Consider the following 72089-nt stretch of genomic DNA (forward strand, 5'->3'; position numbering starts at 1 on the left):
CAATTTGTTTGGGGACCACCCACAATTTTCATGCCGCATTCCCTGCAATAGATTCAATTGAAAGTGAATTAAGAAAGGCATTGGATGATGCTACAGCTGCATTCAAGGATGGCATATCAAGGGTAGAATAGTGTTAAATGAAGATGTTACACCCAAGTTTTACAAAGCCTAAGCTACACTCTGTCTAGTTCTTTATAACATCTGTTATAAAGTAGCCAGTGAGCCAGATCGCATGGAGGTTGAGGTTGAGTGGAGCCTATGGATGACACCATTGGTCCCAATAGCCAAGAAGGATGGGAATGTTACAATTTGTGGTGATTTTAAGGTCATCATCAACCCAGTATTGAAAGTAGATCAATAACTTCTGTCCAGGATAGAAGATATCCTTGCAAATCTTTCTGAAGGAAAACACTTTAGCAAAGTGGACTTAGCTGAGGCCTAACTACAGATGGAGATGGAGGTAGAGTCCAAAGTTTTTTTTACCATAAACACTCTCAAAGGACTTTATTACTATAATAGGCTTATTTTTGGAGTAAGATCTGTACCTACACTCTGACAGAAAACTATGAACCAGGTGCTGCAAGGCTGCCCAGGCACTCCATCTTAACTGGATGACATTGTTATTACCGGTAAGGATGACAAAGTCAACTCCAAAATCTCAAGGCTGTGTTAAAAAGATTAGAGGTTATAGACTCACAACATGAAGCAAAAAGTGTGAATTCTTTAAACTAAGCATCAATTACAGTAGTCATACCATTGATGCACAAGCATTACACAAGTGGCTGAAAAAATTTAAACAACGGTAGATACCCCAAGGCCAAAGGATGTTATCCTTTTTAGGGTTTGTCAATTACTATACCAGGTTCCTGCCAAACTTGGCTACTGTACTTGAACTCATTACTACAGATGGGGAAGGAATGACAATGGACAAAGCAGAGTGAGACGGCTTTCCGAAAGGTAAAGAAATGGTGATGTCAGACACTGTATTCATACATCATGATCCAGATAGTCCAGTGAAACTTGCTTTTGACACCTTTCTTATGGTATAAATGCAGACATGTCACATGCTATGATTGATGGAAGTGAACACCCCATAGCCTTTGCATCATATTCCCTTACTGTTACAGAGAAACATTACACACAGAGTGACAGAGAGGCCGCCAGTCTGATTTGGGGTGTAAAGTGTTTCAACCAGTACTTGTATGGGAGAGAGTTTACCCTCATTACTTATCATCAACCACACTATCCATTTTCAATCCCCAGAAGGGTCTTCCACTAACAGCTGCAACACAAATACAGAGGTGGAATCTGTTTCTTGGAGGACACAATTATGAGATTAAATTCAAGGATGAACAATTTGGAAATGTTGATGTATTTTCCTGTTTACCTTTAGAGAAGGAAATACCTGAAAATTTTTGCAAAATAGGACAATCCTCGATGCAAATTGAAAGTCTCCCTCTTTATGGCGGAGATCATCCGAAGGGAAACTAGTGAAAGAAGTTTAAGCTGGTCATTGATTATCACTATGAGCTGTAGAATTTACAATGTTAAAAGCCCTTGAATTGGCAACAGAAGAATGTTTTAAAAAATCCTTGTTTGTGAAGCAGGTTGGATTACAGATGAAATGTAATAAGATACCAGCATGGCTTTCTACTCAATCAAACCAGAGAGAGTAGATCTCCCACTTACAGCACCATGCATCAGTGAATGAACGGCAGTTGAAATGCTCAGGAGGGAGCCAGAGATAGGCTTGTTTTCTGGGGTCCATGTGGAACATTTAATATTAGTAAATCATTTTATAATTCTGTCTGTATTAATTATCCAGCAATGGCATTCATCTGAGCACTAGATTGATTTTAGAAATTGCAGTCTCTTGCATTGCTGACACATCATTTCAGATCTTTCATTTCAGTCAGCAAAGATTTGTCTACCACACATGTTAAAAAGAAAGTTAAATACAGTGGAAATATGTAGCAGAACTAAAGATTTGTTTGAAATGTTGATCAATCTTTCCATTAGAGCATTTCCATCACTTTGTACCTTTTTCTTTCACATTGGTATTCACTTTATTCTCTTCTGAATTTCTGATTCCCCACTGAAATTTGGTTCAAAGATTGTATATTACCCTTTGGCTCCTCAGGTGGAAAGCCATTATTTTTATTAAATAGTACCCAGGAGTTATTAAAGGGTGGCAGGGTAGTTGGGAAGTGGGCCATAGGGGGGAAATGATCCTACCTTTAATTGTCTTCTTCATGTACGTATTTCCAGCAGGATAAATGAAGGGTGGTTGGGGTTAGGAATGTTAGTGGTTGTCTTTCCTTAGTCTTGGGACAGATGCCAGCTGCTCTTTTGCTTAGTTTTAAGAATTAACAATATTTGCTTCCACTCCTGTGTTATGTGTTCTGAACTGACTGATGTGGGAACTGAAGACTCTTCCACAGAGAGGGAACTAGGTGTTTGATGGAGATCTTGGTTTTCTTATTCTTCCAATGAATCTGAAGGAGGTGGTGTGCTTCTAATATCTGATGGTGTGTTTCTAATATCATAAAGTGACAGTTGCACTTATCCAAGTCTCAGAAGAAAATAGCAAGGCAGTGATAACTGTTGCTTGGTAGATCATGAATTTGTGTCAAGTTTTGATTATCTTTTGAATGTAAGCAACAGAAGGCTTTATTAGCATATTGAAGGAGGTGGTTAACTTCATCAATATTAACCTTCCCTGGAAGCTGGATCCAGAGATATGGGAAATTATCTGTGTTTTCCAGGATTTCACATGAACCTTTATTGTCAGAGGAGTGAGGTACAGTGGTGGCTGCTTAGTAAAAGCCTTCTGTCTTGCAGATGTCTAGAGACAACAAGACTCATCCTGTCATACGGTTTTGCGATCAAATCAATGTTATATTGGTAACACACACAGAATGCTGGAGGAACTCAGCTGGCCAGGTCACATCAATGGAAAAAAAGTGCAGTTAACATTTTGGCATGACCCTTCAACAGGACTGGAGAAAAAAAAGATGAGGAGTAGATTTAAAAAGCGTGGAGGGGAGAGAGAAACACAAGGTGAAACTGGGAGGGGAAGGGATGAAGTAAAGAGATAGGAGGTTGATTGGTGAAAGAGATACAGGGCTGGAGAGGGTGAGTCTGACAGGAGAAGACAGAAGGCCATGGAAGGAAGAGAAGGTGAGAGAAGCACCTGAGGGAGGTGATGGGCAGGCATGGAGATAAGGAGAGAGAGGGAAAAGGGGTGGAGAATGGTGAAGCGGGGCATTATCAGAAGTTCAAGGAATTGACGTTCATGCCATCAGGTTGGAGGCTACCCAGACAGTGCTCCCTCTGGTGCTCCTCCTTTTTTTTCTTTCTTCCATGCTCTTCTATCGTCTCCTATCAGACTCCCCTTCTCTAACCTTGTATCTCTTTCACCAATCAACTTCCCAGCTCTTTACTTCAACCCTCTACCTCCCACTTTCACCTATGACCTTGTGTTTCTCTCTCCCCGCCCCCAACTTTTACATCTACTCCTCATCTTTTTTTTCTCCAGTCCTGCCAAAGGGTCTCGACCCGAAACGTTGACTGTACTTTTTTTCCTAGATGCTGCCTGGCCTGCTGAGTTCCTCCAGCATCTGCAGATTTTCTCATGAATATTATACTGGTACATGGCCTCTGACTGCACACAACCACAGAATGCAGCTTGATTGCTGTAGTCCGGGTAATCTTGGTAATGGAGTGCAGTTTGAGTCATAGTTATCCAGCATGGATGCAGGCCTTTCAGCCCAACAAGGCCCTGGTGTCCACTCATCCCATCTCATCCCAACTCCCATGTCCATCTGAGCCCTACCATTAGGACAGTCTACTCAACACGACCATGTTTTTACTGGCTGCTGTTAATTAGCTAATTAACCAATCAAAGTTTCAAAGTTCAAAGTAAATTCTATTAACAGAGTACATATATGTCACCACATACAACCCTAAGATTCTTTTTCCATCAGGTATATTCAGCAAACCTATAGAATAGTACCTATAACAGGATCAATGACAGAGCAAGTAGAGCATAGAAGACAACAAACTGTGCAAATTCAAATATAAATAAGTTGCAATATGTAACAAGAACATGAAATAACAAAATAAAGACCCTTAAAGTGAGATCATTGACTGTGTGAACACCTCAATAGATGAGTGTAGCTATCCACTTTTGTTAAAGAGCCCGATGGTTGAGGGTCAGTGACTATTCTTGAGCTTGGTGGCGTGAGTCCTGAAGCTCTTGTAACTTCTACTTGATGGAAGCAGCAAGAAAAGAGCATGTCCTCTGTGGTGAGGATCTTTGATGATGGAAGTTGTTTTCCTGCAACAACGTTTCATGTAGATGTGCTCAATGGTTGGGAGGGCTTTACCTGTGATGTACTTATATACTAGGCCGAATCTACTACCTTTTGTAGGATTTTCCTGTTAACTAACGTTTTATAGACTTGTCTCTTTAAAATTACCACAAAGTTAAACACACAAGCAAGCCCTGAGCCATTGTTCCTTTAAACTCTCCCACTCTTGCTTTAAGCTCTGAGCCCTGTAAGGAGTGCTGTAAAGAGTGTGGTCAAGAGTGCTGTAAAGTTGCTGTAAAGAGTGTGGTAAAGAGTGCTGTAAGGTTGCTGTAAATGAAAGTTTCCCATTGATCAGCTCTACCACCCCCCATGATAAGAAGTTTATTGAAGATGAGGTGCAGTACCATGTGGAATAAAGATAGAGAAAATTGTAGGAGGAATTCTGTAGCCTTGTACGGCACTACCTTCTCTCAGGTTCTGTTGCAGATTCCTTGGCTAGTCATAGACATGGTGAAACAAAGGGCATGCTTCCATGCTGTTTGATTATGTCAAAAAATAGCACTCATCTACACCAATCTCACAACTCTCCTGCGACTCACCTCTAAAGTAGGCAACTCACCTGCCAATCAGTGTGTAGGTGGAAACCCAAGCACCAGGAAGAAACTGAAGTGATGACAAGAAGAATGTGCAAACTTTACACAGACAGCACTGGGATCAGGTACGGACCTGGGTCTCTGAAGCTGTGGGGTAGTGGTGAAAAAAGATAGGAATGAGAGCTATATCAGTGGATAACTGAATCTGAGGGAGATCTCTCATAATCCCTCCTGATGGACAGAGTGAATGGTGTTTGAAAACAAGTTTGGAAAGGTTGTGTATCGCGTGTGTTGCCTCTGGAAGGACAGAACTCACATTGTCATATGGTGAGAAAATCTTTGGAAATCTAAGTTGAGGTGGCTGAGGAGGACCCTGGCAGTGAATTCCCTGGGAGAAGGCAACATGGAGACCACACTGTAATCACGATTAATGTCTCCTAGTGTAGCTCTGCCTTCACAGATATGGGTGATGAATCTGTGGATTTGTGATGCCATGTGCTCCAAAGGCCTTGTTATTTTTGAGTTAAGGCATGGCCTTCTCAGCTTCTTGTGGTTTAGGAGTGACAGCAAGACAGGAGTGCATAGACGGACTGTGTGGTGGAATCAAGGGGGCTCACATCAGTGACAGAGTCACAGCTGAGGAAAGCTTCCAATTCTTCCTTACTGATGGGTTCACCACTCTTCTGGCCCCCTTTACAACATTTCTCTGGGACAAGCTAATTCAGGGAATAAATGATGATAATACTTCAGCCAGCAATCACTAAGTAAACTCAATGAACAGTACTTTACAGATTTAATTTTGGATTTCTAATAATGTACCAGTCGGAATTTCCAAAGCAGAATATGAAAAGCTCTTATGTATCCTACCCACATTTGAGTTTAGAAAAGACAGGGTTATCTCATGGAAATACATAAAATTCTCATGGAGCTTGGGAGGAGAGATGCAGTCTCTAGAACCACAGGCCACAGACCAAAAATAAGTGATTGGTCATTCATGTGATGAGAAATTTCTTCATCCAGGAGCTGGGGAAGCTGGAATTCTCTATCTTAACTGGCTGTGGAGATTCAGTTAGTCAGTCCATCAAAGACAGAGATGGATAGATTTTCAGATATTAATGGAATTAAGGAATATGGCGTTGGTGTAGTAAGAGGTGCAGAGAACAAAGACCAGCTATGATTCATTGATTAGAGTAGCAAGCAAAATAAGCCTTATAAGATCTTTAACCATAAGATACTGGAGCACAATTAGGCCATTTGGTTCAGCGAATCTGCTTCGCCACTTAATCATGGCTGATCCATTTCCCTCTCAACCCCATCCTCTTGCCTTCTCCCTGTAATCTTTTGCACCCTGACTTATCGAAAAAGCTATCACTCTCAGCCTTAAATATACCCATTGACCTGGGCTCCACGGTCACCAGAGGCAACAAATTCCACAAAATCACCACCCTCTGGCTAAAGAGGTTCCTCCTCTTCTCCATTCTAAATAGAAATCCCTCTTTTCTGAGGTGATGCCCTCTGGTCCTAGACTCCCCCACTGTAGGAAATATCCTCTGTACGTCCACTCTATCTGGGCCTTTCAACATTCGATAGGTTTCAATGAGAGTCCCTCCTTATTTTTCTAATTCCAATGAGTACAGGCCCATAACCAGCAATCGCTCCACATATGACAAGCCTTTCAATCCTGGAATCATTTTTGTGAACCTCCTTAGAATCCATTCCAATATCAGCACATTCTTTTTTAGATAAGGGACCCAGAACTGCTCTCAGTACTGCAACTGAGGTCTCTCCGATGCTTTATAAAACCTCAGCATTACAGCCCTGTTTTTTATATTCTAATCCATATTCATTAGGCTTGCTTCTACATCTATTTAAAAAAAACGGCACCATACCAGTTTAAAACTTTGTGGTTACAATAGAGAACAGTTCAAGTAGTGAACATACCCTCACTCCCTGCAGCATTATATACAACTGAGCTCTTTACGGAACCTGGACGACATGCTAAATGTGTAGAGGGCAATAAGCCAATGACTCATTCAAGGGTCTGCTACCGTGAAGTTCAATTACACGAAGAGTATATGGACTTCTTAAATTCAATAGACGCTATAAGCAGTACTTAACAGAGTAACAACAATTCTAAAAGAAAACTGCAGAAATGAGCTTTAGGACCATAAGAGCATTAGACGTAGGAGCAGAATTATGCCATTCATCCTATCAAGTTTGCACCACCATCCCATCATAGCTGGTTTATTATCCCTCACAATCCCATTCACCTGCCTTCTCACCATAACCTTTGATACCCTGACTAATCAAGATCGATCAACCTTTGCTTTAAATATACTCAATGACTCGATCTCCAGAGCGGTCTGTGACAATGAATTCCACAGATTCACCACAGTCAGGCTAAAGAAGTCTTCCTCACCCCTGTTCTAAATGGATGTCCCTCCATTCTGAGTCTGTGCCCTCTGGTCTTAAACTTATTCTTCATTCTCCTAAACTCAAGTGAGTACAGGCCCAGAGCCATCAAATGCTCCTTATATGACAAGCCATTCATTCCCAGAGTCATTCTCATGAACCTCCTCTGGACCATCTCCAACGCTGGCACATCTTTTCTCAGATAAGGGGCCCAAAACTGCTCTCAATATTATGCCTTCTAAAGCCTCAACATTACATCCTTGCTTTTATATTCTAGTCCTTATGAAATGAATGCTAACATTGCATTTGCCTTCCTTACCACTGACTCAGCCTGCAGATTAATCTTTAGAGAATCCTGCATAAGGACTCCCAAGCCCCTATGCATCTCTGATTTTTAAATTTTCTCCTTGTTTAGAAAATAGCCTACATAATAGCTTACATAAAATCAAGGATGATGAGCAATACAAGGAATATATATTAACTTGCAGATTAGCCACAGGTGGTGATAAAATTATTGGCAATTTCAAAACTAAATTAACAATTAAGACATCAATATGAATATTGACATGACTAAAAATTGCTTCACCGAGAGAAGGGATACAGATGATTAGAATTTCAGAAAAATCTCATAGGCAAGAAGCAGATTACTGTTGAATAGGCAGACTGGTGACAACAATAACCAATCTACCTCATACAGCCACAAGATTTTCTTATCTAGTTTGCCAATGACCTCTGATATTATACAATAGCATTATCAAGGATTATCACTCTCTCAGTATGACCATGACATTGAGGGCAAAGCATCCAAGCCAAACTTTATGATAAACACCCTATTGAGACCACTTAATAAAGATACCACAGCAATCATTGAAAGAATATTTGCAGTCTATAGATGATAAAGATTATTTCCCCACCATTGCACTGTCGATATCTAGGTTTCAGTGGAAATAGCTAAACAAGAAAGTTCTGATTTTCAGGCAAGTTCAGGAACATACCCTAACGAAATGGAATCATTCACACATGTCTGAATGAAGACATAAAGCTGTTTCATTGCAGACACTATGAATGGTTCACGAACCAGGACTGAATAAGGTGGGACACTTGGTACTAATAATGAAGGAGTAGCATTAGAAGATTTTGGAGAACAATGGATTAAAACACTGTTTCACTTCTTACTAGCCAGCCTTAAATGGGGAAGTGGAAAGGTCAGTTTGTAGAATAAATGGAGCATTGAGGAAATAGGTCATGGAGGGTCAATTGACCATCACAATGAGACATTGACTTGTGGCTCTCTTTCTGAGTTACAGAACAATGCCACTTTCCACAGCAGGATACACTCGAGCAGAAATACTACTGGACTGAAGACTCAGCATGTGGTTGAATTGTTTGCAACTCAATTTGGAAGAAGAAAGGGAGAACAAACAGCAGAAACTAAATAAACATCGTGAAACAGATGCCGGGGAAAAGAGGTTCAGCATACATGATTGAATTAGTGTATTTCACCAGTGTCTGAGAACTCATTAGGGAACTATTGTTCTATACACAGACTAAGAGAAATTAGAAAGTCTGAACTGTCTGTGGATTCCACTTTCTCCTGGTTTTGATTATCTAGCAGAACAGTACAGAATGTTATAGGAACAGGGGTATTCCTGAAGTGATTCCTACAAATTTTTGAAAAGAATCAGCATACAATATTTTTGATGAGAGTCAAGATGAGACAATATTTTTGAGTTGGTGATGGATGATACTCCAAGACACCATGTGAATGTGTGTGCTTAAAACAAGTGGCACACAAGTCCAGATTTGGGGGTTCAACCTGAAACTTCGACAATTCCTTTTCCTCCACAAGTGCTGCCCGACACCTTGAATTCCTCCAGCAGATTATTTCTTGTTGCAGGTTCCAGTGTTTGCAAACCCTTGTATCTCTCTTGTATATAAACATAGGTTGCAAACTACTATATAAGTGCTTAAATTGCAACAAGGAAAGGTAATACTGTGTTCCTTGCATCTCGTGTATATTAATCTGTTAACTTTGCATTGACTTTGTTGGAGTTAAGAATTCAATAGGCAAACATGTTTTACAGGTAAGTATATTATTTAAAATGAGCCTACCTGAATACAGTACCAAGTGCTGGACTCATCTGGCTAGAACCTGCTTAGTTAAGTTATTTGGAAACAGACCTCAAGAGTTTATTGAAATTTGCTCAGGCCCTTAGCAGGGTAATTTTATCTCAGTGGTATATCTGGGACCTGTTACCAGGGGAGGTGGTGGAATCAAATATGATTACTATGTTAAGAGGTAAACAGGCAAGAATAGATGAACATATCCTAATGCTGGAAAATGGAATTAATATAGGTGGGCTAAAATGGGCATGGACATGTTGGATTGATCAGGCTTGTTTCTGTCCTGTGCAAACAATTTTTATGATGGAGAGTCATAGCCCAAAACATCAACAGTTTATTCATTTCCATAGATGCTGCCTGACCTGCTGAGTTCCTCCAGCATTTTGTGTGTGACTCCATGACAGGATAGAATATCATTCAGGTTGGAACTCCATAATATAAATAGAAAATGCTCAAAGCAGGTTATCTATGGAAAGTTAAAGCAAATTTATTTCCCTTTCCATATATTCTATTTGACTTGGCTGAGCACTTCCTACAATGAATTGTGCGATCATTTAAACTGGTGAAATGGGATTAACAGCTGGTTAGCATCACTCTGTACAATCACATCAAATGAAATTAAAATCTACCTTGCTCCATACTCCCAGCTTCTAACTTTAAGCCACATCAAATCTTAAGCAATAGAAGTCTAAAACTTTCATAAACAACCTGAATTCAGGGTTACTCAAGGACAAGGTTATTTCATGCTTTAGATGAATAATTAAAACACCATAACACAACTGTATGACACAGTGAAGTTGCACACTTGAACACTGCAGCTCATAATTTGGTTGTACAAATTAAGAATGTTATAACCTTTGTTGAGCACAATATACAGATAAATATTCTGAAGCAAGTATCTTGTATTGCTTTTCTTTCAATAGCCTTCAGCTTCATTTTACCAGATGTCCTGATTTTGACCATCCAGCTGATTTGTTTCTTTTCCTTCTACAGTTTTTCTGGTTTTGTAGATAATGCTCAAGTGTATATATTCAAGCGTATGAAAGCAGCAAAGGATGTGAATAAAGCTGGAGGATGCACCAGAATGTCCTGTATTGTGTATTTAATATATCAGTAATATTTGAGTAATAATTGTTTGATAGTTTGATTAAGCATTCTTTGTTGTTCAAGTAATTCATTATGGTTATCTGTACAAAATATGAGAATCGCATATGGCATGATGCTACCATATCATACATGTACCATAGTTAAAGTAAAGACAAAGTTAGATTCACATTCTTGGCTCCTTTGTTTATTAAAAACATAACAGAGGTGGTGAGATAGTTTTGAAACAAACTCTAGACAATTACATACCTGTTGAAGTGCAGTAAGTTGCTCAAGTTAAAAATTGTGCAGCACATTTTCTTCACTAAAGGAGAGATGATCAAGTAGGAAGTAAGGCAGAAAACTGAAGCATTCACAGGTTCATAAACAGTGAGTATCAGGTGATAATGATCATAAAAAAGAGCAGAAATGGCAGGCACATTGGAAAAATTGATGTATTCAATTACTCAACACATAACTGGATATTTTATACTGAGCAAATTGAGTAATATTTTAAAGCAAATGGAATAGCCAATGAGAAACAAGTGCCAGTTTTGTGGAGTTCACTGGATTTAAAGGCATGCAGTTTGCTTTGGAGTTAACCACTCCAACCACACCTGCCAAAATGAGCTTTGCTGATATCATGAAAGTAATGCAGGAATATTTAGAACTGAAACCACTGTTGATTGCAGAATGCTTTAGGTTTCATAAGTGGAATATAAAGGAAGGAGAGTCCATTTCAATGCACGTGGCTAAATTGAAGAAGTTGTCTGAGACTTGTCAATTTGGTAATGGGCGTAATGATGCACTGAGAGATCATTTAATTTGTGGAATCTTCCAAGAAAGCATTCAAAAATGGCTTCTAACTGAAGCACGACTTACATTTAAAAGAACAGTTGGAAGAGCTGTATCAATAGAAGCAGCAGGCAGAGATGCAATTGAGTTGCAGACAGAAATGAAAGTGAGGGTGAACAAAAGTGCATCATTTAAACAGAAGTATGGTCTAGCCAAACCAATTATGCTACCATTGTGGCACGAGCTCATAATCACCAGACCAATACAGATTTAAAGGTGAAACTTTAAAAAAATGCAACAAAGTAGGACACATACAAACAACATGTTGGGTAGACAAAAATAAATGAATTGCACAGGGAAAAGAAAAAGATAAAAAGTCAAATTGCAGTTCCAAAAAGAGCACAAATCTGCAAGCTGTTGATGAAAATTGTGATAATGAGAAAAGTTACATATGACTTGGTAGCCTTGAGATTTACAGTGTGAAATCTGACAATTGGCAAACAATATAGTTTACACCAGAAGTAAACAGCAAATTAATTAAAATGGAATTGGACACTGGCTCGGCTGTTTCAGACATTCCACAAAATGAGTTTGAACAACATTTCAAAGATACTGAAGCAGCTTATTCTTCTCTTCTCATGTCTGTTTTTTCTCTTTTCAAGGTGGCTGGGATCTTGTCAAAGTCTGTGAATTACAGCTGCAGCTCAAACTACGGTTCTTCACGGGCAGTGGGTTCTCTCTCTTGGACTCGCCGAGCGGCCTGCAGTTTCAATATCTTCAGGCGCAGCTTGGAAGACAGGTGCCTTTGTGATGCAGTCCCATGGATGACCAAATTCCTCTCCGGTGTTGCTGACTGCAGCATGGCAGGAGACTGAAACATCCAGACAACAGGCTGTGTGCACTGCTGTTGGAAGACCCTGCACTTGAGCAATCTGTCTCCGTCTCTCTCTCTTGGTTGTGAGTGAGATTCTATTGGTCCTCGAGTTGGGGAACTTGGACAAGCAACATGGCAGATTGTATCAACGAAACAGCAAGCTACTAGTCTCCCCTCATTGTTGCAGGAATGATATCTCTCTCTCCCTCACTAGTGAGAGAGAGAGTGTTGGGATGGACAGTAGTTTTTGATGGACTCTGAATCACGGTCTCTTTGAGGGCTTTGCTATTGTTTGCATGGTAGATGGCGGGGGCCTTGATGCTTTTGTTGCAGCAAATGGGGGAGGGTTGATGCTTTTGCTACAGCTTGTGTGTGGGAAGCGGGAGGAAGGGTTTAGGGTTGTAATGTTTTCTGTCATTCATTCTTTTAGGTTTTTTCTGTTTTACGACTGTCTGTGAAGGGCAAGAATTTCAGGATGTATACTGTACACATTCTGTGAAATTAAATTGAAGCACTGAACTTCTGAACCATTGAACAGAAGCCTGCAGAATTCCAACTCAGAACTTATATCGGAGAAAGGATAACTCCTGAGGGAATGATGATCATAACAGTGAAATACAACACCAAACAGGTCACATTGGGCTTGTATGTGGAAAAAACTGGTTGTCCAGCATCGTAGGGACATGAGCAGCTGAGACACCTAAAACTTGGTTTTAGCTCCATCCATTATTTGTATGCCACATCCTCAGAGTCAACTGAAAGCTAATTAAGAAAGGTACTGGTTGATGCCACAAACTGCTTGTTAAAGTAGATGCAAAGACCAAAGCCCAGCTGGATGAAGGGAAGGTCAAAAAGAAAGGAGTCAATGAAGATATGAAAACAGAGTATTTGTCAGATGATGTTGTAGATGAGAAAATCAAGAAAAGACATCAGTTCATAAAAGGACCAATAGAAAGATTAATAAGAGAATACTCCTGTGAATAAAATGCACCTTCCAAAGATCTAGATGCACATTCTAGAAAAAAAAGGAAAAGAAAGAGGTGAATGACATCCATGCTATGGAAATGGAAGAGGATAAACGAGACCTAATTTCTTGAGAAATTACCAAGTTCAGAGATACTCACAAAAAACTACAAGGAGAAAAGAAAGACAAGAAAAAGAAAGACAAGAAGATTAAAAGGATCAAAGTAGATCCAGAAAGAAAAGGAGAAGAAAGATGTCCAGAGCTATCAGAACCACTTTCTGCAGTCTCAGCGTCAACTCCTACAACCACCATAGAGGAGGTGTCAGAATCAGAGATTGTTTCACAGCCATAAGTCTCAGCTGCCAAGCAGAGTGATTCCCCTTGTCAGGAAGGACGTTATCCCACAAGAGTAAGAAATCCTCCACAGCAATTAAATCTTTAGGCCTGAAACATGCCTTGCTTAAAGTAAAAACAAAGTTAGAATCATGTTCCCAGCTACTTTGTTTTCATTTCAATTAGTTTTTATGTTTTGAAGTTACAAAACATAACATCTTACAAGTCTGTCTTTACTGAGCTTTAAGTCTGAAGGGTAGATATGGCTCCTAGAAAACTAAAAATGACCAATTGCTGAAACATCTATAAAATCTACTGGCTTCAAAAACAAGGAGTGGTACCTAAAATTTGGGCACAAATAAGCACTCTATAATAAAATAAATAATATATTAATTGATTATGGATTTTCCATGTTTAAAGTAACTTATTGGAATGTTCAATTTTCTTCAAAGTCATTCAACAGACTGAAACACTTAAAAACTTCCAAAAGAAGGCAGTTCCATACAGTTGTGGGTATATTACTTTTAGAGATAACCCACTGGAATCATCATTCACAGAATGTTGACATTGCCTTGAAATTCACGATTTATCGCTTATCACTCATTGTCCTTGAAGTGGTGAGCCACTTTGCATCATTGAAGTCAGAAATCCCAGCGACACCCTAGTTGATGAACTCACAAACTCCAGTGCTTTGTGATTTTCCCCTGATTCCAGCAAATGCAGTTTCTTGCGTCTCTAGCTAATTTCTTTGCATGTATTCCTTGCAACTACAACATTCTCACAGCGCTCTTGTATCGTGAATCCAGTGCGAATCCAGATTCAGACACAACAGCATTGCAAGGGATTAATTACCAAATTGTGATAATATGCAAGATGATCTTGCAGATAGTGTTTCCCACTGCCATTTCTTGTCTTGGTGGGAGAGATTGTGGGGTTGTGTGGTTGGTTAAGATTGGCCAGAAAGAAGTTAATTTTCTTGCACCGACTCATGATTTACAGTATAATAGCAAGTCGATCCCAAATTTTTTTCTGTATCAAGACAAATTATTGCATCTTTGATCAGAAGTAGTGTGAATGTGCGTTGGTTGTGCATTACACAGAGCCACTGCTCATAATTTAACTACTAGGATGTAGAATGTGTTGCTAAGACTATTAAAGGTGCAAGCAAGGCTTAAAAGCAAATAGGAGTATTGTTTTATAAAATAATGTGTTTAAGAAGCAAGTTTTTCCCCAGTGGATATCAGGAGAAGACAGTAATGTGATACTGAAATTGAGGACTGAACATATTGCATTTGGTGACAGAGCAGACTCAGAGAGTCAACCTGCTTTCATATTTCTGTGTTTTGTTTCAGTTGATTTATTTTCTAGAAAATGAAAACATTTTATTGGTTGTGCTTAACGTTTATTCAGATACTACACTGCAAACAAATCTGTTTCTGATGCGTTGTTCTGGCTGGGATGGAGCAGCATCATAGTCAGTGTGTAATGAACTAATTTTCGTGCTTTATTTTGATTTAATCTGAACATCTAAGTTCTACTATAAACTTGCAAACCCTGGGGAAAAGCAAGTAAATGCAGTCACCACAGCCATTTTTGATTTGGAGTGGAGCAGTGACACTGTCAGAGGAAAGGAACAGATTGCTTTGTTGGGGAAAAGCGGACTCAGTAGCTCAGGCATTTCTTCAGCAACTGTGAAGTGGATTTGTTGTCCTGAGATAAACCATACCACCAATGCAAGGGTGGCACGGTTCTGACGATTGGCTTCTTCATTGAGCATAAAACAGAATGAGGATGTTGTAACAAACTGGAAAACTCAGTGTTTTCCTTTTACCTCCAAAACATTTATAGTTTGGAATCAGAAGTACACAGTTTTCTGGGAGCAGCGTGTGCCCAAATCTCATCTGGAATTGTTAAAGAACTTGTGAAGTTTATGTTCATGTGTCGCTTTCAAGCAGAGTGCAGAGTGAGCTGTAGATATGTAAACCATGAAGGAAATCATGATTCGCGATGTTGTTAGATTTACAGATATGAAGATAAAAGACTTCAAAATCAAGGTCAACATGATGTGATGTATTGACTTCACTTAATATTTTTGTTCTGCCCTCACACTGAGAAAAACCCATGTCATAAACATAGTCTGATTATATAGTATACTCTATGCTACTACTCCATAATAACATTACATTATCTCTGTTTTTCTATAAATTGTGCTACTTCTGCTAATCTTTCATTAAAATCTCTGTTCCTTTAGGAGGCCAACATACACCTTGTATTCTGCATGTATCTGCAAAGAACTGCCCCCCACCAAGTTTACCTCAGAACAACAAATCCGCTTTATAGTTGCTAAAGAAATGCCTAATATACCAGGTCTGTTTTACCCCAATAAAGCAAGCTCTTTCCTTCTTCTGACAGTGTCACTGCTCTACTCCAAATGCTCTCGCTACTGATGTAAAGTTACATCAGTGCTACCACATCAGCACATAAATGGCATGGTGATTAAGCTTCCTTTTCTCATTTGCCAATCAGTTGTAGACATCCTAAATTGTAAATCTTGGCTAAATTAACTCTTGCACTGGTTTAGTGGCCCTTTGCTATCTCAGGTGCAGGCTGTATTGAGGAAATATAATCTTTGTTACTGATAATAGAATTGCCCATTATGAATTTAAGGCCGTGAATTGCAATTGGTGGGAAACAATAGAACACTTGCCTTTTTATTCTGAAAAGCAAATGTGGGTCTGGTGATCAGTTCCAAAATCTGCGATTATATATCCACTAGGCGGAGCTCTATGATGGTCCAAGCATTCATGGACCTAAAATGCTGAAGTGGACAGTCCATTGCTGAGAGACAATGCAGATGATAATTGATTTTACAATAACCAGAAGTGTTACATTTTTTAATTAAATAAAGGGAAGCTTCTGCTTTTTTTATGTTCAGCAGGATCAATTTGGATCTTCAAAACTCACATGGTCAAATTGTTTCCTTAAAAATTAATGCTGGACAATATTAATGAGAAGATGATCATTGGTTAATTTAGGAATAATTAAGTTAAAGTTTATTTTTGTCACTTAAGATTCTGGGATGTTAGCCCAGTTCTCTGGCTGTATTACTCCACTGAATCCCTGAGAAATGTAAATTCTAATATCCTGTTAGGTCATTTGAAGTTTTGTAGAACTTGTCCAACTGAACAACATTTGTTACACAGTGGTAAATACCCTTTTTTAAATCAACTTTAGCATTGTCAGCTTCTGTCTAAATAAAAACTTAAATTCCGTATACTCTATACAATTGTGCATTTTCAATCAAACAAAATATATGATTATTTATCTTTTATAGTATCACAATGTATTTTATACATAAAAATGTGAAAAAGAGCAGGAATACTGTTTTAGTGTATTTGAGCCTGCTCTACCATTCATCAAGATCAAGGTGATCTTGTTCCACAGCACCAATTTCCAGGATTATCCTCACAGCAGAAATCTATTGATCTGTTTTGAATGAACACATTGACTGATTTCCACCACCACCCTTCACAGAGAATTCCAAAGACTCACTACACTCTGTGTGAAGAAAGTTTCTTTGTTTTGAAACATAGAAACATAGAAACATAGAAAATAGGTGCAGGAGTAGGCCATTCGGCCCTTCGAACCTGCACCGCCATTTATTATGATCATGGCTGATCATCCAACTCAGAACCCCGCCCCAGCCTTCCCTCCATACCCACTGACCCCCGTAGCCACAAGGGCCATATCTAACTCCCTCTTAAATATAGCCAATGAACTGGCCTCAACTGTTTCCTGTGGCAGAGAATTCCACAGATTCACCACTCTCTGTGTGAAGAAGTTTTTCCTAATCTCGGTCCTAAAAGGCTTCCCCTTTATCCTCAAACTGTGGCCCCTCGTTCTGGACTTCCCCAACATCGGGAACAATCTTCCTGCATCTAGCCTGTTCAATCCCTTTAGGATTTTATACATTTCAATCAGATCCCCCCTCAATCTTCTAAATTCCAATGAGTACAAGCCCAGTTCATCCAGTCTTTCTTCATATGAAAGTCCTGCCATCCCAGGAATCAATCTGGTGAACCTTCTTTGTACTCCCTCTATGGCAAGGATGTCTTTCCTCAGATTAGGGGACCAAAACTGCACACAATACTCCAGGTGTGGTCTCACCAAGGCCTTGTACAACTGCAGTAGTACCTCCCTGCTCCTGTACTCGCATCCTCTTGCTATAAATGCCAGCATACCGTTCACCTTTTTCACCGCCTGCTGTACCTGCATGCTCACTTTCAATGACTGGTGTATAATGACATCCAGGTCTTGTTGCACCTCCCCTTTTCCTAATCGGCCACCATTCAGATAATAATCTGTTTCCTGTTCTTGCCACCAAAGTGGATAACCTCACATTTATCCACATTAAGTTGCATCTGCCATGAATTTGCCCACTCACCCAACCTATCCAAGTCACCCTGCATCCTCTTAGCATCCTCCTCACAGCTAACACTGCCACCCAACTTCGTGTCATCCGCAAACTTGGAGATGCTGCATTTAATTCCCTCATCCAAGTCATTAATATATATTTTAAACAACTGGGGTCCCAGCACTGAGCCTTGCGGTACCCCACTAGTCACCGCCTGCCATTCTGAAAAGGTCCCGTTTATTCCCACTCTTTGCTTCCTGTCTGCTAACCAATTCTCCACCCACACCAATACCTTACCCCCAATACCGTGTGCTTTAAGTTTGCACACTAATATCCTGTGTGGGACCTTATCAAAAGCCTTTTGAAAATCCAAATATACCACATCCACTGGTTCTCCCCTATCCGCTCTACTAGTTACATCCTCAAAAATTCTATGAGATTCGTCAGACATGATTTGCCTTTCACAAATCCATGCTGACTTTATCCGATGATTTCACCGCTTTCCAAATGTGCTGTTATCACATCCTTGATAACTGACTCCAGCAGTTTCCCCACCACCGACGTTAGGCTAACCGGTCTATAATTCCCCGGTTTCTCTCTCCCTCCTTTTTTAAAAAGTGGAGTTACATTAGCCACCCTCCAATCCTCAGGAACTAGTCCAGAATCTAACGAGTTTTGAAAAATTATCACTAATGCATCCACTATTTCTTGGGCTACTTCCTTAAGCACTCTAGGATGCAGACCATCTGGCCCGGGGGATTTATCTGCCTTCAATCCCTTCAATTTACCTAACACCACTTCCCTACTAACATGTATTTCGCTCAGTTCCTCCATCTCACTGGACCCTCTGTCCCCGACTATTTCTGGAAGATTTTTTATGTCCTCCTTAGTGAAGACAGAACCAAAGTAATTATTCAATTGGTCTGCCATGTCCTTGCTCCCCATAATCAATTCACCTGTTTCTGTCTGCAGGGGACCTACATTTGTCTTTACCAGTGTTTTCCATTTTACATATCTATAAAAGCTTTTACAGTCCGTTTTTATGTTCCCTGCCAGTTTTCTCTCATAATCTTTTTTCCCCTTCCTAATTAAGCCCTTTGTCCTCCTCTGCTGAACTCTGAATTTCTCCCAGTCCTCAAGTGAGCCACTTTCTCTGGCTAATTTGTATGCTTCTTCTTTGGAATTGATACTATCCCTAATTTCTCTTGTCAGCCACGGGTGCACTACCTTCCTTGATTTATTCTTTTGCCAAACTGGGATGAACAATTGTTGTAGTTCATCCATGCAACCTTTAAATGCTTGCCATTGCATATCCACCGTCAATCCTTTAAGTGTCATTTGCCAGTCTATCTTAGCTAATTCATGTCTCATACCTTCAAAGTTACCCCTCTTTAAGTTCAGAACCTTTGTTTCTGAATTAACTATGTCACTCTCCATCTTAATGAAGAATTCCACCATATTATGGTCACTCTTACCCAAGGGGCCTCTCACGACAAGATTGCTAATTAACCCTTCCTCATTGCTCAAAACCCAGTCCAGAATAGCCTACTCTCTGGTTGGTTCCTCGACATGTTGGTTCAAAAAACCATCCCGCATACATTCCAAGAAATCCTCTTCCTCAGCACCTTTACCAATTTGGTTCACCCAATCTACATGTAGATTGAAGTCACCCATTATAACTGCTGTTCCTTTATTGCACACATTTCTAATTTCCTGTTTAATACCATCTCCGACCTCACTACTACTGGTAGGTGGCCTGTACACAACTCCCACCAGCGTCTTCTGCTCCTTAGTGTTACGCAGCTCTACCCATATCAATTCCACATCTTCCTGGCTTATGTCCTTCCTTTCTATTGCGTTAATCTCTCCTTTAACCAGCAACGCCACCCCACCTCCCCTTCCTTCATGTCTATCCCTCCTGAATATTGAATATCCCTGAACGTTGAGCTCCCATCCCTGGTCACCTTGGAGCCATGTCTCTATGATCCCAACTATATCATAATCATTAATAACAATCTGCACTTTCAATTCATCCACCTTATTACGAATGCTCCTTGCATTGACACACAAAGCCTTCAGGCGCTCTTTTACAACTCTCTTAGCCCTTATACAATTATGTTGAAAAGTGGCCCTTTTTGATGCTTGCCCTGGATTTGTCGGCCTGCCACTTTTACTTTTCTCCTTAGTACTTTTTGCTTCTACCCTCACTTTACACCCCTCTGTCTCTCTGCACTGGTTCCCATCCCCCTGTTGTGAACTAACCTCCTCACGCCTGGCCTCTTTAATTTGATTCCCACCCCCCAACCATTCTAGTTTAAAGTCACCTCAGTAGCCCCTGCTAATCTCCCTGCCAGGATATTGGCCCCCCTAGGATTCAAGTGAAACACATGATCATAACATTCCATGGACATGCAAATTTGTAGATGACACCAAGACTGAGTGTGTGGAGGACAGTGAGGAAAGCTATCTGTCCTGTTTCCAACTGATGCTGATCACTCTACAAGCCAACAAGCCATCACTTGTTGGCTTGTAGAGTGATCAGCATCAGCTGGAAACAGGACAGATGGAATTTAATGCAGACAAGTGGGAACAACCAGGGTAGGCCTTACACAGTGGATGGCAGGGCATTGAGGAGTGTGGTAGAACAAAGGGATCTGGGAATACAGGTCCATAATTTGTTGAAAGTGGCGTCACAGGTAGATAGATTTGCAATGAAAGCGTTTGGCACATGGGCTTCATAAATCAATGAATTGAATACAAAGGATGGGATGTTATATTGAAGGTTTGGTCACCTACCTATGTAAAGATGAAAGAGTGAAAGAGTGCAAAGAAAATTTATAAGGATGTTGCTGGGTCTGAAGGACCTGAGTTATAAGGAAAAATTAAATAGGTTTATACTGTATTCCTTCGAACGTAGAAAACTGAGAGGCGATTTGATAGAGGTATACAAAATTATGAGGAGTATAGATAGGGTTAATGCAAGCAAGCTTTTTCCTCTGAGGTTGGGTGGGACTACAATAAAAGGTCACGGGTAAAGTGTGGTAGGTGAAAAGTTTAAGAGGAACATGAGGGGAAGTTTCTTCATTCAGAGGGTCATGAGAGTGTGGAATGAGCTGTCAACACAAATGGGGCATGGGGGCTCGATTTCACCTTTTAAGATAAGTTTGGATAGGTACATGGATGGGAGAGCTATGGAGGCTATGGTTCTGGTGCAGGTTGAAGGAAGTAGGCAGCTTAAATGGTTTTGGCATTGACTAGATGGGCTGAAGAGCCTGTTTCTGTGCTGTACTTCTCCATGACTCTATGACGTTCTCAAATACTTGCAGCTGAGCATCAAAATTTTCTCATGATATTAAATTGAGGTAGAAAATTGCATCAAAATAACAATAACTATTTAATTCTAGATTTCACCATAATGTGGTGTGCAGAAGCACATGACTAAAACCCATCATGTCCCAATAAGGCCATTTTCCTATTTTCCACATTTAAGTCTCACTCATACTGCTTCTTACACCACTGCTAAAGAATGATTATTTGGTGATTCGAGAACAGTGTTCAAGGAGAAGTACTGAAGGAGGTCTGTATCAAGTAAGGGGGGCTTAATGTATAATATCAACAATATTGATTGATATAGATTCAAGGAGACAGTATAGGAAATGTTATGAGTTGGGTGAAAAGCCTTGGTAAATGGGAAAAATAGACGTGGATTTGTTAAATTGCTATTTAGATGAAGCTATCTAAGATTCCTGGCCAAGTTGGATGTTGGTCTGGTGGTGCCAGATTAGAAATTAGGCCAAAAGGGACTTTAAAATTTGAGATAAACATTTAAAATCTTGTGCTGTTTTCTATTTTCCCAAGTATCTGTTCAAAACATTCAATGATGTTTCATTAAAAAAATTCAAACAATTACAATTTTGGGTCAGTCTTTAGGATTTCACTTCCTGTATATAAGTATAAATAATACTGTAATAATCTGAAGGCTTTGCAAATATGCTAGATTTTGAAAAAGATTATGATTATTCTGTTATGATTTAGCACAGATACTGCTGCAGTTCCTATCATGTTTTAATTATAGGACACGTCCTGGGTGTGCACTTGAACATTACTGATCTCTAATTAGGACTTTGAATCTGATGTTTGGATATGAGTAACATTTAAACACTGTCCCAAATCTGGTACAATTATTGGAACCATATCAATAAATTGGCATCCCTCAGAAAATGAAAATATATTGATTAAAAACTGATTACATATTACTTGTTGTTTCTAAACATTTTTGGTGTAATGGTTAACATAAATTTTTACGTTATGAATTGCAGATTATCAATATAAATTTATTCTTCACACCTGATGCTTACTTGCAATGTCAGCAGCTGGTTCCCCACCGGCAAATACTCAGAACGATGTCATGTGACTGAGCTGCAGTGCTATTACACTCTGCAACCCATATTGCAATATTAGGACTGCTTATTCCGATGATTTATTTACCTGAATATCTTCTGTGTCACATATTCAAAGTAATGACAAGTGAAATGGGACTATATCCAGAAAGGCGGGCTCGATGTATATTTTCAACAATATCGATTGATATTTGATTCTTGGCCACTTAACAAATAGTCATAATCATAGTCATACTTTATTGATCCGGGGGGAAATTGGTTTTCATTACAGTTGCACCATAAATAATTAAATAGTAATAAAACCATAAATAATTTAATAGTAATATGTAAATTATGCCACGAAATAAGTCCAGGACCAGCCTATTGGCTCAGGGTGTCTGACCCTCCAGGGGAGGAGTTGTAAAGTTTGATGGCCACAGGCAGGAATGACTTCCTATGACGCTCTGTGTTGCATCTCGGTGGAATGAGTCTCTGGCTGAATGTACTCCTGTGCCCACCCAGTACATTATGTAGTGGATGGGAGACATTGACCAAGATGGCATGCAACTTAGACAGAATCCTCTTTTCAGACACCACCGTTAGAGAGTCCAGTTCCATCCCCACAACATCACTGGCCTTACGAATGAGTTTGTTGATTCTGTTGGTGTCTGCCATCCTCAGCCTGCTGCCCCAGCACACAAATGAATAACAAACATTAGACAGTGAATGATAGATAAGTAATAAATGCTGGAGAGAGTCAAGTTGTGATGTTGGAAAATGATTATCTTCCACAGACACTGGCTGGCTGGGTATTTTTCACATTTTGTGTTATTATTTCATACTTTCCAAAATCTGCAGTTTTTTTTCCCTTTTTGATCAACATGTTAATCTCCTGCACAGACACTCAGTCAGAACCTGAATAACCTACTCAATATAGTAAAGGCATCCTTTAGTCTTGCAAGACCATGGATCTGTGCCTGGAAAGTCTTCACTCCTCAGGGCGCAGGCCTGGGTAAGGTTGTATGGAAGACCAGCAGTTGCCCATGCTGCAAGTTTCCCCTCTCCACGACACCGATGTTGTCCAAGGGAAGGGCAAGGGCCGATACAGCTTGGCACTAGTGTCGTCGCAGAGCACTGTGTGGTTAAATTCCTTGCTCAAGGACACCACACGCTGCCTCGGCTGGGGCTTGAACTCATGACCTTCAGCTCGCTAGTCCAATGCCTTAACCACTTGGCCACGTGCCCACACATCCTACTCAATATACAGTGCCTATAAAGAGTATTTCCCCACCATCCCCACCCCCCAGAAGTTTGCATGTTTTATCGTTTTACAACACTGAATCACAGTAGATTTAATATAGTTCTTTTTGACACTGATCAACAGAAAAAGACTTTCGTGTCAAAGTGAAAACAAATCTCTACGAAGTGATCTAAATTAATTACAAATATAAAACACAAAATAATTGATTGCAGAAGTATTCACTCCCTTCAAGTTAGCAATTAGAGATGCACTAAAAGTCAATTACAGCCTTGAGTTGCTATCAGCCTTGCTCTTCTGGACACTGCAATGTACCCTATTCTTCTTTACAAAGTTGCTCAAGCTCTGTCAGATTGCATAGGGTTCGTGAGTGAACAGCCCTTTTCAAGTCCAGTCACAAATTCTCAATTGGATTGAGTCTGGACTCTGACTTGGCTACTCCAGGACATTAACTTTGTTGATTTTAAGCCATTTGTATGCAGCTTTGGCTTTATGCTTGGGGTCATTGTTTTGCTGGAAAACAAATCTTCTCCCAAGTCACAGTTCTCTTGCAGACTGCATTAGGTTTTCCTCCAAGATTTCCCTGTATTTTGCTGAATTCATTTTACCCTCCATCTTCATAAGCCTTCCAGGGCCTGCTGCAGTGAAGCATTTCCACCACCATGTTTCACGGTAGGGATGGTGGGTTTTGATGATGTGCAATGTTTGACTTAAACCAAATGTAGCATTTAGTCTGATGGCCAAAAAGCTCAATTTTGGTTTCATCAGACCATAGAACCCTCTTCCAGCTGACTTCAGAGTCTCCCACATGCCTTCTGGTAAACTCTAGCTGAGATTTCATGTGATGTTTTTACAAGTGGTTTTCTCTTTGTCAATTTCCCATAAAGTTGTGATTGATGAAGCACCAGGGCAACAGTTGTTGTATGTACAATCTCTCCCGACTCAGCCAGTGAAGCTTGTAACTCCTCCAGAGTTGTCACAGGTCTCTCGGTGGCCTCATTCACCAGTGGCCTTCTCGTACAGTCACTCAGTTTTTGAGGACGGCCTGCTCTAGGCAGATTTACAGCTGCGCCATACTCTTTCCATTTCTTTGTATAGTCATAGGGGATTCCATAGTCATGGGAACAGACAGGAGATTCTGTGAGCCTGACAGAGATACCCGCATGGTGTGTTGCCTCCCAGGTGCCAGGGTACGGGATGTCTCAGATCGGGTCCAGAGTATTCTGAAGGGAGAGAGTGAGCAGCCAGCTGTCTTGGTACATGTTGGTACCAATGACATAGATAGGACAAAGGAGGAGGTCCTGAAGACAGAATTCCGGGAGTTAGGAAGGAAGCTGAGAAGCAGGACCTCCAGGGTAATAATCTCGGGATTGCTACCTGTGCCCTGTGCTAGCGAGGGCAAGAATAGTAGGATCAAGCAGATGAATGTGTGGCTGACAGACTGGTGCAGGGGGCAGGGCTTCAGATTCTTGGATCATTGGGATCTCTTCTGGGGGAAGTATGACCTGTTCAAAAAGGACAGGTTACACTTGATCCTGAAGGGGACCAATATCCTGGCGGGAAGGTTTAATAGAGCTGTTAGGGAGGGTTTAAACTAATTTGGCAGGGGGATGGGAACCGGAATGATATAGCGGGGTGGGGGGGGGATCAGAAATAAATCTAAGATAGTGAGCAGTAAAGATGTCAGGAAGGACAGGCAGGTGATGGGGCAAATTTGCAGCCATTGGGATGAGTTGCAGTGCAATAAAGTTGCAGTGCAATCAAAGCAAAAAGTACTAAATACTGGTCTTAAGGTGTTATACTTAAATGCACGCAGCATAAGGAATAAGGTGGATGATATTGTCGTACAGCTACAGATTGGCAGGTATGATATTGTGGCCATCACTGAAACGTGGCTAAAGGATGCATGTCTCTGGGAGCTGAACATCCAAGGTTACATGGTGTATCGGAAGGATAGGCAGGTAGGCAGAGGGGGAGGCGTGGCTTTATTGGTAAGAAATGATTTAAATCATTAGAAAGAGGTGACATAGTATTGGAAGGTGACGAATCTTTATGGGTTGAGCTAAGAAATCGCAGGGGTAAAAGGACCCTGATGGCAATTACAAGTTTCTCCCACCATCCAAAGGTAGAGCATTCCTATGAAATGGTTCATAAGCCAGAATGTCGTAAAGTGAAGAAGCAATTACCATTTACTTATATGGGAAAAATTTGTGAGCATTCGCAGACCCCAAAAAAATCTACAAAATCATGCCAAATAACATATAAACACCTAAAATAACAGTAACATATAGTAAAAGCAGGAATGATATGATAAATACACAGCCTATATAAAGTAGAAATACTTTCCTACAATCATTGCCGCGCTGTCCACCGTGGCGAAAATTTCACGCAAGTGCTCTCGGCAGAAACACAGCGCAAGCGCTCTTGGCAGAACACTCTCTCCAGTAACCTTTAAGCTCTGAAGCTGCCAAATCCTACCAAATAACACATAAAAATACACAGCCTATATAAAGTAGAAATAATGTATGTACAGTGTAGTATCACTTACCGGAATCGGGAAGACAGCGCTGAGCACACTGATAATGGTGTGTTAGGCTGAGTTGTCAGAGGTTGGGGTGGAGCAGTGGTCCCTAAGCTCTGGGCAGCCAACCGATACCGATCCACGAAGCATGCAGGGGTACAGTGGTAACCGGGACGCACCCAGCACATCTTTAAGAAAAAAGCCGAAATAAACAAGCTAATTAGTTAGGTGCCGCCCGGCACGTAAATGTCGGCCCAGATCAGAGGTGACGCAATCGGCATTATTTATTAATTAATTAGCTTGTTTATTTCGGCTTTTTTCTTAAAGATGTGCCAGGTGCGTCCCGGCTACCACTGTACCCCTGCATTCTTCGCGGCAATGTATCAGAGGTTGGGGACCACTGGGGTGACATCTCATCATCGTCTGTTTCCATCAGGACAGGCAGGTCATCTTCTTCTATGGCTGCCTGCCTCGATGTCGAAGGTCGAGGTTCGGTGTCTATTGTGGCTGATGTGGAAGGCTTGAAGAACAACAGTATGCTTGACTGCTTAGCCTTGCGCATTTTTTTATCATACAGTTCTTTGTAAGCAATCAAACCATCCAGCAAATATGCCCTAAACCTACGTACCCTTTCAAAATTAAAGTCGTACTTTTCTGCAATCATTGCGGCGAAAATCTCACGCATTTGGTTCACATTCAGTTCCTGGCGACTTCACTTTCGGTCCGTTCACTACTGCATTTGGTTTCAATTGTTATTCTTTCCTCTTCTAATTGCATCAGCTCTTCATCTATCAGTTCTTGGTCATGGGATGCCAAAACCTCTTCAACATCATCCTCGTCAACTTCCACAAGCCAAACTCACTTTGTCCTTACTTCGTTCACCATGATCCAAATGCTTAGTTATGTCTAATTTTACGCTAAGTGTAACACCCTTACGAGTTTTTTTAGGCTTTTCCGATACCTTAGAACTCATCTTGCTAACTGATGCTCAAAATAAATCGACATAAAGCACAGATGCTCACAGGCACGTGTTTAAACAATGCCGGCTAGAATGCAGTTCCGGGGGAGGAGCTTGGCAGCTCGGGGCGTGTGCTGCCTTTTTTCATAACAGTGAAAGCACCTTCTGTTTGCAAAGACAGGTAACTAAGGTAGGTAATTCGTAACGGCGAGGTTCTGTAAAGCGAACGTTTGAAAAGCGGGAGACGCCTGTATATACAGGCCTCCTAACAGCTGCAGTGATGTGGACTACAAATTACAACAGGAAATAGAAAAGACTTGTCAGAAAGGAAGTGTTATGATAATTGTGGGGGATTTTAACATGCGAGTGGATTGGGAAAATTAGGTCAGCACTGGATTTCAAGAGAGAGAATTTGTAGAATGTCAATGAGATGGCTTTTTAGAACAGCTTGTTGTTAAGTCCACGAGGGGATTGGCTGTACTGGATTGGGTGTTGTGTAATGAACCAGAGGTGATTAGAGAGATTGAGGTGAAGGAACCATTAGGAGGCAGTGATCATAACATGATTGAGTTCACTGTGAAATTTAAGAAAAAGAAGCCGAAATCTGGTGTGTCAGTATTTCAGAGGAATAAAGGAAATTACAGTGGCGTGAGAGAGGAACTGGCCAAAGTTGAATGGAAAGAGACACTAGCAGGAAGGATGGCAGAGCAGCAGTGGCTGGAGTTTATGTGAGAAGTGAGGAAGATGCAAGACAGGTATATTCCAAAAAAGAAGAAATTTTCGAATGGAAAAAGGATGCAACCGTGGCTGACTAGAGAAGTCAAAGCCAAAGTTAAAGCAAAGGAGAGGGCATACAAGGAAGCAAAAATTAGTGGGAAGGCAGAGGATTGGGAAGCTTTTAAAAGCTTACAAAAGGAAACTAAAATGGTCATTAAGAGGGAAAAGATGAACTATGAAAGGAAGCTAGCAAATAATATCAAAGAGGACACTAAAAGCTTTGTCAAGTATATAAAGAGTAAAAGACAGGTGAGAGTAGATATAGGACCGATAGAAAATGATGCTGGAGAAATTGTAATGTGAGATAAGGAGATGGCGGAGGAACTGAACGAGTATTTTGCATCAGTCTTCACTGAGGAAGACATCAGAAGTATACCGGACACACAAGGGTGTCAAGGAAGAGAAGTGTGCGCAGTCACAATTACGACAGAGAAAGTACTCAGGAAGCTGAATAGTCTAAGGGTAGATGAATCTCCCGGACCAGATGGAAGGCACCCTCGTGTACTGAAGGAAGTAGCTATGGAGATTGCGGAGGCATTAGCAATGATCTTTCAAAAGTCAATAGATTCTGGCATGGTTTCAGAGGACTGGAAGATTGGAAATGTCACTCCGCTATTTAAGAAGGGGGCAAGGAAGCAAAAAGGAAATTATAGACCTGTTAGCTTGACATCGGTGGTTGGGAAGTTGTTGGAGTCGATTGTCAAGGATGAGGTTACCAAGGACCTGGAGGCATATGACAACATAGGCAAAACTTAGCATGATTTCCTTAAAGGAAAATCCTACCTGACAAACCTATTGCAATTTTTTGAGGAAATTACAAGTAGGCTAGACAAGGGAGATGCAGTGGACGTTGTGTATTTGGATTTTCAGAAGGCCTTTGACAAGGTGCCGCACATGAGGCTACTTAACAAGATAAGAGCCCATGGAATTACGGGAAAGTTACATACATGGATAGAGTGTTGGCTGATTGGCAGGAAACAGAGAGTGGGAATAAAGGGATCCCATTCTAGTTGGCTGCTGGTTACCAGTGGTTTTCCACAGGGGTCCATGTTGGGGCCACTTCTTTTAACGTTGTACATCAACGATTTGGATTATGGAATTGATGGCTTTGTGGCTAAGTTTTCTGATGATACAAAGATAGGTAGAGGGGCCAGTAGTGCTGAGGAAACAGAGAGTCTGCATAGATACTTGGATAGATTGGGAGAATGGGCAAAGAAGTGGCAAATGAAATACAATGTTGGAAAGTGTATGGTTATGCACTTCAGTAGAAGAAATAAACAGGCAGACTATTATTTAAAGGGGGAGAGAACTCAAAGTTCTGAGATGCAACGGGACTTGGGAGTCCTCGTGCAGGATACCCTTAAGGTTAACCTCCAGGTTGAGCCAGTGGTGAAGAAGGCAAATGGCATTCATTTCTAGAGGAACAGAGTATAGGAGCAGGGATGTGATGTTGAGGCTCTATAAGGCACTGGTAAGACCTCACTTAGAGTACTGTGTGCAGTTTTGGGCTCTTTATTTAAGAAAGGATGTGCTGACATTGGAGAGGGTTCAGAGAAGATTCACTAGAATGATTCTGGGAATAAGAGGGTTAACATTTGAGGAACGTTTGACCACTCTTGGACTGTACTCCTTGGAGTTTAGAAGAATGAAGGGGGACCTCATAGAAACATTTCGAATGTTAAAAGGCATGGACAGAGTGGATGTGGCAAAGTTGTTTCCCATGATGGGCGAGTCTAATACGAGAGGGCATGACTCAAGGATTGAAGGGCGCCCATTCAGAACAGAGGTGCGAAGAAATTTTTTTAGCCAGAGGGTGGTGAATGTGTGGAATTTGTTGCCACGGGCGGCAGCGGAGGTCAAGTCATTGGGTGTATTTAAAGCAGAGATTGATAGGTATCTGAGTAGCCAGGGCATCAAAGGTTATGGTGAGAAGGCGGGGGAATGGGACTAAATAGGAGAATGGATCAGCTCATGATAAAATGGCGGAGCAGACTCGATGGGCCAAATGGCCGACCTCTGCTCATTTGTCTTATGGACTTAACTATACTTCAAGGGATATTAAGTGACTTGAAAATGTTCTTGGATCCATCTCCTGACTTGTGTTTTTTAGTAACCTTTTTGCGGAGTTGCATGGATGTTCTTTTGTCTTCATGGTGTAGATTTTGCCAGGATACTGACTCACCTGCAGTTGAACCTTCCAGATACAGGTGTACTTTTGCTACAATCAATTGAAACACTTTGAGTGCACACAGGTGATCTCCATTTCACTAGTTATGTGACTTCGAAAATCAATTGGCTGCACCAGTATTGATTTGGTGTGTCATATTAAAAGGGGTGATTACTTAGGCAATTAATTATTTTGTGTTTATATTTGTACTTTGACACGATAAAGTATTTTTCTGTTGATCAGTGTCAAAAAAGTCAAATTAAACCCACTGTGATTCAATGTTTTAAAACAATAAAACATGAAAACTTTTGGGGAAGTGAGGGTGAATACTTGTTATAGTCACTGTGTTGGATGGATCAATGTTCGTAATGTGCAGAATGAAAGCAACAGATGATGAAAATAAAATCCATATTTTCAAAGAAGAAATATTTTCATGAAATACACTTATGAAATATTTAAGATTGTGCCCTTTTGTGCTGGATTCTCTCTTCACAGGAACTAATGTATTTGTATATTATCTGTTGATTGATCTTGTATGACTAATCTCACACATCAAATAAATATTTATGTTCATATACAGAGAGAGATAGAGGTAGATAGATAGATAGAGGATAGATAGAGAGAGACAGAGAGGGAGAGAGAGAGAGAGATAGAGATAGAGAGAGAGAGAGAGAGAGAGAACTATTTACTTGATGGAGATGCAGTCAGAAACAGATGGCATGCTGACAAATCTCCTCATGATACCAAACGATAAAGATATCTTGTTTGGAGAAGTTATGCAGAAATCAGAAAATTACTATAATCCAAAACTATTGAAAAATAAAGAAAGCTGGAAGTTTAGGATACAAAGCCAGAAATGGCATGCAAAAAATAATAAATTCATCACTTTATTCATGAAATGCAATTGTAGTGCTTATTCAATTGGTTTATATGTGGACTATTATATAAAAATTTCAATAAACATAAAACCTGAGCTTTGAATTTTCATGTCAAGTTGCTGAGTCGATGGAAATGGCATTCAAGAATGCAAAAGAATGTTGCCATCTGTTATCAGGGTAGATGCAGTCTACTATCAGGGAGCTGTAGTAATGCTCAAGACAATGAACAGATGTCCAAAGGCGCTGGTGCAACCAGAATAATCAGTTGCTTTTGTTGCAATTGCCATCATATCCCATAGTCTTTTTGCTCTAATTTCTGTAAAACGTCATCTGGGCAGTTTTCAGTGTGACAGTGTTTCTGTCAATGATACTTGCTTCATTATTGAATAGTCTACAGCAGAATCACATATCAATGCACTGGTCATTATTCCGACCTTTAATCAGAAGTCTGTCTGTTTACCCCATTACTGTTTCTAAAGTAGCTACTGTGCAAAGTGAGAAGCTGGAATCTAAGATAAAAGCAGGAAATATTAGAAATACTCACCAAATCAGGCAGCATTTGTGGAAAGAGAAAAAGACTTAATATTTTAGGCCTAAGACCTTTCATCAGAACTTTGATACCTGAATGAAGTTCTAAATATTAACTATTCTTGTTTATTGTTCAAATTTACTTGAATAGCTTTTGTTATCTTCACTCTGAATCTCCAGACCATTAAAATGCAACTATTCTTTTAGTTACTGAAATATGTGACTATTCTAATCTGAAAACAGCCAGTATTTTTTCAACTATCTGTTGTGTGACTCATTGTATACAGCCACATGGTATTATAGCAAATTATGAAAGCAAGACTAAGAGAGACCACCTCATTAAATAAGCTTAATACACTGTTCAATAGATTTTTGCATAGCAGAGGAATTAAGAGTTATGGTGAAAAGGCAGGTAGGTGGGGATTTGAGTCATGGCCAGATGAGCTATGAGCTTATTAAATTGCAGAGCAACTTCGACAGGCCAGATGGCCTACTCCTGCTCCTATTACTCCTGCTCGAATTACTCCTGTTCCTATTACTCCTGCTCGAATTACTCCTGCTGCTATTACTCCTGCTACTATTACCCCTGCTCCTATTACTGCTGCTCAAATTACTCCTGCTCCTATTAGTTATGTTCTTAACTTAAGCTAGATTAGAAGAATGTTTTCAGCATTGATGTCTCCAAATCATATCTTCAGACATTGATGCAAATTTATGAAAATATGTTTGAAAATACCTAAACTGGCACAGCAGGGCACAAATGTTCATATTAGACCAAATTTTCTATCGCAAGTCCTTTATGTTCTGAAAGCCAAGCTGATGACCAGTCAAATGAATGGACAAAATCAATAGTAGTTTTACCAAAGGCAGAAAAAAAAGTGCAATAGTGTGGAGGCAGCAAGGTCACATTCAATCAAGCAGCAAATAATGAACAACATCCATTTCACAAGAATTGTGCATGGTTAATACACCATATACCATATACAGTCAAACATATTCACAATTTGGACCCGACCTTTTGTCCACACCAGTTATGCAGAGAATAATCCACTCTATACAAGATTTTATTCATCATGGCCTGGAAAATATCAGAGTTGACTCCATGAGGTAACCTTGTGTCAATAATTAGATGCTTCTCACCACCAATGTCAATAATCAATTATGCAAATATATGGGTACAGATCCTTAACAAGGAGGGGAGTGGGAAAGTGAACCAGAGCTATTGTAACCAACCTGTAACAAGTGGGTTTTTTGGAACATGTGTGGACTTTGGATAAGAGCAAAGTGAGAGAAAAAAAACACGTGCTGAAGGAACTCAGTATGTCAAGCAACATTTGTGGAGGTAAGGGGAAATGACTTTGCCTTTGCTTCCTCAGAATTCGGAATAAGAATCAGCTTCATTTTCATTGAAATGCAGTTTGTCACTCAGAAAGAAAAATAAAGAGAAAGAAATTGGAGGATTATTTTCATTTCTAACATCAAATTGCAGAGATACCACTGAAACAAAATCCCATGGTCTTCCTTCCCGATTCAAGATTGTTTAATGTCATTTCCAGTATACAAGTGTAAAGGAGAAAGAAATAAGTGTTACTGTGTTGCCCTTAAGGCATTAATTTAACTTTATTAAATTTCCACTTTAAATAATTTGTTTGTAACTATTTTCTAGTTAAAGTTAAAAGTTAATAACTATGTTACAGTTTAACAAAGGTAAAATTCATTGTCTATGGTATATCGCGGCATGTGATGATGTCACTTCCGGTTTCACCGCGTCTTGTGGGTAAATCCCGGTTCGGAGAAAGGAAAAAGGTGGGGTCCTGCGCGTGCAGCGTGAACGTGAAGAGCTCCGTTTCTACCCACAAAGAAACATTATAGAAGCAACGCTGTAAGTTCATATGACAGTAGACATGTTGAAGTAAAAATATTAACGTGGATTCTGTTAAAGGGAGCGGCGGTTGGAGCGGCGTACGTGGCGGCTTTTCAATTTCAAACGCGGGGTCGGCTCGAGTCCCCCTCCCTCCCCTGGGTGGCTGAAGACACTCGCTAAAAGAAAAAAGCATGCGTAGTCTCAAGAATGAAACAGACACTGTAAATGTTTGTATTTTTTTAATCAACAGTTTTCACCATACGATGTTAATGTGGAAGAGTGAACAGTAAATGGTTAACCTTACTACGACCCTGTCTTCATTGGCTTCGGTTTAGCTTGGTGTTTAGTCAAAGTTTCAACACACTGCACAAGAACACTACAGTGAAAAGGCGAAATCATTAGCTGTTTCGACAAGTGGTACGATGGCTTCGCGATCAAGCACCAAGTTGTTTGCATCCAGCACCAAGAGGACGTCGACAAGTGTGGCTGCCCTTGCAAGAGGTAAAACAGAAGCCGCCAAGGTGCGAGCGTCATACGCTAACCAAGAGGCAAAACTGAAAATGGAAAAGGCTGCCAGAGAAAGGGAAAGTATCACAAGAGATGCACAAAACCAGTTGGAAAAAGCAAGGATAGATACAGAGTTAGAAGTGCTGATGCTACAACGAGAAGCTGATGTAGCTTCAGTGGATACCCAAGCGTTGGAAAACGCTGAAGAAATGCACGTTCTAGACAAAACATGAAAATCTATGTCAGAGAGGGCCAAATTGGAATGCACCAGCGAATATGTCCAATCTCAAATTGACCTGCAGATTCCTTCTCCTTCTCCATACTTGCCTTTTGGCGTCCCTTCTCATGTGAAATCGCAGGGAAGTTTCATTGCATCGCGTCCACCTGGGGAAGACAACTCACAGTTGCAACCTTGCCACAAACTCAAGTATGAAAGGGCTGACTACGAATACTTCCTGGCACCAAACTTACCAGATCTGGCGAGATCAGAGAGAAAGGCTGAAGTCAGAACATCAAATCCCATCATGAACGTACACGCTCAGTCATATGTTCCCCAACATATTCCCCCAGCTAGTACGCCACCTGCAGCAGAACCCTTGGCACAGTATTTAGCGCGACGAGACCTCGTCAATTCAGGACTGTACTAGTTTGACGATAAGCCTGAAAGTTACCATGCGTGGCACTCCTCATTCAGCAGTGCCACCGGCGGAGTCCAGCTCACAGCAACCCAAGAGTTGGACCTTATGACTAAATGGCTGGGAAAGGAATCAAGTGAACAGGTGAAACGCATACGCTCAGTGTTCGTCAACAACCCCAAGCTAGCCTTACACAAAGCATGGGAGAGACTTCGGGACTGCTATGCGGCCCCTGAAATTATTGAGAGGGCGCTATTTCAAAGGCTGGACAATTTTCCTAGGGTGTCAGCCAAGGACCACACTAAATTACGAGAACTCGGAGATTTACTCATGGAGATTCAAGGTGCTAAAGAAGACGGCTATCTAATTAGCCTGTCATATCTGGATACTTCACGCGGAGTTGGTCTAATTGTGGACAAGCTTCCATTTGGGCTGCAGGAAAGATGGGTGTCTATTGGCTCAGGGTACAAGGAAGAGAACGGTGATCGATTCCCTCCCTTTGAGTATTTTAGTAGGTTTGTGTGCAATGAGGCAAAGAAGCAAAATGACCCTAGCTTCATGAATCAAGGTAGCACCACAACTCACACCAAGCCAGTCAAATCCATTTTGAACAATCTTAACATCAATAAACCAATCTCAGTGCATAAAACCGAAGTCTCCGTAACCAACGATGATCCTAGCAAGAATTGTCCATTGCACAACAAACCCCACCCCCTCAAAAAATGCAGAATGTTTAGAAAGAAACCCTTTGACGAAAGAAAGGCCCTTCTCAAGGAAAAAAGAATATGTTTTAAGTGCTGTTCCTCTACTTCCCACCTCGCTAAAGAGTGTACATCCCCCGTAAAGTGCTCAGAATGTAACAGCACTAATCACAATGGAGCCATACATCCTGGGCTGTCACCGCAAACTGCCAAGGCTCCTCCGCTCCCTCAAGAGGATGATGGGGAGGGAGAGGATCACTCTGATACAATTATTGTCAGCTTGAGCTGCACAGAAGTTTGCAGTCCAGGTCAGTCAAGCCGCTCGTGCTCAAAGATCTGGTTCACTAAAGTATACCCTAAGGAAGCCAAAGACAAGGTCATCAAGGCTTATGTAATTCTGGATGACCAGAGCAACCGCTCACTAGTGAGACCAGAATTCTTCGAGTTGTTCAGTGTAGAGAGTAATCCATTCCCATACTACCTCAGAACTTGCTCTGGCATCACAGAAGCATGTGGCAGGAAGGCAGAAGGCTTCCAGCTTAAGTCGCTGGATGGTAAAGTCGTCGGATGGTAAAGTCGTCATCAGTCTCCCTCCACTCTTAGAGTGCAATGAGATCTTAAATAACCGATCCGAGATTCCGACACCAAGCACAATGCTACACCAGCCCCATCTCCACAACATTGCCAAGCACGTCTCAGAACTGGATCTGGAAGCAGAAATACTCCTGCTACTCGGAAGAGACATTCTTAGGGTGCACAAAGTCAGGCAGAAGGACAATGGAGCACACAACACCCCCTTTGCCCAACGTCTGGATCTGGGCTGGGTGGTGATAGGGAAGGTGTGCCTTGGCAACGTACACAAACCGACAGTTAACATGCTCAAGGCTAATGTGCTAGAGAGTGGCCGCCATTCAAATTTTCAGCCCTCCACAAGCGTTATGTGTATCAAAGAAGCACAACAAAATCACAAGCATGGTAGAATAACTGAGAAGACACTGAGACAGTCAGTCTTCGCCCAAACTGAGCACAAAAATAAACTTGCTCCATCATATTTTCACCATGGATGTTCAGTCCTTAAATACTTCCATCCCCCATCAGGATGGTCTCAAAGCTCTACGCTTCTTTTTGGATTCCAGACCTAATCAGTTCCCCTCTACCACAACTCTGCTTCGTCTAGCAGAATTAGTCCTTACTCTTAATAATTTCTCCTTTGGCTCCTCCCACTTCCTCCAAACTAAAGGTGTAGCTATGGGCACCCGTATGGGTCCTAGCTATGCCTGCTTTTTTGTTGGCTTTGTGGAACAATCTACGTTCCGTGCCTTTTCTGGTATCTGTCCCCCACTTTTCCTTCGTTACATCGACGACTGCATTGGCACTGCTTCCTGCACGCATGCAGAACTCGTTGACTTTATTAACTTTGCCTCCAACTTTCACCCTGCCCTCAAGTTTACCTGGTCCATTTCCGACACCTCCCTCCCCTTTCTAGATCTTTCTGTCTCTGTCTCTGGAGACAGCTTATCCACTGATGTCTACTATAAGCCTACTGACTCTCACAGCTATCTGGACTATTCCTCTTCTCACCCTGTCTCTTGCAAAAACGCCATCCCCTTCTCGCAATTCCTCCGTCTCTGCCGCATCTGCTCTCAGGATGAGGCTTTTCACTCTAGGACGAGGGAGATGTCTTCCTTTTTTAAAGAAAGGGGCTTCCCTTCCTCCACTATCAACTCTGCTCTTAAACGCATCTCCCCCATTTCACGTACATCTGTTCTCAATCCATCCTCCCGCCACCCAACTAGGAATAGGGTTCCCCTGGTCCTCACCTACCACCCCACCAGCCTTCGGGTCCAACATATTATTCTCCGTAACTTCCGCCACCTCCAACGGGATCCCACCACTAAGCACATCTTTCCCTCCCCCCTCTCTCTGCATTCCGCAGGGATCGCTCCCTACGCAACTCCCTTGTCCATTCGTCCCCCCATCCCTCCCCACTGATCTCCCTCCTGGCACTTATCCGTGTAAGCGGAACAAGTGCTGCACATGCCCTTACACTTCCTCCCTTACCACCATTCAGGGCCCCAAACAGTCCTTCCAGGTGAGGCAACACTTCACCTGTGAGTTGGTTGGGGTGATATACTGCGTCCAGTGCTCCCGACGTGGCCTTTTATATATTGGCGAGACCCGACGCAGACTAGGAGACCGCTTTGCTGAACATCTACGCTCTGTCCGCCAGAGAAAGCAGGATCTCCCAGTGGCCACACATTTTAATTCCACATCCCATTCCCATTCTGACATGTCTATCCACAGCCTCCTCTACTGTAAAGATGAAGCCACACTCAGGTTGGAGGAACAACACCTTATATTCCGTCTGGGTAGCCTCCAACCTGATGGCATGAACATCGACTTCTCTAACTTCCGCTAAGGCCCCACCTCCCCCTCGTACCCCATCTGTTACTTATTTTTATGCACACATTCTTTCTCTCACTCTCCTTTTTCTCCCTCTGTCCCTCTGAATATACCTCTTGCCCATCCTCTGGGTCCCCCCCCCCTTGTCTTTCTTCCCGGACCTCCTGTCCCATGATCCTCTCGTATCCCCTTTTGCCTATCATCTGTCCAGCTCTTGGCTCTATCCCTCCCCCTCCTGTCTTCTCCTATCATTTTGGATCTCCCCCTCCTCCTCCAACTTTCAAATCCCTTACTCACTCTTCCTTCAGTTAGTCCTGACGAAGGGTCTCGGCCTGAAACGTCGACTGTACCTCTTCCTAGAGATGCTGCCTGGCCTGCTGCGTTCACCAGCAACTTTGATGTGTGTTGCTCCATCAGTGGAAGATACCATCTTCTTAAAAATAATGGACACAAAGGTCTTTAGAGACAAAGCAAACAATTGGGTCGCCCCACTACTGTTCAGAGAACCACATTAGCACTTGCCAAACAACAAAGAACAGGCAGTCATGGAGGCCTTCCCACCCGATGACTAGGCTCCAGTCATCAAGGACCTAGATCTAGGTGGAGAAACTATACCCACACAAGGGAGTTTGGGTCACCTTTGGGAGATCATGACCGACACATTCACATTCTCCATGCCGACCACCAACAATCCATTCACCCGCTGTGGAGTTTTCGATCCCCTGGGTCTACTGGTGCCGTTAAGATCCAGGGAAGAGCCCTCCTCAGAGAACTTACCTCCGAGCTCTCCAACTGGGACACTCCGCTATCAGAGGACAAGCTAAGCGGATGGGAAGCTTGGAGAGATTCACTTCAAGACCTAAGACAGCCTCATTTCCCACATGGTGTTCCCCGCTCTCAGAAACCAGCCAAAGCAATAGAAACCTGGATTAGTCATGACAAGGAAGAACGAGCACAATACTTTGAGAACCTGCTATCCAGTTTAAAGGAAATTGGTGAAATTGTCCATATTTACCCGATTGGAAAAGAAGACACTTGGACACACTCACTGGTAGTTTCTTTGCACCGTGATGATGATGCTATCAGTGTCAGTGGGCAAAATCGATTGCGCCAGCAGATTACTGCTGCATGCAAGCATGGAAGTGACCTGCATGTGGTAGGTGACCCCATCCCATGACGGATGTGGAAGTGCAACATGGAGACAATGGACCGGGAACAATGCGCATCACTGCCAAGAGATTGTCTTCAGCACACGCTTGTAGCCGTCCCAAGTGAAGATGCCATTTATTCATTAGGTGGGAAAACCCTTCGGGACACACCTTCCAGTGCTGTCATTATTATGTGGTCTGTGAGAATGTGTGGGCTGAAACTAATCAGCTGGAGACTGCAGGGTCTTGTGCAGCTGGTGCTAACCTTAATGGAACTATTTACCTACTGGGTGGGGAAGAGAATGACCTGGACTTCTTTACCAAACCATCTTGTCTCATGCAGTATTTTGACACGCATTCCAGGACATGCCAGTTAAGTCATATCTTCTCCCTTTTTGCAGGCCGTAGGCATGCTACTATTCACAAGGACCTGATTTTTATAGGTGAGGGAGATTCTCTGGTATGTTATAATCCACTGCTTGACAGCTTCACCAGACTGCGTTTCCCAGAGGTTTGGAGTCGTGTGCCCTCCCTGTGGAAGATTGCCAGCTGCAACGGGTGTATTTATGTTTTCAGAGATAAGTGTAAAAAGGGTGATGCCAAAACATTAAAACTGAACCCAGCCACATGTGTAGTATCAGTAATAAGTGGAATTGAGATATTGCTGACAAATTGCCAATTTGTTTTGGTGTGATTCTAACCAAGTACAGTAAACTGCAGTTTTTAGGATTTAATTTGTTGATGCACACAGTTATTTTTTTTAAACTTCTGAAGATGACAACAAAATTTCAGTACTATGTTTGTTTTCTAAGACATTAATTGACCTAAACTATGTCAAGCTATTGTCATGTTCTATTCCAGACTGAAACCAGTTGCAGAGGTCGTTCTACTTCCACCTAAATCTAATCTAGAGACTAAAGTTCTATACCATGTTCGTAGTGACCTCACAAAGGTCAGGCGGGGAGTGTGTTGCCATTAAGGCATTGATTTAACTTTATTAAATTTCTGCTTTAAATAATTTGTTTGTAACTATTTTCTAGTTAAAGTTAAAGGTTGATAACTACGTTACAGTTTAGATAGATAGATAGATAGATATACTTTATTAATCCCGAGGGAAATTGGGTTTCGTTACAGCTGCACCAACCAATAATAGAGCATAAATATAGCAATATAAAAACCACAAACAATCAAACAACAAAATGCAAACTATGCCAGATGGAAATAAGTCCAGGACCAGCCTATTGGCTCAGGGTGTCTGACCCTCTATGGGAGGAGCTGCACGTTCGATGGCCACAGGCAGGAACGACCTCCCGTGCCGCCCAGTGTTGTATCACGGTGGAATGTGGCTGAAGTCCAACAGTAAAAAGTTCAATATCCAGTCTACTAACACGTTCCTCGATCGTAATATGACCCGGATGGCACCATCCGTTGTTAACCAGAACAGTAAACACCCAACTCCTTTACGCTTACCGCTCTCAGTGCACTTCCGGTCAGCCTGAACGGTCTGGAAGCCATCCATGGAAAAGATTTGATCAGGTATGTCCTCGTGCAGCCCCGTTCCAGTAAAACACATAACACTGCACTCCCGAAATGTTTTCTGACGCCTGGCCAGCACCGTGAACTCGTCCATTTTATTACCGACCGAACTCCTCTTCTCCATAAGTCTCTGTTGTCTCGACCCGGTCCTCTTTCCTCACCTTCGTGATCCCCCTCTGCATCCTCTGTGTGTTTTCCTCCAGATTTCAGCAGGGGTGTCCGCCGCTCTGCTCGGTAAACCAGCCGGCATAAGCTCAATCAGCTGGTCCCTGGAATAAACAAATTCATCGTCTATGGTATATCGCGGCATGAGATGACATCATCTCAGGTTTCACCGCATCTTGTGGGTAACTCCTGGTTCAGAGAAAGAGAAAAGGTGGGGTCCTGCACGTGCAGCGGGAATGTGAAAAGCTCCATTTCTACCCACAAAGAAACATTATAGAAGCAATGCCGTAAGCTCATATGACGGTAGACATGTTGAAGTAAGAATATTAACGTGGTTTCTGTTAAGGGAAGCAACAGTTGGAGCAGTGTACATGGCAGATTTTCAGTTTCAAACGCGGGGTCGGCTCGAGCCCGGCGGCAGTTTGACGTGACCCGCTCCCTCCCCTGGGCGGCTGGAGACGCTCGCTAAAAGAAGAGAGCGCGTGTGGTCTCCAGAATGAAACAGACGCTGTATATGTTTGTATTTTTTTATCAACAGTTTTCACCATACGATGTTAATGTGGAAGAGTGAACAGTAAATGGTTAACCTTACTACGACTCTGCCTTCATCGGCTCCAGTTTAATTTGGTGTTTAGTCAGAGTTTCAGCACACTGCACAAGAACACTACAGTTACTCCAGATCTGACGCAGCACACAAACAACAGTATATAAAGAACAGAATAAGTGTTAATGCATAAGATAGTTTGTATACATAGATTGATTCTGTCCATAAAACAACACTAGACACTAGAATGTCTGTACATGAAGTGAATCTGACAGGAAATGATAAAGTAGTGATGGTGGGGGGGGGGGTTGTGGAGGGGTAGACTGTGGGTTAGTTGGGTGGAGGTGTTAATCAAACTTAATACTTGGGGAAAGTAATTGTTCTTGAGTCTAGTGGTCCTGGCATGAATGCTACTTAGCCTCCTCCTTGATGGGAATGGTTCCCATTACTATAAATGGCATTTTCTAATAAAACTTATGACAGAGGCCTTCTCTACATACTCTCAAGCCATTGACAAGAGTGAAATATCATTTTCCTTCATCTTCTCTCCATTGCCAATTGTCCATGTTCTTCTGTTTCCTACCAGTACATCATTACCTTTAATATTCACAATGATGAAAGGAGCATCATTGACTGAGCAGACATCCATGCGGGGCACCAGAGTAATAATGTGGGAGTAGGATCAATGCCATTGCAGCTAGAGCATATACATGAAGTGGAAATAGGTGTCCACCCGACAAGGACTGCTCAGTCAATAAATCCTGTGCATTTCATTTGCAGACCTGCTGGAGTTTTTCAGTAAGTTCATTCTCATTACCTTCTTAAATACCTCAGTGTTAAATTTATACTGTCAAAAACTTCTGTGAGATTTTGTGAGGTGTATCAGGGAATTAATGTTGCTACAGAAATATATGTTGTTGTTAATTTCCAGTGGTTTCCAGCATAGCAGAGATATGCTTGCATACCAAGAAATAAGATGGAGGGGAACAGATTTGACAAACTTAACTTTCAGACTATGTAAAAGGGAATGATTTTTGAAGGTGGGATAAACTATCTTTGTTACATTGTTTTGGAATATCTGAATTTCCCTCAGTGTAACTATAGAGCTTTAGCTCGTGAATTGTTTCTAACTCGCAATAATAAAAGGTATCAGCCAAGACCATGAATAGTCAGAAAATACATGGATGTTTTTAAGAGTCTCAATGATTGTTACTATAATAAGATCAAGATAAGATCTGAAATGCTAACATAGAGAATTTAAAAAGGTGAATGAGAAAATGATTTATCAAATTTTATGTCACATTGGAAAGTGCTATGAAGTTGCTCTTCTGCATGTGTCAAGGCATTCTTCAGTTCTGTAGCTGTGCAGTGCAGGTCAGGTGCATCTGACCTCAGAGCCCGTGTTTGAACTGAGATGATAAATACACTTCCCTTCCACAGCAGGCATATTCATTTGAATGTGGTTCCAAACTGCATGGAAAAACTAAGTCGTAGAGTCATAGATGGAGCCAAGTAGACACAGGCCCATCAACCCACAAATCACCAAGCACTTATATTTATAAGATCTCACCCAGTTCATTCTACCTGAGAATGTTCTCATCTCCTGTGGATTCTACTATTCAACTGCACACTGGGAACAATTTACTGCAGTCATTTAGCTGTGGGATATAACCAGGACAACTAGCAGATCACAAGGAGAACACAGACAAGATCCAAAGTCAGGATTGAAATTAAGATTGAGTTTAATACTAATGAAAATACTTATGAATTAACTGAACTGACCTGAAATGAAATGACACTTCCAAGAGTGATTTGGGGATAATCCATCAACTTTGGATAAGATTTCATTTGTTGGAGTTGTGATACAGATAAAAAGCTGCAGCTTTTTACTTGGAATGATAAGACCATAAGACCATCAGAAATAGGAGTAGAATTAGGTCATTTGGCCATCAAGTCTGCTCTGCCATTCGTCACAGCTGATCCATTTCCCTTTCAGCCCCAATCTCCTGCCTTCTCCTTGTACCCTTTTATGCCCTGACTAATCAAGAATCTATCAGCCTCTGCCTTAAATATACCCAGTGACTTGACCTCCACAGCTGCCTGTGGCGATGAATTCCACAGATTCACCACTCTCTTGCTAAAAAAATTCTACCTAATTTCCATTTGAAATGGACGTCCCCCTATTCTGAGGCTGTGTACTGTGGAGAGTATTCTGACAGGCTGCATCACTGTTTGGTATGGGGTGGGGGGGAAGGGGCTACTGCACAGGACCAAAAGAAGCTGTGGAGGATTGTAAATCTAGTCGGCTCCATCTTGAGTACTAGCCTACAAAGTATCCAGGATATTTTCAGGGAGTGGTGTCTCAGAAAGGCAGTGCTCATTACTAAGGACCTCCAGCACCCAGGGTATTCCCTTTTCTTACTGTTACCATCAGGTAGGAGGTACAGAAGCCTGAAGGCACACACTCAGCAATTCAGGAACTGTTTCTTCCCCTCTGCCATCGGATTCCTAAATGAACATTGAATCTTTGGACACTACCTCACTTCTTTTAATATACTGTATTTCTGTTTTTTTGCATATTTTAAAAAATCTATTAAATATACGTATTCTGTAATTGATTTACTTGTTTCTTATTATAATTATTATTTGTTTTTTTTCCCTTCTATATTATGTATTGCATTGAACTGCTGCTGCTAAGTTAACAAATTTCACGTCACATGCCGTGATAATAAAACTGATTCTGATTCTGATTCTGGTCTTAGACTGCCCCATCGTAGGAAATATCCTCCCCATATCCAGTCTATCGAGGCTTTTCAACATTCAGTGGGTTTCAATGAGATACCCCCTGATTCTTCTGAATTACAGTGAATATAGGTCTACAGCCATCAAATGTCCCTCATATGATAAGCCTTTTAATCGTGGAGTCATGTTTGTGACCTCATTTGAAACTTCTACAATGTCAGCACATGCTTTCCTAGATGAGGGGCCAAAACTGCTCACAGTACTCCAAGCGAGGCATCACCAGTGCCTTATAAAGCCTTAGCATTGCATTCCTGCTTTTATATTCTCATCCTCTACTAATTAATGATAACATTGCATTTACCTTCCTCGCCACCGACTCAAACTGCAAATTAACCTTTACAAAACCTTGCACGAGGACAAGTCCCTTTGCACCTCAGATTTTTGGATTTTCTCTCCATTTCCTTTACCAAACTGCATGACTATACACTTCCTAACACTGTATTCCATCTGCCACTCCTTTGCCTATTCTCCTAATCTGAGTACTACTACTACGTCGACACAGACCTTGGGGGCCAGCATCGGGCATAATCCGTGTAAGTCCTTCTTTAGTCTCTCTGCTTCCTCAACACTACCTGCCCTTGCACCTATCTTCATATTGTCTGCAAACTTGGCTACAAAGCAATCAATTCCATCATCCAAATCATTGACATATGATGTAGAAAGAAGTGACCCCACAACAAACACCTGTGGAACACCACTAGCCACTGACAGCCAACCAGAAAATTCTCCCTGTATTCCCACTCTTTGCCTCCTGCCAATCAGCCAGTGCTCTATACGTGCTAGTATCTTTCCTATAATACCATGGGCTCTTAGCTTGTTAAGGAACCTCATGTGTGGAGCCTTTCAAAGGTCTTCTGAATATTCAAATACACAATATTAACTGAGTCTCCTTTGTCTATCCTGCTTGTTATTTCTTCAAAGAATTCCAACAAATTTGTCAGGCAAGATTTTCTCTGAAGGAAACCATGCTGACTTCAGCCTATTTTATCATGTGCCTCCAAGTACCCTGAAACAACAGCCTTTACAAACTACTCCAGCATCTTCCCAACCACAGAAGTCAGATGATCTGGCCTATAATTTCCTTTATTCTGCCTCTCTCACTTCTGGAAAAGTGGAGTGACATTTGCTATTTTCCAGTCTACTGGACATCTGATCGAGGTGACTTATTTATCTTCAGACCTTTCAGTTTCCCCATCACTTTCTTCCAAGTAATGGCTACTTCATTCACTTCTGCTCCCTGACACTCTCAAATTTCCAGTATATTACTAATGTCTTTCACAGTGAAGACAGATGCGAAATACTTATTCAGTTCATCCACCATTTCCTAACCCCCATTACTACTTCTTCAGCATCATTTTCCAGTGGTCCATCACCCACTCTCACTTCTCTTTTGCACTTTATATGTCTGAAGAAATTTTTGGCACCCTCTTTAATATTATTGACTAGCTTGCCTTCATATTTCATCTTTTCCTTCTTTATGACTTTTTAGGAGCTTCCTATTGGTTTTTAAAAGCTTCCCAATCCTCCAACGTCCCACTAAATTTTGCCCTATCATATGCCTTCTCTTTGGCTTTTATGTTGGCTTAGACTTCTTTTGTCAGTCACAGTTGCGTACTCCTGCCTTTAGAATACTTCTTCTTCTCTGAGATGTATCTACCCTATGCCTTCCAAATTGTTCCCATAAACTCCAGCCATTGCTACTCTGCCATCATCCCTGCTAGTATTCCCTTCCAATCAACTTTGGCCAGCTCATCTCTCATGCCTCTATAATTCCTTTTACTTCACTGTAATATTGATACATCTAACTTCATCTTCTCCTTCTCAAATTGCAGGGTGAATACTATCATAAAATAACCACTAGGAGTTCCTTTACCTTAAGATTTCTTATCAGTTCCGTTCATTGCAAAACACCCAGTGCAGAATAACAGATCCCATAGTGGGCTCAACCACAAGATGTTCTAAAAAACCATCTTCTAAGCATTCTACAAATTCCCCCCTTGGGATCTAATTTCCCAAAATACCTGCATATTGAAATCCCCCATGACTATCATAAATTGCATTTTATATCTCCTGTTGTAATACATAAGGCACATTTCTTCTGCTGTGTGAAGGTCTGTATACAACTCTCACATCAGGGTATTTTTGCCCTTGTAGTGTCTTAGTTCTAGCCACAATGATCCTACACTTTCTGATCCTATGTCACCTCTTTCTAATGATTTGATTTCAATTTTTACCAACAGAGTCACACCTCCCCCTCTGCCTACCTGTCATGATATATTGAATGAGAGGCCAGATGAGACACTAGTAGTTTATTTCCAATACAGAGTAAGTGTAATATATGGTTCTGATTCACGGTTTTTAAAAAAAATTAAGTCTTTCAATGTGAAATCACTAGATAATTAAAATCATCTGCTTTGATAGATATATTTAGATGGAAAACATTTCACTGTTCACTTCACCTGTGGTTCATATGTTTCCAGATTCTTAGCAAAGTTTTTCAAAGAATCATATATTTTCATTCAGTATTTTATAGCTGCTCTATTTAAGAATCAGTCTTGCACTGCTGAAGGTTAAATATATAGGGATGTCAAAACATGATGAACCATGCAGCCAATCTGTCCTGTTTCATTACTCAGGGTTTGTATGAGCATTTTATTGGTGCCATGTCCACTTGATATTGATTCAGAAAGAGAAGTAATTCCTTATTAAATAATTAATGTTCTGCAATTTATTTTAATTATTAATAAATTTCCCTGGAATTTTTGAGTTCATTTTCCAAACATTAACTAAGTCGAAATTTGGGTTGAAACAAAAGGATTAATAATTGAAGTTAGCAAAGAATTCACCTGAAGCTATCTATTGAATAAAAAGGATAAATGTTGGTCTGTTTCAACACGGAGTGCTGTGATAATGTAGATTGCTCTTTTTGTTAATATGGTAGAAGAGATTCAGTTATAACTTTTAAAGAGAATTGACTATATACTTGAAAAAGCAAAAAATAAAATTAGGGATATGGAGAAGGACAAGAGGATTTAACTAATTGAATTGACCTTTTAAAGTGCCACGGTCAGGGCTGAATAAACATAGGAACAAAACAGGAAACAAAAAATCAGGATGAGAACAAAAAAAAGTGTCAATAAATTTTAAAAATTGAAAGTGCTTGGGTAGACAGGGATTGCAATGCAGAAAGTACAATTCAAATTCAGTTGTACATTTAAAGCAAAATGTAATTACTTCAATAGAATGTAAAATGATGCCATGTGACAACATGGAGATATTTTTGAATGCCACCAATTTTGTGCTGCACCAAAGTTGAATGAACTCCACAATAAGACCACAAAACAGAGGAGCAGAATTAGGTCATTCTGCCCATCAAATTCTCTACCAATCATGGCTGATTTATTGCTCTCTCTCAACCTCATTGGTTTGCCTTCTACCATTAACTTTGACACCCTTATTAATCAATAACCTTACAACCTATGGTTTAACTACACCCAGTGACTTGGCCTCCACAGATTCCCCATCTACTGGTTAAAGAAATTCCTCCTTATCTCTGTCCTAAAGAGATGCTCTTTTATTCTGAGTCTGTGCCCTGTGATCCTAGATTCTCCTACTAATGGAAATAGCCTCTCCACTCTATCCAGGCTTTCAGTATTTAGTAGGTTTCAATGAGATTCCCCCTCATCTTTCTAAACACTCCCCATACATTGATTGTTTCATCCCCAGGATCATTCTCGTAACCTCCTTTGGACCCTCTCCAATCCCTTAGATACAGGGCCCAGATCTACTCACAAAACTCCAAATGTGGTCTGATCAATACCTTATAAAGCCTTAGCGTTACATGCTTACTCTTATATTCTAATCCACTTGAAATGAATGCTAACATTACAATTGCCTTCCATGCAAAATAGTTATTCAGTTCATCCACCATTCCTTTGTACCCAGCATTATTTTCCAATGTCTACTCCTGCCTCTCTTACACTCTTTATATATCTGAAAAAAAACTCTTCATATACTTCATATTATTTGCTAGCTTACATTTTTCTCCCCTTATTGTTTTATTAGTTTCCTTTCGTTGGTGTTTTGAAAGTCTCCCAATCCTTTAGCTTCCCACTAGTTTTCACAATACTCTATACCTTCTCTTTTGCTTTATCGTTGTCTTTGAATTCCTTGTTAGCCACCATTGCCTCATCTTCCCTTCGGGATGTTTCCTTTTCTTTGGATAACCTGATCCTGCATCTTCTGAATTACTCTTAGAAGCTTCTGTTGCTCTACCATCAATCCTATTAGGATACCTTTCCAATCAGCTCCTCTCTCATGTTTCTGTAGTTATCTTTACTTCTGTATAGTCCTGATTCATCCAACTTTTGCTTCTTCCTTCCAAATTGCAGGGAATTCTTTCATTTTATGATCACAGCCTTTTAAGGGTTCCTTTTCCTTAAGCTCCTTAAAAGTCTGGCTCATTGTACAACACCAAATCCAGAATTACCTTTTCCTGATGGGCTTAACCATACAGCTTTAAAAAGCCATCTCATAGGCATTCTACAAATTCCTTCTTTTAGAATCCAGTGCTAATCTCATTTTCCCAGTCTATCTACATGTTGAATTGCCCCATGACCACCATAACATTGCCTTTTCTATCTCCTGTTGTAATTTGCACCACACATGCTGGCTACTATTCAGAGGCCTGTATATAATTCCCGTTAGAGTATTTTTACCCTTGCAGGTTTTACTCTACCCACAGGGATTCTGCATTTCTGATCCTTCACCTCACTCCCTCTACCCACCTGTTTATCTTTTCAATAGAATATGTATCTTTAAATATTTAGATCCCAGCTGTGGTCTTTCTTCAGTCATGACTCTGGGATGCCTGCAATGTACCTGCCAATTTCTAACTGCTCTCTAATCTCATCTTGCATTGAAGTATAGCACCTTCAGTCTTGTATTTGTTTGGCTGTATTCATGGGTATTTATGTATGGTTGAATGATAATTAAACTTGAATTTGAAATTGATTTTTAAACTTTCTGTTTTTTATTAAATTCTGGAGACATTAGTAAACTTTTCTGCACTCTCTTTACCATACTTTTCTAACTTGTTGAACCCAATACCCTCTCTCTACTATTTAATTTAAAGCTCTATCCACAGCCCTAGTTATGCAATTCATCAGGTTTCGGGTCCCAGCACGGTTCAGGTGGAGCCTGTCCCATTGGAACAGCTCCCTCCTTCTACAATACTGGTGCCAATGTCCTACAAATTCAAACCCACTTCTCACACACCAATTACAAACAAGAGAAACCAGCAGATGCTAGAAATCCGAACAACACACACAAAGTGCTGGAGGAACTCGGCAGGCCAGGCTGCATCTATGGAAGCGAGTAAATAGTCGATGTTTCAGGCTGAGACCCTCCGGCTGGTCTGGGAAAAAAGATGAGGAGTCACAGTAAGAAGGTGGGAGGAGGGGAGGAAGAACCACAAGGTGATAGGTAAAATCGGGGCGGGGGGGCGGGGGTGGAAGGAAGAGGTGAAATAAAGAGCTGGGAAGTTGATTGTTGAAAAAAATACGGGGCTGGAGAAGGGAGAATCTGATAGGAGAAGACAGAAGGTCTTGGAAGAAAGAAAAGGGGGAGGAGCACCAGAAGGAGGGAGGTGATAGGCTGGTAAGGAGATAAAGTGAGAGGGAAATGAGAATGGGGAATGATGAAGCAAAGGGTGGGCATTAACGGACGTTCAAGAAATCGATAATAATGCCATCAGGTTGGAGGCTACTCAGATGGAATATAAGGTGTTGCTCCTTCAACCTGAGTGGGGCCTCATTGAGATGGTAGAGGAGGCCATGGGCTGACATGTCGGAATGGGAATGGGAAGTAGAATTAAAATAGCTGGCCTCTTGGAGATCCCACTTCTTCTGGATGATGGAGCGTCGGTGCTCGGCAAAGCGGTCTCCCAATCTGTGTCAGGTGTCACCGATATACAGCAGGGCACACTGGGATCACCGGGCACATTATATAACCCCTACAGACTCACAGGTGAAGTGTCATCTCACCTGGAAGGACTGTCTGGGACCCTGATGATACTGTCTCTTATTGGTTGATTGACTATGTAAGGCAGTATTCCAGCATGGCTCCTGCTGATAAAATAATGGGAAATCACAAATATAAGTAATGCTGGAAATCCAGAGCAGCACCCGCAAAATGCTGGAGGAACTCAACAGGGCAGGTAGCATCTATGGAGAGGACTAAACAATCAATATTTCAGGCTGAGGCCCTTCATCAATAAATAATGGAGAATTTTCATGCAGTTACAACAAGAGTCCCTATTTCAAAATGGCTACCTCAATAATGTTTGCAATATCTGTGTGCTCTATTTGATTCTGATCTAAACCTACAATGTGTCATCCTCTCATGTGCCTACTTCCTCTTTTGTAGTATTGTCCATGTGCAGTTGACTAGTTGTTGAAACTATCATCAAAGCTTCTGTCGTCTCCCAGTTCAATAAATCTAATGCCACGTATGTCAACTAGGTATCATTTTCTTTTTCTTCAGAATCAGAATCAAGTTTAATATCACCGGCATATGTTATGAAATTGTGAAATTTGTTGCTATGCACAGCAGTACGTTGCAATGCATAATATTAAAGACTGAATGACAGTAAGAAGTGTGTGTGTATATATATGTTAAATGACTGTGAAGAAGATGCCAAACAGGGGGCAAGCACACATCCCGCTTCACACCTCTGCAGATGTTGAAGGCCTCCGAAGAAGAGCCGTCGGACTGAACGACGCCCTTCATGTCTGTGTGGAATGACTGAACTATCCTGAGGAGTCTCAGAGGACAACCAATCCTGGCGAGGATTTTGAACAGGCCGTCTCTGCTCACAAGGTCGAAGGCCTTCGTGAGGTCAATGAAAGCGACGTAGAGTGGTTGTCTTTGCTCCCTGCATTTCTCTTGTAGCTGTCGAAGGGAGAAGTTCGTGTTGATGATCTTCGGTGTGAAGCACGGCTGTGTGCTTGCCCCCACCCTGTCTGGCATCTTCTTCGCAGTCATGCTGAAGCACGCCTTTGGAACATCAACTGATGGTGTCTACCTCCACACCAGATCGGAGGGGAGGCTGTTCAGTCTGTCCCGGCTGAGGGCAAAAACCAAGGTTCGTGAAGTACTCATCAGGGACATGTTGTTTGCAGATGATGCGGCACTGGCAACACACTCTGAAGAGCAACTGCAATGCCTCATGGACAGCTTCTCAAGAGCCTGCCAGGACTTCAGCTTGACCATCAGCCTGAAGAAAACCAACATGTTGGGCCAAGGCGTTGAGCACCGCCCTGCCATTACCTTCAACAACTATGAGCTGGAGATAGTTCATGAGTTTACATACCTTGGCTCCACCATCACGGACAGCCTCTCCCTAGACCTCAAGACCAATAGACGGATCGGATGAGCAGCCTCAACATTCACCAGGCTGACAAAGAGAGTCTGGGAAAACAGAAAGCTGACGACGCACACCAAAGTTGCAGTCTAAAGGGCCTGCGTCCTCAGCACACTGCTTTATGGCAGCGAGACCTGGTGCCTCTACTCCAGACAAGAGCGGCGTCTCAACGCCTTCCACCTTCGCAGCCTGAGACGCATCCTGGACATCATGTGGACTGACCGAGTCACCAACAATGAGGTCCTGGCCCGCACCCAGATACCCAGCCTCTTCACCCTGCTCCAACAACGCCGTCTCCACTGGCTGGGCCACGTACACCTCATGTCAGACGGGAGGATCCTGAAAGACCTGCTGTACGGGGAACTGGCCTCCGGCAAGAGAGCACATGGGTGGCCCCATCTTTGTTTCAAAGACGTTTGCAAAAGAGACATGAAGTCACTGAAAATGAACGTCGAGAGGAGGGAGGACATCGCAAGCGATCGGTCTCACTGGAGACTGGAACCACGCAGAGGTCTAAAAAGAGAAGAGAAGCTGAGGCTTGCTGCTGAAGAAAAGCACACTCGTCGGAAAAACAGCACCAAGACAACTGGAGGACAGCGCCTTCAAGTGCAGTTGCTGCAGCCGAGACTGTCACTCCCGTGTGGGACTCTACAGCCACAACAGACGCTGCTCTAACACAGACTGAGGTAAGACTTTCCAGGCGCAGATCCATGCTCTCGCGAGACTAATAGATGCCACTACTATATGTTAAATTAAATAAGTAATGCAAAAAAATATTGAGGTAATGTTCATAGGCTCAATGTCCACTCATAACACAGAATTATTCTTTATAATGCAGAATTTATTCAGCTTCTTCTTGGGCAGTCCCTCAGGATCAAAGACAATTTGAAATATCTAATGAGATGAGACCTATGTGAGAACCATAGTTTCCTACTGGTGGAGCTGGTGGGCTGGTGTGTGCGTGGGTAGTTTTCTAGTGCTCCTAATGCATGGTCTTGAGGTTCTCAGTACCAGTTTGAATGTTCCATATCCATTTGAGCAGCAATGAGCTACATGCTCCCAGAAGCCAGTGAAGATGTTACACTTCTTTAAGGGTTTGAATTGTTTCGTCTGTCTGGTAGTCTTGTCTGATACATTCAACAATCAGTTATCTGCATCTGATCTTCAAAGTTCCCTTTACTCACCAAACTTTTGCTTGCTGATTTGTTTTGACACCCATTATTTAAACTTTGACTTAATTCCTAATCCCTTTCTCGTGTTCTTCCTCCTTCTCATAACTATCTCATGTCCAAAATTTTCTGAAGAACATGTCTGACATATTATTGGCAAATGATGCTTTCAGCCACATTGACCATGAACAATAAACTTCATTTCCAAATCACATTCCGTTTCTCTTTCCACTTAAAATTAATCATTAAACCTTACCTTTTGAATAATCATTTGATCACTTGTTCTAAAGCTTCCTATTTTGATTTGTATCAATTTCTGCCTGATTTTACTCTCCTGAAGTGCTCTGGGATATTTTACCATGAAGAATGTTTTCCATAAGTTAAAGTTTTGCATGTTGTAGTTAGATCAGACTGACAAGGTTTATCTTTCAAAGGATCCACTCAGTTTTGAATAGTTGCAAATGTTTTCTCATGTTTCTGCACATTATGAACCATGTGCAAATTTTTGCCCATTTATATTTTATTATTTCTGTATCACCAGTAAATTTTGCTGCAATTAATCTTTTTTTCATCACATTCATTAAAATAGATAGTAAATTGTCAAAGTCCCAGTACTGATCCCTGTGGTACCTCACCACTTGTACTCTCCCAACCTGAAAATTAAGTAATTATCCTGATTCTCAGTTTCCTGTTCGCTGGCCAATTATCTATCCATTTATATATATTATACCAAAATGCAAAATAATAATAATTGCTGATGTTGGAACATCTGTAGCACAAATACCCAGCAGGTCATGCAGCATCTGTGAACAAAGCAAGTTAATGTTTCAGATTAATGACCTTTCTTCAGAACTCATGAATGCTTGTTCTATCCTTTTATGCTGTCTCCTCTTGAACGGCTTTGGACAATCAAAGCAATATATTTATTGGATTCAACCACTCTGGTGGTTACATATTCAGGGAACTCTAATAGATATTTTTGAAGTAGTTTTAACTACCATAATTTCAGTCAACGTTATAACAATTCCTGACAATCTAGACATGATTTAACCAGATTGAAACTGCTCCAGGCTGTATAGTGCTGATTAGGTTATTACTTTCTAACTACTTTCTCAGTTGAGAATTTCGCAGGTAGCTAAAGCATGTTGTACACTTCAGAAAGCAGTTCATAAGCAATTAAACTGTGGTGCGTTCATTGAATTGTGGAACATTTCTAAATCATTTTAAAGTTTCAGATATGTGTGAGAATACTATTTTATTTTACATTCATAGAACATTTATTTTGTGTTGAGCCACTGAAATTGTTATACTGTTGGAAAATACCACTTCTCATATTTCCAATTAACATAAGGATGTATGCAGCACCTGTATGCTGCTTTCTGTGTTTCAGCTTTGAGACTCATCAAATCCTTTTTTACTTCAGAGAGATAAGAGAGACTGCAAGTACTGGAAACCTAGAGCGACATACACAAAATGCTGGAGGAACTCAGCAGTCAGGCAAACAGATAGCAGCAAATCATCGGGACTGGTGACGAGTCTCAGCTCCAAACGACAGCTATTCACTTCCATCAATAGATGCTGCTTGGCTAGCTGAGTTCCTCTGCATTTTGTTTGTATCGCTCTTTCTTACACCAGCTTTCTGCAGTCTGTCTTCATTGGAATACTAATCAGATTTTTTCCTTTTACCTCCAAAGTAAAGAGTTTCCAGTTTCTTTTAACTTCCTTCCACTGGTTGGTGTAGACCATGGATATTGTGTCCCAGCTGTCTACATGTTATGCAACCCAGGGCAATTTGATATGGAGAGCAAGCTGTTGCCAATATAGGAAGACCACCCTCTCCACGCAGATGATGAATTTCAGCATTCAATACTATCATCCCCACAAAACTACTCAAAATGCTGTAAGACCTTGGCCTCTGTACCTCCTTGTGCAATTGGATCCTCGATTTCCTCACTTGCAGACCCCAGTCGGTTTGGATTTGCAATAACGTTTCCTCCACGATTCCATCAGCACTGGTGCACCACAAGGCTGTGTTCTTAGTCTCCAGCTCCACTTGCCTTACACTTTAGACTGTGTTGGTAAGCAGAGTTCCAGTGCTATATTCAAGTCTGCTGATGACATCACTGTTGTTGGCTGAATGAAAGGTGGTGATGGATCAGTATATAGAAGGGAGATTGAAAGTCTGCCTGAGTGGTGTCATAACCTCTCACGCAATGTCAGCAAGACCAAGGAGCTGATTATTGACTTCAGGAGGAGAAAACCAGAGGCCGTGAGTCAGTCCTCATCAGAGGATCAGATGTGGAGAGTGTTAGCAACTTTAAATCCCTAGGTGTTGTTATTTGGGAGGACCTGTCCTGGGCCCAGCATGTAAGTACATTAATGAAGAAACCACAGCAGTGCCTCTACATCCTTAGGAGTTTGCGGTGATTTGGCATGACATCTAAAACTTTGACAAACTGCTATAGATGTGAAGCTGAGAGTATATTGACTGGCTGCATCACAGCCTGGAATGGAAACACCAATGTGCTTGAATGGAGAATTCTACAAAAGTTGTGGATACGGCCCAGTGTATCACAGTATAGCCACTGAGCACACCTACATGAAATGCTCTTGCAAGAAAGTGTCATCCATCATCAGGGACCCCCACCACCCAGGCCATGCTCTTTTCTCACTGCTGCCATAAGGAAGAAGGTGCATGAGTCTTAGGATCCGCACCACCAGGTTCAAGAACAGTAACTACCCCAAACCATCAAGGTCTTGAACCAAATGGGACAATTTCACTCAACTTCATTTGTCCCATCATTGAAATGTTCTCACAACCAATGGACTTGCTTTAAAGGACTCTTTATCTCATGTTCTTGATATTAATTGCTTATTTATTTATATTATTGTTTTTTTTCTTTTGCATTTGCACAGCTTGTTGTCTTCTGCACTCTAGTTGAATGATACAGTAGGACAGCTTTTCATTGATTCTGATACAGTTACTATTCTATAGATTTGTTGAGTATTCTTACAAGAAAATGAATCTTAGGACTGTATGGGGTGACACATCTATACTTTGATAATAAAATTTACCTTGAACTTTGACCTTTGAATTCAAAGGTATTCCAGATGCTGATACAGTTTGGCACCAGTGGCATTACAGGAGTTGCTGGTCAACATTGAATTTAACTGAGGACTGCCTAACGGACTCTGGCTCCAGAGTTTTCCTCAGGGTTTACTCCTGAAGCCTTCCCTATGAGTTGGTACAGTTGCAAAGCAGCAGAAGTTTGAGATCAGTGTTTTCCTTCTCCTAGATGAGCTGTCAACTATGGCTAATGTGCCCCATCTGCCCAAAGCAACTGGTTTTAAGGCACTAGTAACCCACCTTTTCCTCTTGTCCTATCAGTGGAAACAGTTCTACTGAGCTTAGTAGCTAAGCCCCACGTGAAGGCCAGGAGCTGGACTTGGTTGTTAGAGGCACGACACTGAGAGCATTTAATAGGTAGTGGGAACTTACCCCACTACCAGCCCCAGCTATAACAATCTTAAAGAACAAACTTGCTTGTATTCTCTGCACAGGTTGTTCTTCTGCTCATCTTTGTATTACCTTCAAATTTTAGTTTCCCTATGACAATAATACATCTTATAAACATTTGTGTCCTGGTACATAGTACATAGAATAGTACAGCACAGTACAGGCCCTTCGGCCCACAATGTTGTGCCGACCCTCAAACCCTGCCTCCCATATAAGCCCCCACCTTAGATTCCTCCATATACCTGTCTAGTAGTCTCTTAAACTTCACTAGTGTATCTGCCTCCACCACTGACTCAGGCAGTGCATTCCACGCACCAACCACTCTCTGAGTAAAAAACCTTCCTCTAATATCCCCCTTGAACTTCCCACCCCTTACCTTAAAGCCATGTCCTCTTGTATTGAGCAGTGGTGCCCTGGGGAAGAGGCGCTGGCTATCCACTCTATCTATTCCTCTTACTATCTTGTACACCTCTATCATGTCTCCTCTCATCCTCCTTCTCTCCAAAGAGTAAAGCCCTAGCTCCCTTAATCTCTGATCATAATCCATACTTTCTGAACCAGGCAGCATCCTGGTAAATCTCCTCTGTACCCTTTCCAATGCTTCCACATCCTTCCTATAGTGAGGTGACCAGAACTGGACACAATACTCCAAGTGTGGCCTAACCAGAGTTTTCCTGTGGCTGCAGATCACCAAGCCAGAACTGACCCACAGTTGTGCTGGCTGCTGCTAATATATCACATAGAATGCAAAAGCCAAAAAAAAAAATTGCATCAATAGATTCCCTCTCTGTCTTTAGCTGATTCCTCTACAAAGAGCTCAGATTAATTTGTCAGATAGGACTTCCCCTCTTGAAGCTGTGCTAGTGTATTATGTTTGAACAAGGGAGACTACAATGAGATGAGGGGGGAGTTGGCTAATGTGGATTGGGAGCACAGGCTATTTGGTAGGACAGTTGAGGAACAGTGGAATACTTTTAAACAAATTTTAAACAAATTAAACAACACAGTGCTCAACAAAAGTATATTCCAATCAAAAGTAAGGACAGTAAGTGTGGGGAGAGCCAGCCTTGGATAACTAAGGAAATAAAATAAAAGATAGTATCAAATTAAAAGCTCATGTGTACAAAGTCGCAAAGAGTAGTGAGAGACTGGAGGACTGGGAAAACTTTAAAAAGCAACAAAGGACAACTAAACAAGAAATAAGGAAAGGGAAGATGGAGTATGAAAGTAGATTAGCACAAAATATAAAAACAGATAGCAAAAGTTTTTATAAATATATAAAGTGGAAGAGGGTGGCTAGAGTCAATGTAGGTCCTTTGGAAGACAATAAGGGGAAATTGATATTGGGTGATAAGGAAATGGCTGAGGCATTGAATGACTATTTTGTGTCGGTCTTCACGGTGGAGAAGAAATCTAATATGCCAAAGAAGGACGTTATGGACGAAATGGGAGATGAGGACCTCGATAAAATCACTGTCACTAAAGAGGAAGTGATGAGTAAACTAGAGGGCCTGAAGATAGATAAGTCCGCTTATCCCAGGGTGCATCCCAGGGTGCTGAGGGAGTTGGCGGAGGTTATAGTAGACGCGTTGGTAATCATTTATCAAAACTCTCTAGGCTCTGGGCGGGTCCCGGCGGATTGGAAGACAGCAAATGTCACGCCATTTTTTAAAAAAGGATGTAGACAAAAGACGGGTAACCATAGGCCAGTTAGCTTAACATCTGTAGTCAGGAAAATGCTAGAAGCTGTTATTAAGGAAGAAATAGCAAAACGTTTAGAAATGAGTGGTTCCATTAGACAAACACAGCATGGATTCAAAAAGGGCAAGTCCTGTTTGACAAACTTACTAGAGTTCTTTGAGGACATAATCAGTGCAGTGGATAGAGGGGAACAGGTGGATGTCGTATACTTGGATTTCCAGAAGGCATTCAATAAGGTGCCGCACAAGAGATTTCTAAATAAGATACCAATGCATGGAGTCGGAGGAAGTGTATTGGCATGGATAGTAGATTGGTTAACCGATAGAAGGCAGAGAGTTGGTATAGATGGATGTTTCTCCAGTTGGCAGTCTGTGGTGAGTGGGGTGCTGCTGGGGTTGGTGCTGGGCCCGCAGCTGTTTACCACTTACGTTGATGATTTGGAAGAGGGGACTGAGTGTAGTGTAGCAAATTGTATAGAGGATGTGGAGAGTCTGCAGAGGGTTCTAGATAGGTTAAGTGAGTGGGCCAAAGTCTGGCAGATGGAATACAACATTGGTAAATGCGAGATTATCCACTTTGGAAGGAATAACAGAAGAGCAGATTATTATTTAAATGGTGAAAGATTGCAGCGTGCTGTTGTGCAGAGGGACTTGGGAGTGCTTGTTCATGAATCGCAAAAAGTTGGCTTGCAGGTACAACAGGTTATTAGGAAGGCAAACGAAATCCCCTCCAGTTCGCCTACCAGCCCCGACTAGGAGTTGAGGATGCCATCGTCTACCTGCGGAACCGTGTCTACGCCCACCTGGACAATCCAGCGAGCACTGTGAGGGTCATGCTTTTTGTTTTCTCCAGTGCGTTCAACAGCATCCGCCCCGCTCTGCTGGGGGAGAAGTTGACAGCGATGCAGGTGGATGCTTTCCTGGTGTCATGGATTCTTGATTACCTGACTGGCAGACCACAGTACGTGTGCTTGCAACACTGTGTGTCCGATAGAGTGATCAGCAGCACTGGGGCTCCACAGGGGACTGTCTTGTCTCCCTTTCTCTTCACCATTTACACTTCAGACTTCAACTACTGCACAGAGTCTTGTCATCTTCAGAAGTTTTCTGATGACTCTGCCATAGATGGATGCATCAGCAAGGGAGATGATGCTGAGTACAGGGCTACGGTAGGAAACTTTGTCACATAGTGTGAGCAGAATTATCTGCAGCTTAATGTGAAAAAGACTAAGGAGCTGGTGGTAGACCTGAGGAGAGCTAAGGTACCGGTGACCCCTGTTTCCATCCAGGGGATCAGTGTGGACATGGTGGAGGATTACAAATACCTGGGGAAACGAATCAACAATAAACTGGACTGGTCAAACAACACTGAGGCTGTCTACAAGAAGGGTCAGAGCCGTCTCTGTTTCGTGAGGAGACTGAGGTCCTTTATCATCTGTCGGACGATGCTGAGGATGTTCTACGAGTCTGTGGTGGCCAGTGCGATCATGTTTGCTGTTGTGTGCTGGGGCAGCAGGCTGAGGGTAGCAGACACCAACAGAATCAACAAACTCATTCGTAAGGCCAGTGATGTTGTGGGGATGGAACTGGACTCTCTGACGGTGGTGTCCGAAAAGAGGATGCTGTCTAAGTTGCATGCCATCTTGGATAATGTCTCCCATCCACTATATAATGTACTGGTTGGGCACAGCAGCACATTCAGCCAGAGACTCATTCCACCGAAATGCAACACAGAGCATCATAGGAAGTCATTCCTGCCTGTGGCCATCAAACTTTACAACTCCTCCCTTGGAGGGTCAGACATCCTGAGCCAATAGGCTGGTCCTGGACTTATTTCCTGGCATAATTTGCATATTACTATTTAACTATTTATGGTTCTATTACTATTTATTATTTATGGTGCAACTGTAACGAAAACCAATTTCCCCCGGGATCAATAAAGTATGACTATGACTTTGGAATGTTGGCTTTCATTGCTAGAGAGATTGGATTCAAGAGCAGGGAGGTCATGCTGCAACTATACAGGGTACTGGCGAGGCTGCACCTGGAGTACTGTGTGCAGTTCTGGTCTCCATAATTGAGGAAGGATATACTGGCTTTGGAGGCAGTGCAGAGGAGGCTCACCAGGTTGATTCCACAGATGAATGGGTTAACGTACAAGGAGAAATTGAGTCGCCTGGGACTATACTCTCTGGAGTTCAGAAGAATGAGAGGGGATCTTATTTAAACATACAAAATTTTGAAAGGGGTAGATAAGATAGAAGTAGGAAAGTTGTCAAATACAGAGGACATGCTTTTAAAGTTAGAGGGAGAAGTTTAACTGTGTGGAGAGAAACAAGTTTATTTCATTGCACTGAGTGCTAGATGCTTTAAATGGGTTATCAGGGGCAATACTGGAGTCAGACAGTTTGGTGGAGTTTAACAGGATACATGAATATGAATGGATGGCGGTATATGAAATAAACAGTAGGAGGACATTTAGCATAATACTAGCATCAAAACTGGCATAACATCATTGACCAAATGGCCTGTCCAGTGCTGTACTATGTAATAGTGAAGGAACACTTACATTTGGAGATAATCAAGTTGTCAGATTTAGAGGAAATTATGGAGGTAAGAAGGGGTGAGGCCATGGAGGGATTTGACAGCAATTTGAGATCAAGGCATTGAGTCAGATGTGGTCTGTGAATTACAGTGGTGTCTGGTGAAAGGAATTGGTTGTGAAAATAGTACCTGAGCAGCAGAATTTTGGATGACTCTGTAGGGGGTAGACTGGGAGGCTGGCTAAGAGTGCTTGGATTAGTCAAGACTGGACATACTAAAGGAATACTTCAGAGTTTTGACAGTTGAGCAACAAGGGTAAAGCAGGTTGGTGATGGAGAAAATAGACTGTCTTGATGGAATGGATTTGTTGGATTTGTTGAGGAGATATATGAATAGGACTGGGAAAGCTCAACTGTGTCCCATCAGACAAAGATGGTGGAATCAACAGTGTCAAAGGCTGGAGATACATCAAAAGGATGAGAAAGTATTGATTAATTTTGCCATAATTGCAAAATATTCTGATTGACATTGAAAATAGCCCATTTGATATTACAATGGAGATATTGAAACAAGGAGTTTCGTGAAGATGGGCAAGGTTTGGTAGACTGTAGCAGGTTCAAGGTCTTTGAAATGGAAAAGAAAGTTGATGAAGGAAATTATTTGGTGTATTTATGTATAATATGTAATTAAATAATGTCAATCTAGAACGTAATGCTGTTATCATATGTAAATATGATGTAAAACAGGTACTAGTATGACTTGCAATAAAGTACCACCCTTGTTTCAAAGCTCTAGTGTCCTGCAGATTAATACTGCTAACTAAACACTAAATGTAATCCAAGATACAGTCAAGCTATTTCCTGCTTATCAGCAAGAAAATTCAAATGCAATAGAAACATAAATTCAATTAGAGGTCCACCAAAATGAAGTTTGGAGATTCTGTTGTGAATTATTGAAAATGCTGTCAATTACTGTATCATTGCATATAGTGGCCTACATCCAATGACATAATCTGGAGATTAAACCTGATATCAAGCCATATTATTGCACACTACGGCTATTTCCTTTTTCCTTGGTGAGCCAAGTAATAGAAGAACTTGACAAACTGTATAGAAATGGAATTTGCGTCAAAGTTACTCATAGTAATTGAGTGGCTCCAGCAGTGGTTGTGCCTAAGGCAGATAAAATTGTAAGGCTGTACATTACAACAAAGGAACAGTTGTTCAGAAAGCCAGTAAGGAACAATACCCTTACCAGTTTCTAGGGATTTATAGACAGAGCTGGAGAAACTCGAGTTTTTTTTAAAAACAGTACATGATGACAACAGTCAGAAGTACCTGATTCACGTGCACTTACTCCAGTACTAAATAACCATACAGAACCAAATTCCAAACACAGATCTTCCAAACCATAATGAACAGAATGTTGAAGGGCATTGACAATTGTTGGTATAATCAACATGGCTGACAAGGAAAGTCAAAAACAACAGAAAAGGAAGAGAGGATATGTGATAAAGCAAAAGTTAGTGGGAGGATAGAGAAATGAGAGGCTTTTAAAAACCAACAGAAAGCAACTGAAAAAGCCGTAATGAGAGAAAAGATGAAATATTATTGTAAGCTAGCCAAAAATATAAAAAAGGATACCAAAAGTTTTTTTTTCCAAATACAGTATCGTGCAAAGTTCTTCGTCATCTTAGCTACATATATGTGCCTAATCTTTTGCACAGTACTCTGTCTTATGGTCTTGTGGTCTAATCAGGCCCTTTGTATGCAATCACTTATATATTCTGTCCCTTAAAATACTTTCCAATAATTTACATAATTGACAACAGACTCACTGGGCTGTGATTATTCTTAGAACCTTTCCTGAACAACAGAACAACATTTGCTATCCTCCAGTCCTCAGGCAATTCACCTGTGTCTAAAGATGTTTTAAATATCTCACCCAAGGCCCCTGTAATTTCTATACTAGCCACCTGAAAGGTCAGAGGGGACTCCTTGTCAGGACTGGAGATTTATCTACCTAATTTGCCTCAAGACAGCAAGCACCTTCACTTCTACATCTGGATAAAGTCTATGACCTCACTTCTCTTTTGTCTCAGTCTATGAACCCGCTCAGAGCTCTTTGATCTCTTGAAACTTCTCACCTTTGCAATATCCGTACATTTAGATAATAATCCACTCTTATGTTTAGTAACTTCAGAAAATAATCCAAAGAAAAACACATGAGCCCAGGGATAAATGAGTGTCGACTTCTCTTTTACTTTTTGCAAGGCGTGCTCATATGATGTGGTGGCGTAATGATGTAGGACATTCACATACTTTTACATATAACCTGTAATGAGTTACGTAAACAAAGAATGCTTAATCAAACAATATATTTACAATATTACTTAAATGTTATTGAAATATGAAATAAAAGGCACTCCCTCCCTGCTTACTATAAACTCTAGCTTGATATAGAATGCATCTCAACTTTAATATGTAACATATTGCTCTCTGGTTTTATGTATATATACACACACACAGCATGCTATATAATACAACTACTATATGCTGCAGATATCGACAGCATAGTAAATTTTAGATTGTCCCATTCAGGCATAAAGCTTTAATTGCTGTGGAGGATTTCTTTACTCTTGTGGCATAACATCTTTCCTGACAAAGGAAGTCATTCTGCTTGGCAGGTGACACTTGTGGCTGTGAACAATCTCAGCTTCTGGAGCTTCCTCCATCCTGGTTGTAGGAGTTGACTCTGGGACTGCAGGATGTGGTTCTGACAGCTTTGGACACCTTTTGTTCTCTAACCATTGATTCTGCAGGGGCATTGCAGGCCATTCTCAGGGATAGAGAGAAGCTGCTCTTGGCATCTTCTGAGTGTTTTGGTATCCCGAACAGTGCATGGCAAGCTGCTGGATCTGCTGATCTATCCCAGGCCACCAGACCGAGCTTTGAGCCAACACTTTAATTTTAACCACACCTCAATGACCAGCATGTAGCTGCTCCAACACTTTAGCTCACAGCTTGGATGGTACAACACTCAATCCCCATGTAAGACAACATGCCACCTCCTCCTTCCCCTGTCAAGGGCAAGTTCATCCCAGTGCTAGTAAAAATGGGGGAAGCTGGAATTCTACTTCATTTTACAGCCATTTGGGTTGGCATATAGATTTGAGACCATGTTGGATCTGTTTTGGTTTCCCTTTGGATCATTTCTGCCATAATACATAGACTTTTGATTTGCATTAAGGAGAATGTCAAGAGCAGCATCATCTTTTTTTTTAAATCAGGTACTTCCTTTATCAAACTTAAACAGGACAATCCATCAACATTTTCATGATTACTTATTAGTTGTTATCTTGAATTTGATCTTTTAATTGTGTCCTCCAAGAAACAGGGCCCATCTCTGCTGCTGCTGTTAGTGGAACACACTTCTGTGGATTGAAAATGGACACTAGTGGTTGATGATCAGTATTGAGGGTAAACTCTCTCCCATACAAGTACTAGTTAAAATATTTTACACTGCAAACCAGACTCAAGGCCTCTCTGTCAACCTGTGCATAGTTTTTCTCATAACATATGACATGACTGTACCTACACGGCGAGCTTCACTGGACAATGTGAATGATAACGAGTACAGTGTCTGTCATCACCATTCCCTTTGTCTTTTGGAAAGCCATCCAACACTGCTTTGTCCATTGTTATTTCTTCCCGATATGTAGTAATGAGTTCAAGGGGTGGACACGGTAGCCAGGTTTGGCAAGACCCTGTTATGGGAATTGATAAATCCTAAAAAACTCCACAAGTGTCACACATCCTTTGGCCATGGGACATCTACCAATGCTTGAATTTTCTCAGCACACTTGTGTAACCAATGGTGTGACCACAGTAATCGGTGATTGCATCTGAACAGGAAGGGAACTAATATCCCCATCAGGTTTGATAATTCTTCTCAGGTCGATTTAAACTAGAGTGGCAGGAGATGGGAGCCACAATAGCAGGGCAAAAGATAGTAGGATTGAGACAAAAAAGGTGGTATGACAAATAAGATTGAAAGGAAGGACTGCAAGGGGCAGGCTAATAACCATGGTGGGGCTAATGGGCTGAAATATGTTTAATTCTTCCCTTCCTGGTCAGGAGAATGAAATTAGAACCTGGAGCAATATATGAAATTATGACGCTGTTGCCATTACAGAGACTAGGTTGCATGAGCAACGGGACTGGCAGCTCAGCATTCCTGGGATTCAGTGTTTTAGATGTGATACAGAGGGGGTCAAAAGAGGTGCGGGAGACACACTGAAGGGCTCATCCACAGAGGCAAACTGGGTGGAGCTGAAAAATACCACTGATAAGATTAGGTTCTCCCAATAGCCATAGAGAAGTGGAGGATCTGTAGATAAAACGTGGAAAGATGCAGAAACAACAGGTTTATCATAGTGGAAACTTTAACTTTCCCAGTATTGATTGGAACTTCCTTAATACAAGATACATAGGAATCCAGAGGGGTTCTTGCAATAATTTGTGGAGGGTCCAACTGAAGGAGAAAACATTCTGGACCTAGTTTTGGAAAATGAGCCAGACTTATCATGGATGAATATTTTGGGGGATAGCAATGATAGCTCATTATGGTTTAAGATTTATAAGGGTAAAGTGGGATCTTGCAGAAAGGCACAAATGTGGGGAAGGGAAGATTCCAACAGGATAAGTCAGGAGCTGATGGGCATTAAATGGAAGCAGGTGATATTGGACAAGTCCGCATCTGATATGTGGGTTCATTGAATACTATTGAAGGATTTTGACTCGAAATGATGACTCTCCATTTCATTCCAAAGATGTTGCCTGACCCAATAAGTTCTTCCAGCATTTTGAGTGTTGCTTCACATTTCCAGTATCTGCAGTTTCTCTTGCCTGGTAAGTTAAGGGGACCTTGGATGACCTGAGAGGTTCTAAATTTAGTCAGGAAGAAAAAGCACATGTAAGTTTTAGAAAGCTAAAATCAGACTGGGCCCTTGGGGAATATAAAGATGACGGGAAAGTACTCAAGTAGGTGATTAAGAAGGCCTTAAGAAAACATGAAATGTCCTTGGTGAGTAGGATCAAGAACAACAGCGAGGAATTTTATACCTATATTGAGAAATATATGATAACGAAAGAGGTCAACTCAAGAATAAAGGATAGAATTTGTGTTTGAAGTCAGAGCTTAGGTATTTAAATATAATTTTCTGTTGGTATTTATAAAGTACTCATTTACTACTTCAAATAAATTGGAGGACAGTGAAATTAGAGTGGGCCATGCTAATAAGCTGGGGCACTTTGAAATTGAGGAGATAGAGCTGGGTATTCTGAAAAGCATTAAGCTGGATACATCCCCAGAGTCTGACTGCACATTCTTTGATAAGAATCTTTATGTCCTCACCAGCAACAGGCAAGATCCCAGAGGACTGGAGGGTAGTAAATGTTGCGCCTTAGTTCAAAAAAGGAAATAGGGATTATTTCTAGGGAAAACTAGTTAATTATAGGCAGTGAGCCTCATGTCAGTGGTACAGAAGTAATTGGAAATGATACTGAGAGATAGGGTTTGTGTGCATTTGGAAAGGCATGACTTGCTCAGGGATAGTCAGTAGGGCTTTGTACGGGCCAGGTCATGCATTACAAAATTGACTGAGGAGGTGACAAAGGTGCTTTATGAGGAGAAGCAGTAAACGTTACCTACATGGACTTCAGTAAGGCATTTGATAAGGTCCATTAAGGCAGGTTGATTCAGAAGTTAAGGATGCATGGGATTCAGTGTAACTTGCAAATTGGATTCAGATCTGGCTTGCCCATAGATGACATAAAGAAGGGTGGAGGTGTCACAACCACGGATTCGGCAGTGCAGTAGATACGGCAATTGCGCTTGTGAATTTGCACATGTCAGCTAATCACTATTTAATCGTGATAGTATTTAACTCCACACTTGTCGTCGTTGTGCTTGTCGAGACTCGGACAGAGCACAGCAACACTTCGCTGTCTTTGCTTTCGGCCTTCCCTGAGAAATTCGACTTTTGAGTCAACTGATTCTGAAGACTAGCGGTATTTGTTTAATGTTTAGATTTTCTTTACAGCCACAGTGTGGGCTTCGTTTTCCTTTAGAGAGTTTTAGTTAATGGGCCTATTTGGTCTAGCATTTATTGTTTATTTTCCCTTTGTCACGGACCCCGTGATGGGGATAAAGAACCAGCAGAGATGGAAAACACTTTGGAGTCTCGTATTGCTATAAACTAATGCTATTTATTAGTAACTATGCAATACAGTAATATTAATGTAAATAAATCAAACAGGTTAGCAATGATTATATATAAAAGTAAGTGTGGAATATATATGTATGAAAAAACCAAGCTTCTTTAAGTCTAGGGGTAAAAAGATACAGTCTTACGATGTTGAGTAAAGTTCAGTTCAGTTCAGTTCAGTTCATGGTATTTAGTTGAGTAGTGATGGAGAGAGAGAGAGAGAGAGAGAGTGATTTCAGTCTTCAGGTGAGCTGATGCCGTTGATCTTCTCATCGTCCTCCGAAATCCTTTACAAGTCACCGACTGTGACTTTAACCAGGGGGACCGGTCTTCTGTGGTGGAGCTATCACCTAGGCGAGGGTGGACACATAGACAACTCCCCACCAGTCAACCCCTTCTCCTTCACTGGAATAGCAACTTGGATCGATCCGCCTGATCGATCCTCCAAAACCCACTTTCTCTGCGGGCACAACAATGCTCATTCAGTGTCCAGATCATGTGTCCTGAGGTCTGTATCATCTGACCTCCTATTTATTTCACCAGGCTGAGCATCACCTGTCATTCAAAGAGTTCCTCCTTCCTTTGTCTGTAAAGGAGTACAAGCAGGCAACAAGTCCTTGGAAGGAACATCAATAACCAGCTGAAAATCATAACATCGAGTGACCACTGCCTTCGGTCACCACAGCAACCTTCGAGCTGCTCGGTGCTGTCTCCAACTCCCAACTCAGTAAAAATCCAAAGTTACTTCCAATGCCTTAAAGTGACAGTCCAACTGTTAATCTTCTTCTCTCCGTCTCTTTTCCAAAAGCAACATATCGGTGGTAAATAACTCTGTCTCTCTCTCCTTTCCAAAAAAACCATCAATGATAAATGTCTCTCTCCAAACAGTTAACAGGGGCACTCCTGGATCCCCTCACACCTTGAACACTGTTCACATTAAAGTTTGTGAACTATCGACCTTCTTCAGTGTCTCTCACTCCGCACTTGGGCCATATCCAAACCTGGTAACAGGAGGGCTGTTATTCTGGCTGGAGGTCTGTGACCTGTGGTGTTCCACAATTACAGATGTTGTTTGTGACTGAGATAAAAATATTGATGGTTAGATTAGCAAATTTGCAGATGACACCTATATTAGTAGAGTTGTAGACAATGTAAGTGACTATCATAGAAAGCAGCAGAATATAGATCAGTTACACATATGAGCAGAGAAGAGGTAGATGAAGTTTACACTGGGCAAGTGTGAGATGTTGCACTTTGTAAAGAGAAAGCAGACAGTTAGTGTGAGACCTTGAATAACACTGAGGTACAAAGGGATCTTGGGGTCCATGTCTATAGATCATTGAAATTGGCTATGAAGTGGATAAGATGGTAAAGACATATTGCATGTTTTCCTTCATTAGTAAGGGTGTTGAGTATAAGAGTAAGGAAGTCATATTGCAATGATATAAAAGTTTAGTCAGAATGCACGTGGAGTATAATGTGCAGCTTTGGTAGCCCGTTGAAGGAAAGATATTCAGACTGTGGAGGTGGTCAGAAATGCTTTATCAAGAGTTTTCCTGGATTAGGGGGTAATAGGTGTAAGGAAAGACTTGGCAAACTTGGGTTTCTCCCATTTTCTCCAAACTCAAGGGGTAGCCATGGTCACTCACATGGGCCCCTGCCTTTTCATTGGCTATGTGGTACAATCATGTTCCAAGCCCTCCCTGGTAATTCTCCACAACTCTTTCTGACCTACATTGATGAATGCATTGGTGCTGCTTCATGAACCCATTCCGAGCTCATGAATTTCATCAACTTTGTCTCCAAATTCCACCCTGCCCTTAAATTCACCTGGTCCATTGCTGTCAAGGTGGCGCTAAATGGCAACTCCTTCGCTTGCATCTTCGGAAGCAGCTCTATTTCCATCTCCTTTTTTCCTTTTTAGGTTCCTTTGAAGACCTTGACCTGGAGTTACACTCTGACTTTGGTTCTTTGCGGGAATGGGACCCACTCTCAGGGTCTCATGATCGGCTGCTTTTTGATATCCCATGGATGCAGCCTGGAAGATGAGCGCGCCTTCTGGGTTCCAGAATTTTGTGGCTCTGGGGACATGCTGATTCTAGACCAGTGCTCCTGACTGAAACGTCGTGGGAGAACACGGAACGTCGGGAGCAGCGGCTTAGCTGCCGTGGATCGTGTGTCCAGAGGGCTTCACTTCTCTGGATGCAGAGCTCGGAAAAAGCGAAGCAAGACTTTTAACATCGTAAATCAGCGAGTTGTTTGTTATGTCTCCCCTTTCACTGTGAAATGGAGACATCTCTTTCTCCCTTATTAGGGAGAGAGAGAGAGGCTGAAGTATGTCAAATGAATGAGTGGTTTTTGGAGTACTGCAAGTCTATGTCTTTATTGATGCTTCGCTGCACGTTTGAGTGCTCAGTGGAGGGTTCTGATGGGGTGGGGGTGGAGTCGTTTACTTGCTGCTGCTTGTATGTGGGGGGGGAGCTGGAGGGGGCTTTGGGGTTCTAATGTTTAACTGTCATTCATTCTTTGGGGTACTCCTCTGTTTTTGTGGATGTTTGCGAAGAAAAAGAATTTCAAGATATATTGTATACATTTCTCTGACATTAAGTATACCTTTTGAAACCTTTCTCTACTGTCTCGCTATTTCTGTCTCCATTTCTGGAGACAAACTGTTTACAGGCATCTTTTATAAACTTATTGATTTCCATGGCTATCTTGACTATACTTCTTTCCACCATGTCTCCTGTACAAATACTATTCCCTTTTTTATAGTCCCTCTGTCTCCACCACATCTGTTTCTAGGATGGGGCTTTTCTTTCCAGGATATCAGAGATGTCTTTCTTCTTCAAAGAATGCAGTTTTCCTTCTTCCACCATTGATGCTGCCCTCACCCACATCTCCTCAATTTCTCAGACATTCAGGCTCACATCTTCTTCCCACTTTAACAGTGATACAGTTCCTCCTGTCCTCACCTACCACCCTATGAGACTCCACATCCAATGCATCATCGTCCGCAACTTGGCCATCTTAAACAGGATCTTATTATCAAACACATCTTTACTTATCACCCCCCCCCGTCTCTGCGTTCCACAGGGATCACTTCCTCCATGAATTGCTTGTCCTGTCATTACGCCCCACTAATCTCCCTCCTGGCACATATCCCTACAAGCGAGAGAAATCTACACCTGCCCATTCACTTCTTCCCTCACCTCTATTCAGGGTCCCAAACAGTCCTTCCAGGTGAGGCATCACTTTACCTGTGAATCTATTGCGGTTGTTTATTGTATCTAGTGTTCCCAATGTGGCCTTCTCTACACTGGTGAGACCCGATGTAAACTGGGGGACTGCTTAGTAGAGCATCTCTAATCCATCCGCTAAAACAGGAATTTCCCGGTGGTCAACTATCTTTATTCCTATCCCCATTCCCGCTCCGACATATTGGTCCATGACCTCCGCTTCTGCCATGATGAGGCCACACTCAGGATGGAGTAGCAGCACCTTATATTCCATCTGGGTAGCCTCCAACCTGAGGGCATGTTCCTTGATTTCTCCTTCTGGTAATTTTTTTCTCATTTTTTTTCTTTTCCCCTCCCACTTCCCTCTTCTATTCCCCACTCTGGCCTCTTACTTCTTCTCCTCATCTGCCTACCATTTCCCCCTGTTGTTCCTCACATGGTCCACCCTCCTGTCCTAACAGATTCCTTCTTCTCCAGCCCTTTACCTGATACACAGAAGAGGATTTTTGTATAAATAGGCATCAAGTTCAGCACAACATTGTGGGCCAGATGCACTGTCCAGTGCTATATTGATCCTGAATGAAAATGTGACACCTTACTCATCATGGAAGAGATGATGAGAGGTAATGAGTTCATGGAGGGAAACATGGATAGTTTAGAGTGGGTCATTACAAAGAAGTAAGCGTTAGATACATTGGAATGCATAAGAGTTGATAAATCCCACTGATTGAATGAGATCACCTATGCTGCTCCTAGAAACAAGGGAGGAGATAGCTGTGGGTCTGAAGGAATTTTTTTGCATCTTTGTTAGCCTCAGGTATGGTGCCAGAAGGATGGAGACTCATCAATATTGATCCTTTATTTTGGAAGGCAGCAGAAATAAGCTTGGTAACTATAGGACCTACTTAAGTGGTGGAGGAATTATTAAAGGAAACTTAATTTGGAAAGACAAGGCCGATCAGGGATAGCCAGCCTGGTGCTGTGTGCGGGGAAATCCTCATCAATTTGATTGAGTTTTTTGAGGAGTGAAGTATTGCGGAGGTAAGATTGATGAAGTCAGGGGCAATAAACATTGTCCAAATGGATTTATATAATTCCTGGTCACCAAATTAGAGGAAGGATATGATGGTACTGAAAGAATGCAGAGGAAATTCAAGATTGAAGATTGAAGACTGAAGATTCAAATTGTTTAATGTCATTTCCAGTATATAAATGTAAAGGAGAATAAAATAATTGTTACTCTGGATCTGATGCAGCACAAAAAAAGCACAATAAATATAAATATATTTGATATCATGATAGTATGATTATAAAATGATGTTAGGCACAGGAGTGACTGTACAAAGGTGATACTGAAAGGAAATGAATAAGCAGTACTGGTGGGGGGTTTTTGAGTGAACATTTAGTATAAATTGGCATCACATTCAGCACAACACCGTGAGCCGACTGCCCTGTCCAGTGCTTTACTGTTCTAGGTTTTATGCAGGTGGGATCCGAAATGAGTATCTATCATCTTACTGACCGTGAAAGAGATGATGAGAGAGAGTGAATTTATGATGGGAATCATGGAAAGTTTGGAGCAGGACATGACTAAGAAGTAAGGGTTAGTGGGTGATGTTGATCAACCTGACTGTTGGTGAAAGTAACTGTTTTTCAGTCTGGTAGTCTTAGTGTGGATGCTACATAACCTTCTCCCTGATGCGAGTGGGACGAACAGTCCATGATCAGGGTGGATGATATCCTTCGTGATGTTACTGGCCTTTTTTCAATGCCTTTCTGAATGTATATGTTCTTGACGGTGGGTAGGTTTGTGCTGGTGATGCATCAGGGAGTTTTGACTCTCCATGGTAGAGCTTCCTGTCCGCTGCAGTGCAGCTTCTGTACCATGCAGTGATGCAGCGTGTTAGGGTGCTCTCTACTGCACATCTTGAGGAGGCCGTGAATACTAGTGTGCATAATCCAGCTCTCTTCAGCCTCCTCAGGAAGTAGATGTGTAGGGGAGCTTTCTTGGTTGTGTAGAATGTGTTCTGGGACCATGAGGGGTTATGTAAGATGTGCACTTCCAGGAGTTTGAAAATGCTTGCAGATTCCATTGTGTGCCACTGATGTAAAGAGGGCTGTCAGTAGTGAGTTCTCCTGAAGTCAATAACCACCTCCATTGTCTTGTTGACATTGAGGAAGATGTTATTTGCCTGGCACCAGGCCTTGAGCGCTTCCACCTCCTTACTGTAGGCTTTCTTATCATTGTTGGAGGTGAACCCCACCACTGTCTTATCATTGTTGGAGATGAGTCGTTTCATCATCATTGTGTTATTTCACCAGGATGTTGATGGGATTGAAAGCTATTTGTTATAGAGAGACATTGGGTAGGGTGGGCTTGCTTTCCCTGGGGAAAACGAGGCTAAAGAGTTGATGCACTATCAATTACTCCAAAAGACTGGAAGTAGAGTAAATACTGAAAGGTTTTTATTAACAGTAAATGGTCCAATGTCCATGCTAAGTATCTGCCCTGGACTGAGAGGAGGAGCAGTGGCACAATCGCCTTTATTCAGGGGT

At 41.5% G+C, this 72089-nt stretch overlaps 1 pseudogene; it reads left to right on the top strand.

The window, feature by feature from the left end:
* The first annotated feature begins 35731 nt into the window (after window positions 1–35731).
* On the top strand, window positions 35732–39323 carry LOC134348178 (kelch repeat and BTB domain-containing protein 4-like; annotated as a pseudogene).
* Window positions 39324–72089: the final 32766 nt, after the last annotated feature.

This window comes from Mobula hypostoma, chromosome 1, assembly GCF_963921235.1.
Source record: "Mobula hypostoma chromosome 1, sMobHyp1.1, whole genome shotgun sequence".
NCBI classification, from domain to species: Eukaryota; Metazoa; Chordata; class Chondrichthyes; order Myliobatiformes; family Myliobatidae; genus Mobula; species Mobula hypostoma.